This window comes from Papilio polytes, unplaced genomic scaffold (assembly GCF_000836215.1).
Source record: "Papilio polytes unplaced genomic scaffold, Ppol_1.0 DF822289.1, whole genome shotgun sequence".
Classification (NCBI taxonomy): Eukaryota; Metazoa; Arthropoda; class Insecta; order Lepidoptera; family Papilionidae; genus Papilio; species Papilio polytes.
This window is the reverse complement of record NW_013526915.1, coordinates 3,407,672-3,460,597: the sequence shown is the minus strand read 5'-3', so window position 1 is coordinate 3,460,597 and position 52,926 is coordinate 3,407,672. Positions and strand designations below refer to the sequence as shown.

At 35.3% G+C, this 52,926-nt stretch overlaps 3 protein-coding genes and 1 long non-coding RNA gene across 4 annotated transcripts in view; 3 read left to right on the top strand and 1 right to left on the bottom strand.

Moving 5' to 3' along the window:
• Positions 1–290: 290 nt before the first annotated feature.
• LOC106106218 (pyruvate dehydrogenase E1 component subunit beta, mitochondrial) lies at positions 291–6,129 on the top strand. The gene is made up of 7 exons (XM_013286767.1): positions 291–675; positions 1,774–1,927; positions 2,785–2,971; positions 3,377–3,601; positions 4,147–4,266; positions 5,151–5,331; positions 5,944–6,129. The coding sequence occupies exons 1-7, from the start codon at positions 467–469 to the stop codon at positions 5,966–5,968; spliced, it is 1,101 nt and encodes a 366-aa protein (XP_013142221.1). The 5' UTR covers positions 291–466; the 3' UTR covers positions 5,969–6,129.
• Positions 6,130–10,958: 4,829 nt separating this feature from the next.
• On the bottom strand, positions 10,959–16,036 carry LOC106106254. Its single transcript, XR_001225790.1, has 3 exons — positions 15,997–16,036; positions 11,720–11,864; positions 10,959–11,284 (listed from the first exon to the last, which is right to left on the bottom strand). It is a non-coding gene; the product is annotated as an uncharacterized LOC106106254 (long non-coding RNA).
• A 1,495-nt stretch (positions 16,037–17,531) lies between these two features.
• On the top strand, positions 17,532–25,914 carry LOC106106328. The gene is made up of 3 exons (XM_013286902.1): positions 17,532–17,663; positions 19,451–20,125; positions 25,249–25,914. The coding sequence occupies exons 1-3, from the start codon at positions 17,649–17,651 to the stop codon at positions 25,384–25,386; spliced, it is 828 nt and encodes a 275-aa protein (XP_013142356.1). The 5' UTR covers positions 17,532–17,648; the 3' UTR covers positions 25,387–25,914.
• An 11,096-nt stretch (positions 25,915–37,010) lies between these two features.
• LOC106106327 (homeobox protein Hox-A1-like) overlaps positions 37,011–52,926 on the top strand; it is a 25,164-nt gene continuing 9,248 nt past the window's right edge. The window contains exon 1 of the mRNA XM_013286901.1: positions 37,011–37,923. Within this exon, the coding sequence (XP_013142355.1) occupies positions 37,311–37,923 (613 nt within the window). The 5' untranslated portion in view covers positions 37,011–37,310. The remainder of the gene's footprint in view (positions 37,924–52,926) is intronic.

Here is a 52,926-nt window from a genome sequence, read left to right as displayed (position 1 = left end):
TTGAATATATAGTGTTGTCATGATCGTTTCATTCCTACAAAATGGGGAAATACCTATATGATGAACGTTAAAAGTGTTCAGCATTTATAATACACTCTTGCATGTTTACAAATATGTCAATCTAAATAGGGCTCCTATTTTGAAGTATTTACAATGAATGTTTTTCCGATTTCTTTAGTTAAGTCTTAATATTTTTGGTAGTAACTGAATTTACTTATACGGCCACCCAGATTTAAAAAAAACTTGGTACAAATAATCTGCGGAAGTATTTATGAACGTCATTTCAAACGTCACATATCTTTGACATTGACATTTCGGTCCATCTCGACCTCCATTCATCCTTCATACTAGTACATCGAAGATTTTAACTCCATTTTCAACGAAACTAACTGTAAAACGCTCTTTATAGAGCTTCAGAAGCAATTAAACTAGGTGTATATTAAATCTACAAAACTTCAAGGTGAAAATGGCGTTGAAATCTACACCGGTGCTGTTCGGTTTATTAACTCGCTTGTCTCGTCGTACCTTTTCAACTTCAAATGCCTTGGCTTCGAAGCCAGTGACTGTTCGTGATGCCCTGAATCAAGCCTTGGACGAGGAAATGACACGGGATGAAACAGTGTTCCTTTTAGGTGAAGAAGTCGCACAATATGACGGTGCCTACAAAGTTAGCAGGTAATTTTGTCAATATAGTTATTTACTAATAGTTTTTAATTAAATTCAGAAACTGGAAGCGACTATATTTACGTTACTAACTTAATTATTTGACTTGTGTTATTTTTTTCCAATTAGCAACTATTACATAACCAAAAAATTGTTGACAGTTCTTAGTTTTCTTAACCTCAAAATCTATGCAAATTATTTTATTAATCTACCGAGTTAATTATGAAGTTATTAAAAAGTAAATTGAAAACCAAATATGTTTGTCAACAAATGTGCTAGATTGATCAAAATATTTATATTGTTATCTGTGAGAAATAGATAAAATTTATAGATTTACTGTTATTGAACACCATAGCAATATACTGAGCACAAATATAGTAAGATCACAAATAATGAACTATTTATCAAATACTAGATGTTCCCATGCAGCTTCATCTCGTCACATGCAAAATTAATTGTATACATTGTATAAAATGTTTATTGCAATATTACAAATGCTCAAATTACAATAAAGACCCTTGTCATTGGCTGAGAATTTAAGTAACCATGGCAACTTTGATTCATTGCTGCTGTTGGCTTGCACTTTTGTCACTTTCTTGCATGATGGTTTTTCCAATTTCAAATTCATTCCCTAAATCAAATAGTGTGAAAAAGATAATAAGTCAAGAATATGCAGTGATTGCTGACACCTACATAGTAAATAAGTGTGTATATCCCTTATGGTAATACTAAACAAGTATATGTAGATAAAAATCAAGTCATCTCAAGTATACACAGTTGATGTAAATTTATGCAGATGTCATATCAACATTATTTGTTTAAGAGATAACTTTTATTACATATGATAATTCTAAAGCCTACAATATTTAATTTTGAGGTAAAAGTTCTCTAACAATCAACTAAAATCACTTGACTCAAAAATTACTGGGCAGTTTTTATATTTGAAAAAATGTTGAACCAAATTGTAGGTATTCTGAATATACCAAAAGAGAATTACATCAATTTGATTATAATTTGCAGTGTAACAATGTATACATATAATTTTCTATCATGTAATTTCTATTATGTAAAAGCTGTGATGTTTATAATTCGGAAAATATTGACTTTCAGAGGGCTATGGAAGAAATATGGAGACAAGCGTGTAATTGACACACCAATTACAGAGGCAGGCTTTGCGGGTATTGCGGTTGGTGCTGCATTCGCTGGACTCAGGCCTGTCTGTGAATTCATGACTTTCAACTTTTCCATGCAAGCAATCGATCATGTAAGTTATATTGACAAACTGAAATTTGTCCTTAAAATTCACTTTAATAAGTAGAAATTCTTGGAGCAATAAATGTGTTTTAATAGAATTACAATAGATTTGACTCCAGGCACATTCCAAGTAACAAGTTTGGATGGCTATTTAAAAAAGTTAATTCACCCAACTGCAGTGAGTGTGGGGTAATTGAAGATGTTCAGCATGTATTGGAGTGTGTTCGGAACACGCGTTTTAGACTCAATTATTTTAAGGGTCACGGATGTAATGTCGGTCACTTAAACACTCTCCTGGCTTAACCTCTACAGACGAGGACGGGATGGTGTTTAAGTTGGCCGACATCTGTTTAAGAAAACAGTTAGTTAACTAAGCTTTGTTTGTTTAAGACTTATGTGGCGTTATCCACAAAGCCCCTTGTAAATATAAATAAATAGTAAAAACCAGATTTCACTAAGTAGTTCTTACTTTTATAAAATTGGAGAAATAAACATAAAAACATTTACAAAAACTTCTACATTAGCATGTTGTTAAGTTAATTTATTTGTGGCAATAATTCACAGACTTGATTATTAGTATTTTCTAAGACTCTAACCAACAGACAATATTTCAATCTTTTCAATTATCTATAGAAATATTAAGAGGACATATTTGTATTTCATTATTTAGTAAATGAAAGTGACTTGGTTGACTTCAAAAAAATCTTTCATAATTAGAAAGTTATGTTATCACAGAGTAATAGGTTATGTATATTACTAGACTTTTTAAGTCATAGCCAAAGTTAGGTATCCATCTGAATTTTCATATTAAAATATTAATAATGTAAATTCTTAGCCCATTAGTCTCCGCTTGGTTGTGTATTGTAGGTGATAAACTCAGCGGCGAAGACATTCTACATGTCTGCGGGCGCGGTGCCGGTGCCGGTGGTGTTCCGCGGGCCCAACGGCGCGGCGGCGGGCGTGGCGGCGCAGCACTCGCAGTGCTTCGGCGCCTGGTACAGCCACTGCCCCGGCCTCAAGGTCCTCATGCCCTACTCCTCGGAGGATGCTAAAGGTACACCTCTTGTTCTATTTCTAGATATTGATGATAGATGCATGAAAACTATGGTACAGTCCTTACCGAAGAGTTCTAATGTATACATTTAATGGTCACTTACATAGAAATATATAAATCTTACTTCTTACTAATATTATAAACGGCAGAGTTTGGATGGATAAGTTGTTGGATGTTTGTTAGAGTTTGGAGCCTAAACTGCTCAATCTTAATATTTGTCATAGATGTGGAACATAGTCTTAACATACCAAGAACACATGGGCTATTTATTAAGTTTATTTTTTTAATTTCACGCGAACGGAGTCGCAGGCGGAAGCTAGTATAATTAGGATCGGTCAACACTTTTCTATTAAGTGTTATGTTTCTTATCCCGAATTCATATTCTCTTCATCTGTTCATTTGAAGGTCTGCTGAAGGCTGCGATCAGAGACCCGGACCCGGTGGTGTTCCTGGAGGACGAGATCCTGTACGGCGTGCCCTTCCCCATGAGTGACGAGGCGCTGGCGGACGACTTCGTGCTGCCCATCGGCAAGGCCAAGCTGGAGCGCGCGGGGCGGCACCTCACGCTGGTGTGCGCCGGCCGCGCCACCGACACCGCGCTGCAGGCTGCCACCCAGCTCGCCGGAGAAGGTAACATCAATCTGCCCTTGGCCAAACGGGGTCGGCACGGATTGTTCTGTTCCATACATCTCTATCATCACTCAATTTCACTACTTTTGGCACTACTTCCAAAGCTCCGTATATATTATATTATCCTTTGCAAAAAAACTGCGAGTACTTTTGTTTGAAAATCTGTAAAATTTAAATCTGTAGTAAAGAGCTGGAATAGTTCGTTAAAAGAGTGGGAACTCTGACAAGCAAATTAATTTACAATGTTCAACAATAGATGGCGCTTTTATCAAGTAACTTTATGTTAAGTTTGTTTTACATTTTAATGTTAGCTTTTTATTGGGTAAAGTAATAAATTAGCAAGAGTATACCGGGAATTCGCTAAAATAGCGAAATAATCGTTGACCATAAACATATGTATTTAAAAATGTTGTCTTTTATCAACAAAAGTAGGGATGTACAAATAGAAGATTTAACCTCTCCGCTAAATACACTTTGTTTTAGTATATCAAAAAGGGACTTTTTAGATAGGAAAGGGTGAATTATTGTATTGTATCGTGTGTGAGGTGTCGAGTGCGAGGTGCTGAACCTGCGCTCGCTGCGGCCGCTGGACTTCGACAGCATCGCGCAGTCGCTCGCCAAGACGCACCACCTCGTCACCGTGGAGCAGGGCTGGCCGCAGTCCGGTACTACACCTTGTTCATTATTCTCACACTACCTAGTAAACACTCCCAATTTCATAGCAAATTACAATATTCAAATGTTCAAATGACAACCCAGACCTTTGCCCTTGAATATTTAATTAAACAACCTCGATTATAGCTGGTAATAGCTTGTAATTCTCCATCTCACAGAGCATTTTTTTCCAATTTACCAAGTTTAATTTTATGACCTAAAATGTAATTTTATGAAATGATTCTTTTGTTCGAATCTCATAAACCAATGTGATTTCTGATTTTCATTTCTATATTTACTTGACGTTTTCACGGTAAAAGAAAACGTTATAACTGCAAATCAAACCGAATCATCACCAATATTATCAACGAATTCAAAGATATGCTAAAAGAAGGCATTGTTGACACTTGAAACATTGTTTACAATAATTTATTTAAATGAATTGCCAATAGATGTCGTTAAATGTTATTTTGTACACCGATTAGTTTATTTTACTAGCAAAAGATGGCGCTTATTATAATTTTGTAAAACGTTTTTTTTTACATGGACACGAGATGCACTAAACTTTATGTACATTTCAAAGAAAGTACCGTTCACTAAGTCGTTCTATCTATACTAACGTTATACAGTTTAAAGATTTATATTTTAAAAACAGTTTAACTCAAAAACTACTAGACCGATTCCAAATTTTTTTGCACTATTAAAAAGCTATGTTAATAGACATAGGCTATATTTTTACTATTATTTTTTATGTGACAGGCGAAGTCGCAACAGCTATGTTATATGTCTCTATGTATTCTTTATGTAATTTTAAATCAACATCTACAGACGCTTGGCTCGTTTTTTTTGCATGGTTTGTATTCTTTTTTCGATTATTTTATTGCAATGTTGTCAGGTATCGGCGCGGAGATCTGCGCGCGCGTGATGGAGTCGCCGGCGTTCTTCGAGCTGGACGCGCCGGCGTGGCGCGTGTCGGGCGCCGACGTGCCCATGCCGTACGCGCGCTCGCTGGAGGCGCTGGCGCTGCCCACCCCCGCCGACGTGGTCGCGGCGGCGCGCGCCGTGCTCGCCAACAGGTACACCTACACCTACACCTACACCACGAACTATCATACTAATATTATAAATGCGAAAGTTTAGATGGATGGATGTTTGTAAGAGGTTGTAGCCTAAACGGCTTAACGGATCTCGATGAAATTTGGCATAGATAGGTAATAGATATATATAGTCGAGACACATAGGCTACGTCCATTTGTTTTTTTTTAGTTTCGTGCGGACGGAATCGCGAGCGAAAGCTATTATAAAAAGGAATTATCCTTCGACCCCGTCTTTACTTAGGTGGAAGCCTAAGGTGGGTCGAAGTCGGGGTCGTGGTCATGTGCTGGTTTATTAAAAAAAGGAAAGATTTGTATTTTTGTATGTATTGTAACTCAATAACTATTGGCCGATTTTAAATTCTTTCACAGATAAAAACTAAGTTATCGGTATTAGGCTATGATTTTTATGATTTCTTTCACGCGAGCGAAGTCGCAACAGCAATGTAATAAAGAAAAGAATTGCCTTGTCCCAAATGTTACAAATAACTAATTAGGTAGCATAGCAGTGAATTGAGTAAAAAGAAATTGATCTTGTATCACTAAACGACATTTTTTAGGTAGTTTAATTTTAATAAATTACATTTGTTGCAGGATAACTCAGGGTGCTCAGCAGTGAACTAGTGAATTGTTAGTGAGATAGCGCGGGGTACTTCATTATTTGTAAATATTTATTTTATCCTGTATAATTTATTCCCGGTCGTCGGCCGCCATTGCAGAATCAAATCAATGTATATGTAAATGAAAGCATTTTGTTGAAATAAATCTATTAGGAGTTAACAAGACTTTAATTTTTCCCGAAATAATTAACAACACTGAAAATCACGGTTAGTCCAAAGATGTGACGAAAACAACGCCATCTATGAACTAAATATTGAAATGCTTATTATAATTTCGTAAAATGTTTTATTTCATGTCAATAAGGGCACGAGATGGCGCTAAACTTGACAACTGATTTAGATAATTTTGATCTGCAATAATTTTTAGCTACTATAATATATTAATTTTTAGATTTAGATTTATATTTTTAATTAAAAATCACTATTTACCAAAACGTAAAAAATGCTTTGGCACCCCGTTTGTACAACGTATATTTGTGTTTGACGTTAGATGGCAGCACATGAATGATTTTTAATAAATCAAGTTTTGATATATATTGTTCCTGTCTATGGATAAGTATAGTAGGGTTTTACAACCGTTAAAAAATATGTATAATAATTGCTATTTTTACGTTTTCTATTGCATGCGTGTATATAGCAATTGAAAAATCCAAAAGTAACATCTTTTTGCTATAATTGTTTTTAAATAAAAATTGATACTTAATTTTAGGTTTTTACGCCCCGCCCCTAGAACAATAATAGTTGGCAGATATTATGAAATTTGGCTTGAATCTCCCGTTTTATCTATCTAATCTATTAACCTTACCTTAGAAAAAAAACCTAACGCATCTTAAGTAGGAAATATCCTCTTTATCCCAATACTACATTTGTAGATGAAACGTAAAAGCTTCTGCAAACAATACAAGGTCGCGGTTGGGGGAGGTGATGGATCACTCGCCGCGCCACCTCGCGGACACTCGCCGCTCTATTCTCCAGAGTATTTCTGTATTGTATTGGGTGTGTGTAATGAGGCAAATGTTAGAACAACCGTGCGTATGCTTCAACAGAATATAGATGTACTGCCGGACTCGCTACACTAAGCCTTCTTTTAGTGGTCACTAAGGGCGTTAATGTATGTTTACTATGAAAAAGTGGATCAAGTAGCCGTTAAACACCTATATTATGTAACACGAGAAATTTATTTAAATTATATTAGAAATAAATCGTCGACACAAATTACCTAAAAAGATCTTCACTAAGTAGTTATGCAACAAAATATAACAAATGCCATAAAGCCTTGTCTGCAGTAAAAGTTAGCCGTTTCTACTAAAGGAGACCAACTAACTACCAGCTGAGAGTTTTTCATGCGATCTGGCTCCTGTACAGTAGATATATTTAGCGTAACGAATTCATTGTGTATTATTGCGAGCGGTGCGGGGTGAGTGCGGGCGGGGGATGCTGGCTGCGCAGACATCGCTGATGGATCACCTCGCAGGGAATTACGTGCCGGGGAGGGAAACAAGTAAAGAACGCAATACACTAGAGCGAAACGTAACATGTAATTTCAAAGCAGTTCGTTTATTTGGAGAGTTTACTTGGAGGCAGTCAAAAATTTTCTTATCCTAGTAAATAGTAATAATTATAAACAAAGTTTGCATTAAGATGATTATCAGATTATGTAAAGTTAAAGTTGCAATTTGAATTAAGCAAGAATAAAGATATTTAAGACGATGGTATGTTAATACATTTTTCACTTTATTTAAACGTTAGCAAGATTAGACTGTAAGGTTAAAATGCCATTTATAAAAATTCTGAGCACTCTAGTGTGTTGCGAACCTTTTGGTTCTATTTCATTGAAGATTGACATTTTCGGCAATCGTCGGCTTACAATTTTTTGGGGCCCTCCAAAGTGTCAACGCGACCGCGCCGCGCCGGATTGCCGGAATTAAAATGTACACAATACATACTTTCTGAAAATAGACGAGTACCCGAGAAAATATACAATGTACACAGTAAATAGAATTCTTATAATAATAATTACTCATTACTTTAGCAAAAAAAATATACTGCAATCTTATGATATAAGTAAACTAAAACAAAAATATACTTTAGACTTATTTTGATAGTTTATATTAGTTACTGTTTGTGAGAAGCAAAAGTTAAGTTATCTTGCTTGAATAAGCCTTCGTGCTTTACATTATGAAGTTACAAATTCTTGACTCATGTGTTGGAAACATACGAATAAGTTGGAATCAAACATAAAATATTATTTTTGCAAAGAAAAAAAACAAATAACTATTGAAAAAAATCGATCGATTCGCAAATCTTGTCATGAAAATATCCAATCCCAGGACAATGCCATCAGAGAATATAAAAGATTCAACAATACATTTCTAAGAAATCTATAGGTAGCATTTAAGTGGGAAAGAATAAAAAATGCAATAGAAAAAATCAGCGACGAACTAGCGTGTGATCAATCACTCGCTCAGTGAAAAGTTTCTCTCGACGAACACTTACATCCGTTCCTGACAAACTTGTCCCGAAGTTACACGAAACATCGCATTGAAGCGACACCTTTATTATTTACAAATTGCTTCTAACAAATATCTTATTTCAGTTAATTGTGGCTTATATTAACATCTAAATTGTGTTGTTTTAGAAACTTCAGAAAACTTTAAGTCGATAAAGTAAACTGTTTACGTTTTCGCTAACTCGTTACAAAATTGAGCTAGTGGAAAAGAGGTTTTAAAATCAAGCAAAATGAAAACTAATGCTGTCAAAGAAATGTACATTTAGAGTGAATAACTATTATTGTGGAATAGACATAGGTGTGAAGAAAGGAAGAAAACACCAGTTGCTAGTTTCAAAGTTGGTGATCACCCCTGTTAAAAGATTTAATTAAATTATCCAGCAGTATTGGTATTGGCGGTTGTAAAGCCGCTAGATGTCACCAGTTGCACCCCTCGTTGACTTTAAAGCAGTTTAAACCGGCTTGTGGGAAGGGTGCGGATTTCATAGAGTGCACTTAGGGATGTGACCTACGTTATAACAATTAAATTTAAATAATTCATAATCAAAATCCAATAAATGATTTTGATTGGTAGATAAGTTGCCTTTTCATATTTTTATGTTATTGCAACTAGTTAGTTCATGCCCCTCATATTCAAAGCAACACTTTGAAATATGTTGATATTTTGCGAAAAAAAAAACAAGTGCGATATTACTTTTTGAATCTATTTGTACCTTCGTGTATTCTAAAGTACAATTCACTCTATAAAAAAAAACGTATTTTTAACATTTTTTTATCATTAATAAATTTTTGACAACCCTAACCTGTAGAGGGCGCACTGAGCTCTGACAAATAGCAATTTGAATATGTTCAATCCAAGATACTTTTTATGTAATTACATTTTATACTGGACGTCACATCAGATTTACATTACCAAGGTACTTTCGATGTAAAACAAATTTTATTTTCCCATTGATTTATAAAAAATATAGGCCCTTAAAGTCTTTTGTACTAAGTTTGTTTTATGCCTATTTTACCCATCTTTTAAATGGGTAAACCTTCATACTAATTCTTTCAACATGACACATAACTATTGATTAAAGTGTGTGAGAAGACAAGCATTGGATAATCTAAACATCTGATACTCCAGGCTCGATTTCAAACAAGTTCGTTATAATTAATAAGCATACCTATTTCCGTAAGAAAGTCTTCCTAAATTATGCAACGACTAGATATCAAAAGCGAATACTTGGTCTACCATATGGAAATATGTTTTTTTATAACATAAGGTGACAAACGAGAAAGCGGCTACCTGAATCCGCCAAAACGACGAAGCGACTGTTGCCCATAGACATCCGCAATTGCAGATGCGTTGCCTACCCGTATCCGACGGAGGAGGAGACAATCATGAGGAGGATATTCACTTCTCCTTCCCATCCTCTCCTTATAATAAAAGGATGGAAACGGAAAGGGACTTACATTAGACCTCTGGCACCACACTTATCAGACAAAACACGGAATTTCTTCCATTGCACGCCTGTCTTCTGTGTGATCGTAGTATTAAACCGGGCGTGCCGGCCCTGCAGTGCTAAGATGTTAAAGCGGGCACTACCACTGCAAAAATGTAATCTAATTTTTTAATTCGATAAACATTAGTTCGTTTATACATAGCTACTAAGGTATTGTATTGTTTTTATTTTAAGTCATTTTTATTTAATGAAAACCATTCAATATTTGAAAAACAAAAGAGCATAGACACGCTCTCCGCTTTCCATTGATTAAATACTAAGATAATGACACATTATTTTATACTAGTCCCGTTCTAAGTCGTTTTTAAACTCTTCATTATTATAGACAGCATTGTTATAGACAGGGCAATTCATTGCTAAAGTCATCACTTCTATGACTTATGCTTATTTACGGTCAATTACGTCACATCATTAGTGACGCTTGTTTAATAGTGATTAACCACGCCAGTGCATAACCGATTCACTTTTACCTAGCACTGTCATTTGTTTTGCTATATCCTGTATTGCGTTTCCATTACCGAAACATTTATGGTGTAAGGCTAAATTAAAAACTTGTCACGAAACGCTATACACATTGGTCAGTGAAACATATATTTTTATTTTGTTGATGTATGAATATGAATGCATACATAGGTTGGCTAGCAACATGTAGATATATACCGTTTATGCGATTATTTGTGAGAAATATCTCGTATGTATGGCACAGTGAAAGTACTGGTAGTATATTTTTTTGATACTTTTGAATAGTTTTATTTCATTCGTTCATTCAGTAAAGTATTTTCAATTTTTAACTTTTAAGTTTATAATTTTTTATATTCCTTTTTGACGTCAACGTTTAAAAAATATACATTACTGCGGTACAACCGTGAAAGACAATACAATACCATTGTTCCATATTAACTACTTAATATTACAATAATTGTTATTACAATAATGTATTATAACTTTCTAATGAGAATCTCTACTGATATTAACAGCATTGTCGCAAAGACTAAATAAAAAAAACTGTCACAAGGTCTACAAAAACAAATAAACTTTTTATCATAATTATTTCTATGTGCAATACCAATTGACTTGTATCTTTTTATTTATGGACTAATGTTAATCTTTTTACATAAAAGTCCTTTTTATTATCTTTACACATTTCGTCTGGTTAGTACTTTCTCTGCGCCGTACTCTGTAGGCCTGGCTAATGGCATGTGACAGCGGCGGTGATGGATCGGACTTCCCCTTCTTGCTTCTACCCCGCAGCCACCCCCAGCCACCCCCAGCAGCCGACAGGAATTAGTGATATTTCCCTTAAAAATAACACAAGCTTAAATAAAAGCCTGTATTAAGATGGTCCAAGCTTAGACTATGATACACCTAAAAGGGCATTTCAGTTGGCACGTCGGACAGAGACTCTAGTTCCGTGCCAGCTATCTTTTCTAATATAATTTAGTGCGCTTAGTAGTAAAGTCAAGGCATATGGCTCAAGAAAAAGAGGATTGGAAATCTTCGTCAAGAACGAACAGAGTTTTTAAGTATGACAAGAACTAGCAACGCGTCCATCTACGTTAGTTGGCTGTCTAATATTTAAATTATATCATACTTCATACTAATATTATAAATGCGAAAGTTTAGATGGATGTATGGATATTTGTTAGAGTTTGTAGTCTAAACGACTGAACAGATTTCGATGAAATTTGGTATAGATGTAGAGGATAATATGGAAGAACACATAGGTTACTCACTTTTATTTTTTAATTCCATGCGGACGGAGTCGCGGGCGAAAGCCAGTTTATAGATAAATTTTAATGTCACAGAATCACCTAGACATCAATTAGATCCAGTAGTATTTTCGGTCTAGACTTGAAGGTGGACCAGATCAGGCAATGACTGTAACAATTAAAAATTAATGTAAGTAATTGAAAGTGCTTAGAAGTGTTTTATAGACAATAAATCATGAAGTAATTACTTCAGCGCACCTAGCGACACCTCACGGCTAAACCTGTCGTTAACCTTTCGGAAGCTATTACTAATTGTTTATTAAAAAACTTTCCCGGCTTAAAACATAAAAGTTTAACTATCTGACTCGACCATAAATATAGAAATTGACTTACATACATAAATGAAACTAAATAGATAAGGAAAATGTATACAAAATCATGCACAGAGAATTTAAAATAGTATCCATTATGATCTGAACTTGTAACGTTACCTATTGAAGTCTAATTTGAAAACATATTTAGTTTTGTAAACAGATGTGTTATAACTTAATTTAATTATATCTAGTTATTACAATACTTTTGTAATGCTTTAACTTTTTTAAAAAAATACAGTAACCCAAAGACTACATTACAAATGCGAAAGTTTGGATAGATGGATGTTTGTAGCCTAAACGATATAGCCTAACGTAGATTTTTTTGTTTGTTAAGCGCTTGACCACAATTTTACCTGAAGAAAGTTATGAAGCAATCGAAGGATGGTACGAGATAGGATATAGGGATATAGGGAGCAATGATACGACCGCTAGCTTAGTGCAGACTGATTTATTGACATTCGTGTCACACTGACAGCTGGCGCAGCAGCCGTTCTTTAACGCGCACAGATTATGCGCCTATGTACATATACAACACTTAATATAGCTATTTAGTCTTCTAATTAGAATAAAATCTAGAATGTAATCTGGGAGAACATAGGCTATTTACTACGTTTTTTAAATCCGCGCTAGGAGTCGGTGGCAAAAGCTAGTTCTATTAGAATACAAAAGACCTTGTTAAGTTAACCTATCGGATTTAAATAAATAAGAGTGTGTAACTAATTTTGAAGGTTAGTTTTGTCCGCGTTAATTGTTATTTATTAACAAGACACCGTGAAACGCAACTTCCTATTGTGTATTACACAATATCTAAGTCCTAACGGCTTAGGATCCGACTCTAAACCGGAATATAGCAGAGGTCCGATCTGTCTGAACTGACCAATATAAGGTACATTCGGGAAAATCTGCTTTGAAATGACAACGCGACACAAAAATCAGTATAACGCAGCTCTTGTTTTTTCTGTACGAAAAAAAGTTGATGAGTAATATACGGCTAATTTATTTTTATATTTATTCCATTGATTGTACCACTCACTGCTTATTTGTAAGAAGAGATAAAGTTCGTATCCTTGTAATGAATGAGGCATTTTTTCCTGAAGTGGAACATCGCAGATTTCTTCGACTGTACACATAATTAATTTAGGCATTACCTTTACTGCAGTACTATTTCTAATAAATTAATGGACATCTTAAAAGTAGCAACACAAATATTGATTTATCATTGTAGATGATAAATTTTCTAAGATGTTAAGTCAAAGAATTATTCAATCCCTTAATTTGTCAAAGTCTACGTTTAAAAATGTATATTTCCCGCAATAGCCCTGCCTTTAAATCAATTTGGCATACACGCCATACTCGTATGTGTTCAAGGATAGTAAATTGTTTGACCAGTGTTACCTTGCGTAGTTCGATGGAGCATGATATTTTAATCGATTCGATACAATTACATGTAATTGGAAATAGATAATTATACGGATTGCTTATGTTAATCGGATTTATGGATTTCTTTCAAAACATGATTACGAATTATAAGTTTAAGGGCCTGTCCCACCAAATTATATTGTCTGATAACAATCCAACGTGTAATAATGTGATATTTTCATATCGGATTTTGTTACCTCTGACAGTGACGACATTTTTAAGCTATCTGAGCCTCAAGTGTGGTGGGACGAGCTCTTATTGTTATTGATTGATTGTAATTTAACTTGAATTTCCGTATTTGAGGAAGTATTATTTTCACTGTTATCAAGGTTCTTTATTACGGTAGGTTTCCACGATTAAAAAAATATTTTACAGTTACCTAGTGATTCTTTAGTGTCAGGTTGACATATGCTTCAACGGAGTAAAACTCAAGTTACGTTTTTCGGAAACGCATTTCTTTAAGTTATCGAAACCCTAACAAATGGTTAAATGTACCTGGAAAATCGGCTATTAAATAGCTTTATGCGGTCAAACCTGTAACAGCAATAGATTATTAGCTTGATAGTATTTAAGTTATTGTTTGTTACAATGTACTTTTAAACAAAAGCTTTAAATAGAACAAGGTCTCGGCTTATTATCCTTGCAGATTAAATATATAATTATCGTCCATATTACATTTACCTTCAGGTGTAAGTTAATAAATGATAATTGTGTTAAGTACAATTACATAACAATCTCTTACAGATTGATAAACAAATTAAGTACTTATTGTAGTGGTATTAAGTTCAAAATGCTGACATAAGTAATGCTTAAAATAAGTTAATTATTTAGAATACAAAAATAGATTAAAGATATGGTCATTTGTTACTAAGTTACTATATTCAAAAGTACAACAGACTTTTACGCATGTAATTATTTTATTAAGTTAAGTTTTAGTATAAAAAAGGACATTTTAAGGTCATAAAGGCAAAAGACCTGACTGATTTTATAATAACACAAATAAAAGTATTTACCATATTAGTAAAAAAACAAGAAACTTCTCTGACTTTGAAGGTCAAAGTTGCAGTTATTTTAATCACTATTCGAACTTAGAACCCGCTGCAGTAGCTATTTTACTATCGGATACTATAGCCACTGTGCTATCGAGGTTTGTTGAAGAATTTTATAATAGTTTAAAATTTTAAGTGGCTTTACCTTGCAACTGTTAAACACCTAATTTGCCTCAATACCAGATTTCGACTTAAACTATTTAATTACAATACAAACCTCTCATAAAACGCGACGCACTGAACCCACGTAATGACACGCGCACCGATTTTGTAGTTAAACCGCTAATGACAACCGCGGAAATGTGCCACAGTATAAAAACATAAAAACAGCCCACTTCTTATTTGGTGTGGTGACATTAAAAAGAGAATTTAGTTGTCCAAAATGCGAATATAAGTTAGTTATTTTATTTACAAAACTACCATTTTTATACGATTATTTAGCTTATTTTCTATTTTTCAGTGATAAATAAAGTGAATACTCAAGAATGTACAAATAGAATTTTATGTCATCGCTCGATTCGCTGGTATTTTGCAATGCGTCATGGAAGTGTTTAAATATAGATTACAAGGACATTTGCAGAAACTGAAGGAAACATTCGCACCTTTTGTTAACAGACTCGTTAGCTCAGTAGGTGAGAGCGCCGATATAAATATGAATTTGACCATCGGAGGGCGGAGGTTCGAGTCCTTCACGAGTCAACGCTTTTTTTCATCGTTTTTTTTTTCTTCAACTTTTAGAGAAAATTCAGAGTTCATAAAATTTTAATCATGGCAACCATACGAAAAATTTTGCATATTTTAACACATATTCGGCATATTATTCGTAGTTTGAAAGAGCGTTCTTTTGACTAAACTGTCGCACAACTATTTAGTCTCGCTTTGATTCCTATGAGTTGGAGGTGCGTAGACTACTCGATTTTTAGTCGTGTAACTAAACAGTTGAATTGGCTTCAAAACAATCGACAATCGCGCAACAATTGTGGAATACTCATAGTGTAGTCAATGGTATGCGCCCGCATTACAATGTGTCTATACATATTGTTGTTCCTTTCAGATAAAACAAATTTTCTTCACCTGTCAAAGTAAACTTTAACAAAATGTACTCGTCATCGCAATGTTGTGTCCAATGTTACCTACACTGTGACACTAGTACTTTAAATATAACGGGTTATGGAAGCAGTTATATAATAACTAAGTTATGCGTATTTAGCATATTATAAAAACAACTTAGAAGTGCCGACGACTGTCTTCAGGGACAGGCTGGAAAAAGTTGATTTGAATAATTTAGGAACTTGCTGTGTTTGTTAAAAATCTAAGCTAGTTTTGACGTGCTCAATATATCTTACATTAGGATAGGTTAGTGCACACTTCTTGAAGACTACCGCAATTTATTTGAACTATAACTTTAAACTGTCGTGGTTTTTACAAATATGATGTTCGTAAGATACGGGTTTCTTACCACGATTGAATTGTTTTAGCTCCAGATATTTCGGCACAGTTGCATGCGCCATGTTCACGGGCTAACTGATAAGAAACTGGTAAGAAACCCGTATCTTACGAACATTAAAAACATTTTTACATTTTGTATAACGCCTTAATATTTACAAGTATTTACTTTTCTTAGCTAAAATAAAGTATCTCTTTGTATATGTAAATTGAGTCATAATTTTGTATAAATTGTAGTAATTTACATTCTGTCGAGTGCAAATAGCGTACTGTGTTTCATCACACGCATGTAACCGATCGCCGAGGAGCCAACGAAGTCAACCGTAGCAGAAGTATATTAAATGAGTATTTGTAAATGTAATTACGACTTATTGCTCGACCGTTACTGTCTTACTGTCGCTGTCTTGAATTACCATCTCCGTCTAATTTATAATTAATAAATAATTTGTATATGTGAATACAAAGGAGTAGGAATCAACTGTATACACTACGCAATGATACAATGAAATTACCGTACATAAAAACATATCTATTTATCTGTGGGAGATGTATTTCGTGAAATAAGCGATGCAAAAGCAATCATATTCTTTCAATCCACAATTAACAATCATTTAAACGCGTATTTTTATGCTAATATAATTTAAAGGGGCATTTAACATTCAATTACTCTACGATATTACAAATAAACAAGTTGTTTACAAAAAAAGTTATAAAAACTGTTTATGACTTTATGTAGTGTTGCATAACACCGTCCCAAGCATGACATGATATACATATAGATATCTAGATAATAAATTCCCAAAGATGTTATACAACCTGCGGAAACACGAGCTCGCTCACACATCGTATAGGAAACAAATTCGCGATTTATCGAATGAATTTTTTATTGCAATTTCCTTATTCGCATATGAAATATATTAACACCTGTAAAAAGTTATTTAACATTATACATAAATACAACGTAAGAATCAATGTAACAAACATAAGAAAAAATATAACAGCGTTTTGCCTATTTATTACGTTTCTTTAAAATGGGTTTCCAATGCACGTACATCTTTAGAACTGTCAAAAAATATTAAAACAGTTACTTCTTGAAACAAACGCCTATTCTAGTCTCTTCCTTCCGCGTTACTTTGTACAAAAACACTTTTTTTAAGACGTAAAGTGGATAAAGACTTCACAAAAAATATGACAATTAGGGTAATGACATCACAGATTAAGAACTTTGATAGACAGAACACTTTTCCGACATTAATACTTATTGTAAAATGTGATTCCTCCAGTTTACTGCACATAGAATCGTTAAATGCCAAGGGAGGCCCTAAGTCTATCTAAATCTTACTAAAGTAAAGTTTAAATGGGTCTTCACTTCTTAATATTTTCAGAACAATGTCTGGAAGTACACATGGACTAAGTTTTTTTTTAATCCGTGCGGATATCGCGGTAGCTAATAATAAGGAAGACAACTTCGGTGTTACAGAATGAAACTGATACGTCCTCCTACCTCCTACCATGGACCAGCAATGAACCACGACCGTTGTGTCCACCACTGGTGGCAGGTGTGTGGTGCGCACCAGTCGGCGACCAGCTATCAGCGAGCGTCGTCGCCTGTATTCTGTTCTTACTGTTCACGTTTTGTTCACGTACGCGTGTGTTGTTTGCAAAATGTTGCCGATCATTGTAAGTGAAGAATTATGATTTTTTTATTAAAAATGTAATACTGCAGATATTATGTACTTATAATTGAAATATTAATTGCTTTTTAAATAGTTATGTTTTCTAGTGGATTAATCTATACTTATGTTATGTGAGGATTTGTTTTTTAACCGACTATTTTATAAGAAAACCAAATTAAAAAAAAATCAGTTTTTAATCAAAATACTTTACAGAGTCTAATTACCAGTTAATTTGATTATGCCATCTTACTAATATTAGGTTTTTTTAGCCTGAACGGTATTGTAGCTTAAACGGCTGAACGGATCTCGATGAAATTTGGCGTATAGGTAGAGGACAGTACAGACACATACCCTACTCACATTTGTTTTTATTTAATTGCGAGCGGACCGAGTCGAGGGGAAAGCTTGTTATAATAATCCCAGTCATTACAATATCCCTAATTTCTCTCTTGGTTAATAGAGATTACGTGGACGTAATATAGTTAATAACAATAATAAAACGTACAAATCATCTTGTGGGATTAAGCATTTTTTTACGTAGCGATGATGCAAGATCTGACCATAAAGTGATGTACCACTTTCTATTCACACAAATTATATCTTGATCTTGTTTTAAAAAATGTTGCCAAATAAACTAGGTTGCAGCTTCTTTGTAAAAGTAGAGTCAAATATACAAAAAGATTACTGAAGGTCACCTCACGAATGTCACGGCTGTGGCTTGATATGACCGTGGCTGAATGCTTGATAGTTTCACTTGAACTTTGCTGTTACATAACTTTCGCACTGCATTTCCTAGTTTGTAACTCCATTCATCCAGCCAGTATCTTATTGGACTGTATTTTTAATCTGTGAATAGCGATTTATAGAGCGGTCACGGTCGCGAAAAGAAGGTTAAACTGACATCGAGTCAACTAGTATTTAAGAAGATTTACATAGTTTTTGTGTTAAAAGTAAAGAAACGTGATTTACTAATGTCTCGTGAAAATAATAAACATTGTGGAACCCGAAATACATATATGTATATACCTATCTTATTTATAGTTTAAATGCGAACGTTTAGGTAAATGGACGGATGTTTGTTAGAGTTTGTATACTCAAGTACTGAATGGATTTTGATAAAATTTGGTATAGATGCATAGTATGGAAGGATACAGAGTCTACTCCCTTTTGTTTTTTTGTTTTTGATACCACGTATACGGAGTTTCGGGCGAAAGCTTTTTAAATATAAAACCTAGTAGCTATATTAACTAGAAGCCGCTTCGCACCATTCACAAATGAAATTTAATACTTTGTATAAATATTTTAAACAGCTATAAGTAGCCGCTCCGTTACGCGCTAATAACGTAGCCGTTACAATTAACGAAGCTACAATTAACGCATTTTACGAAATGTAGTGCTAATCAATGTTGCGTTGCGTTACGCAACGCGTTTCTTGTATGTTTACGCACTGCTTCTTTTACTAAGTTTTTCGGTACGTGAGAAATCGGTATTTCGGATGTTTGGACTCTTACATAAATCTCCAAGCGATATCAATAATGTTTCATTTCCCGTCTAATTCTAGATTATTGGACCAAGGATCGAGGACAATAACCTCAATAAAATTATTAAGAAGTTTAAAGAATCTGTTTCGTCATTTATTTAAAATTTAATATGACTTCATCTCTTAAATCCCGAGTTTAATATTACTCAACTGATTAAAGTAAAGATCTTTTAATTTTTCAATTGTTTAGCTCGTAAGGAGCTTTTCTATTATAAACATTACAATAGTTAAACATTTCAATTTGTTCACAGATCCCTCTAGTCCTTTGTCTTGCAACAAGTGCGAACTCACTGCGAGATAGAATGACAATACCGAGTTACTCGGCTGCCTCCGAGTCTCAGATCAGATTCGCTATTGAGAACAACTACGACGACACAGGTCCCGGGGCGAAGGGCCCAGAGTCCGCCTACAACACATACAGCACTCTAGAAGAAGCACTCGTCAGCTACATCGATGACCCCGACACTAAACTACCTGAAAGCGAAAGAATGAAAGCAATCCTCAGACTCATCAACACACCGAAAGATTACGAAAGATACAATCCAAACCAAGCTATACGCGAACTCCCTAAAAGCGTGGCGGAGTACACTGGGTACAGGAATATCCCGACGATAGCGCCGATAGTATTGAAGAAGCAGCCCTGGCAAAACCAGGTGCTTTACCACAACCCTAGAACTAACATGGGTATATACGACTTGAGAGGAATCTCAGTGAGTAACATAAACTCCGTAAAACCAAGAGATAGGCCGCAAAACTTATACAAATTAGAAGATATCCATATCCCCGGTCAGGTGGGGCATGTGGCGCAAGTGAGCCAGGTGAAGCCTCTTCCCGTACCCAATTACTACCCCTATCTCACTAAGTTCATCCCCGCGCAGAGCCAGTACGAAAACAATCCCCAGCATTCATATAGCTATGGACATAGGGTGAGTTTCCATTATAATAAATTATTTTAACCAAACAACTAATATTGTAAAAAAAACTGCTAACTATGTTGTTAAGGTATTTGGAACATAATGACCAGCTACCATGTAGAATGATAAGATAATCTTTTTAATCATAATATCATATTTAATTAAATTTAATACTAACCATGTTCCATTATCGTTAACATTTAGATTTTGATATTAACTTTGACTCATCAATTTACAATTACTATCGACATTAACTTGAACTTTATTGATAATCTTAATCCATAAGTGTTGCGTCAATCTGTTTTTAAGTTAGCATTACTCATGTAGATTTGTCTCACCGTGACACAAAACTCTCTCTTTGCTCTGATTTACTTTCGCTTTTATGTCATCTTTCAATGACTTACCAACAGCTTTTATACTGCTTCGTTTTATATATTTTTGTACAGTTACTTTAACAACAATTACTTTAAAATAAACAAGTTTTTAAATTTTGAAAATAAAACGCCAACACCTTTTTGTTTGTAAGCAAAATGCCTCGTTGTTACCACAAACAAACAGGAGATTTTTTATTTTTTTTAGTAGTAACTGTAAAATAATTTAAACTCATTGAACTCAAACTTTCCATTGACCTATATTAATAAACCAAGACAAAACACTATCATGTTTTAATAACAATTTAAATGTATTACGTAGAGACGTATTTCTTTGAACTCTATTACAAGTTCCCGCGTAACAATAGATCGTTGTTGAAGAGAGAACACAAGAACAATGGAAAGCAGTGCGGTCGACAATGACTGCAGCCTCCGCTAATAGAGAAATTATAGCCGTTAACAATAACATAACTACTAAACATATTCAATATACAATAAGCAATGGTGCATCAGTGACTAGAACATAAGCCAATTGTAGTGCAAATTTTACAACATATATGGATCATATGAACTGCGATCAAAATCAGCCTAAAACTGAGACAGTCTTCGTACTTCAGAACATTTTTTGCGTTTATAGTTATGTTCTACTTTAGCTCGGTAATAAAAGACTGATTTTATAACTTAAATAACAATGATTGATGACGAATTGATCACATACGACTTAATTTTGTTTCAAATCGTGTGATGTTCGAGGTCAGAGCAACCATCATTCAAAGTTTGTGCTCGAGGCGTGCCTTAGCTGGGGCTGAGGTGCTGGAATTTATAAAGGTCACTTGAATCTCATACATTGTTTTATTAAAACAAAAGATGTAATCTATATTAGTAACTCTCAATAGGTGATACGTAGGTGATATGTAAAGTACGAAATTCATCTTTACGTTGTTAACAAAGTTGGTTTTTGAATTTTTAAAAAATTGTATTTCTGTTATGTGTCTTTATGTGACCTTGAATATGAACAAGGTGGTAAATATCAAATAGGCAATATCACTGCCTTGCGCATGTACTCGTAGTATTAACGACTCTCTTTTTTGTGAAAAATTCTAGCCGCTAGTACAGTCCGGCAATAAAGCGTTACTAAAATTTATAAAAGAGTTACCTATTTGAACTTTTTAATTTTTTTTTATATTCCGATGAAACACTGAATTTTATATAATTTTGTAGTAAAATTCATATTACTAAGTGGCATAGTTTTTTATTCTTTTTATTATTTCTGCAGAGGTCATCTTTGAATTAATATATTTAAATAAAGTGCGTATTGTTGCCACATTTTGACTCACGCTTACGGGTAACTTTTTGTTTTTGCAAAAATACCGTGACGTAATTCAAATTTTTCGTTTATTGGTGTCAAGGCAACGTAACTTCCTTCCATTGAATTTAAAAACGTAGTCACAAAAATTGTTTTTTTATGAACATGCAAATAAAGTCATATTTTGAAATTGAAAATTATGTGACCTCTTTTATGGCACTTTTTTATAATTTAGATATGATTTTTGTGCACATCTGTACCCGCATACTAAGTACACATTTTGCAGAGTACGGGCACATTTTATTGTCATACCAGAGATTAGAGCGGTACTAAATACGCGACCCTGGCGGACGTGAATTTTGTGCTCGCGCGTGAAAGGTTCCGGGTTCAATACTGTAACGTGTTAACATATTTTTTTGCGTATAAGGATATGTAATTGAACTATAATTAAATAGTTACTTTTGCATATCGTTTTAATACACAGAACTTAACATTTAAGATAAACGTAACTTTTTATATTTAAAAATAAATGTCGAATCCAAAAGACAATTTAAAAACACTAAAATAACTTTTGCATACTTTTTTCAATTTCTAAGAGATAATTATGAATAGGAATACAAAACACTTTAATTTTACCGTCTAATACAAAATTACAGATTAAATTAACCTGCCATAAACATCATGACAATGTTTTTTGAAAAGTTCTAAGTTATATGTATTAAATATACAAAAAATGTCAGTTGCATTTCATGCTCTATGACAGGGAAAATAAGACATATAATCGAACTTTAAGCAGTCTGTTACTTAAACATTTAACTAAAGTCCACTGTTTAACTTGTCATATTAAAAAGAAGAATTGAACAAGATAGAAAGAGATTATCATATTAAATTCTCACGATCTTGACATACAAACACACTTCCTCTATATCCATACATTTGCGTATTATGTCGTAACTCCAGCCTATTTTCATGGCCCTTCTTACCGTGGGCTTCTACAGGACACTATCGTATATTTGTCGCAGCTTTCTCAATACGAATGAAAGAGATATCAATAAGATACAATGTCAAGCAATGACATCACACACAGAGGTGTTCAAGACTGACCAAACGATATCAGTTAAACGAGCAGTGGCCAAGTTTATCAGACCGTGTCCGCAGCCGAAACTGTTTTCTAACAATTATACAAGCTGTTGCAACTCATGGTGTGGTATTGTTGATAGTATTTTTTTAATTAATTAACACCATGTATAATTATGTAAGCTTAATTGTGCTCTAATTATGTTCTGCTTTTGGCAATTTGATTTGTCAAAGAAAAGTAATAAGGACGCGCACACCTTTGACTAAACTATCGGACAACTGTTTAGTCTCGCTTTGATTCCTATGAGCTTCTATGCGGACACTTCTCGATTTTTAGTTGTGCAACTAAACAGTTGAATGGGCTGCGAAACAATCGACAATCGCACAACTGTCGTGCGATAATGTAAAGATGTGCGCGCGCTCTTACAGTGATATTTTGCAAGGCGTTGGCACGTGGAGAAAGTTATTATAATATTTTAATACCCTGAGGACAGGCTGAGGACCGCAGTGAAAGTTTGCTCACGTCAAGTAGCCCTGTAGATGTTGCGTAGTGTTATGTTATTTGCAAATATTGATAACAAGAGATTATCCCCACAAATAACATACGTTACATGTCTTTACTGTCACATCCATACTCTTCCCGTTAATAAAATATAGTCTCTGTTACTCAGTGATAACGTAGCTTTTATGGCGATAGAATTTTGAAATCAGTTCAGTAGTTTATGTGCTTATTCAATGCAAAAAGTCAAATATTTCCTCTTTGTAATATAAGAAAGGACGCATATTTGTGACTTAACATTGTTGTGCGATTTTCGATTGTTTCGATGCCAACTGATTAGTTGCACAACTAAAAACGGAGTAATGTGCGCACCTCCATATAAGATCTTGGGAATCAAAACCAGACTAAATAGTTGTGCGAGAGTTTAGTCAAAGCGCTCCAAGTATAGGAAGCGTAGGCCAAGATGATAAAGTTTGTCCAAATGGCAATTACGTATGGAAAAAAAAAATTTAAACTAAAACCGTATTAACGTATTTCGTGTTATGATTGCCCAATATAATCGTTTTAATGTCCATTAATTAATTATATATGTACACTTTAATTGTAGAAGGCCTAATTTATGGTAAACATCTTAATTAGAGCGCGAAGAACATTCTCACAAAACGCTCATGAGAGCCTTCACTTGCACCATCGAAACAAATTCACGGCCGGGAGTACGCAACGCAAGGTGTGGTTCATTGCTCAATTACAATTACAAACGCACATTGAACCTCTAAATAATTATATATGCTAGTAGTTGAACATTTTTTAATAAACTTATAATTTATACGCTAAGAATTTTTATTGTAGTTAGAAATATTTTACGTATATTGCTTTAAAGAAGGGACATTTTCGTTTGCTGTATTCATGGATTGTTGAAACTTTTTACATTTATTTATAAGAAATTCAAATAGACTCTGTTTTTCTCATCTGCATTTTAAATCGAAATTGTTAAATAATGTTCATAAATAGAAAAGAGTTCGTCGGTTCCTAATTACATTTCCTAACTTGATATTCTTATCTCCATTCTTTTAAATTTATTGTTACACTAATTAGTCCAAAAAACATAAACAATTCAAAACATTTCGGTCAATTTATTCATTCATTGTCGATGTAACGCCAGTTACGTGAGTCGCCCAATTTCACCTACAACGTGCGCGTGCGCAGAGTATTAAAAGATTCAAAATTAATACCGGCTTGTGGTTGCAAGTTCATGTCTTTTCAAGTTGGTAACCACTTCAAGTGGAAAACAAATGAGCTTCATCAGTATCCTTCGTGGTATATAAAATTTTGTCTTGCGTAGTATTTTCTGAAGTACCGAGCCGCCATAAAATTTGAATGGTGTTATACACGCCGGCCTTGTTTGTGAACTTGTCACGTATTTACACTGTTACCCAATATGCGTAGGCTTTGTTATGCCGCATATGATTGTATGATAAAATACACAGATATCTTCTTATTTATTCTGTATTCATACACTAGCTGTTGCTTGCGACTTCGCTCGCCTGGAATTAGAAAAGATAGAAAAATATATCCTATGTTACTCACATATAAATTACCATTCTAATGGTGAAAGAATTTTTAAAATCGGCTCAGTAGTTTTTGAGTTATTACAATACATACAAAATTACAAATTTGTCGTCTTCACAATATTAGTCTAGATAGATTTATGTGTGGATGTGTGATATATTTTGCTCAAATTACTCCAATAAAAAAGTATATAACTGTCGATCCCGCAATTACTGTCTAGGCCCGTGCTAAATTCGTCTGCATTAGCTTTGTTAAAAAATTAAAAGAAATTTATTTAATAAGATTACTGTACAACTTAATGTTTTGTTTTCAGAATGCATGGCCACCTCGCGACGAGCATGATCATCACGATTCCCATTTAGAAGCGTCCATGCGAGGATACTATACATTCACGGGCGCCGACGGCAAGCAGCGCACTGTGCACTACACTGATCGTAATCGCGCACACTGATCTGTAAAAATGGATAGGCGAATGTTTGGAAATAACAGCTCTTGCATAGTTCCAAATTAAACGCGCCTTTTGATGTTAATCTAATACTATTAATTGTTCGAAAACTCTTTACAGCGACGAACCGCAACCATAACATAGAGAAATTTTTAGAGATCAGTCAACCTTGTCAAATCTAGCAACGCCATCTAGTGACAACAATTGCAATAACCAAAAAAGCAACCAAAATAATTATTACCAATTTCTTCTGAAATATATTAAAAATTCAAAGTAATAAAATGCAATCAACATTGTCGTTAATCGTATCAGAATAGCTTAATGATTTAGTACGGTAGTAAATGTTTTTTAAAAATGTAATGAGAGTACATAAGAGACAATTTGTAAATAAATTGAAAATTTTGTTTTTAATAATTTTTGATATCAATTCGGTCACCGTTTTCATTTAATATAATCTTGCCATACTTGTTAATTTATTTAAAAACATATTGTAGGTGTTTTCTTTTGTTTGAATAAAGCCTATTATTGATTATGTGTTTTAAATGTAGTTAATTCTAATGTAATTCATTGTAAGAGATTTTTTTAAACTGCTATTGCTATTGTATTTTTCGCGCCTTTCAAAAATTTGCCGCAAAAAGTGTTTCAGACATTTTTTTACTATATTGAGATTAAATTAAATTAATAACTTTATTGTGAATATGGTATATATTTTGGAAATTTCTTAACGCACATTTCCCGGAATCGGCCGCAATCTTCGCAAATATTTTTGACATATAATTTATAAGAGCAACGATTTGTTTTTGTATTTTTGTACTTTGTATAATTTTTTAATATTCTTGTATTTACGTCATTTTGTATGGAAAATAAAAAGATGGAAATACATAATACTATTGTTTTCTTATTTGCTAAAATGGTTAGGAAAAGGAATTAATTTTAACTGTATCTGGCGACAAATTAGCGAATGTTTTAATAACTTTAGGAATTCTCAAATTTGTTTTTATAATTGAGGTTATGATAATAAAACAGTTTTGTATAGAAGCGAAGAGAGTAATTAGGGGAAATCTAGATCCTGTCATAAGATTTACAGTAAAATAAGTAACCCTTTACATACCCTATTTAACAATATAACCTGTTACAGACTTAATGTGGGGCTTACGGTGCAAGTCGAGGATCCAGCAGTTAAAAAAATAGTAACGCCTATCTAAAAGTGATTTGCAATTTCGGAATATCAAAAAATTAAATTATTTGGTTTACATTCTATTGATGGGAATCTCTTAACAAATTAGTTTATTCAACCATACTGGATTATACGTTTTTTCAACGCACACGCATTTCATGCAGAGCTTATACTCTTCGTCAACGCCATCTATTGAGCATGTTTGTTATGCTCAATAGATGGCGTTGTCCACCAAGAATGATTTAAAAATTGAAAACGTAGTATCTTTTATTCCTGGAATCCACTGCTTTTATTTTGATACGAACATTTTTTTAATAGATGTCGAAGGTTATTTATATAAATGTAAATACTATATGATACAATTATAAAAATCATAGCCAACAAATCGGTATGTATCAGTTATAAGCGTTAAGCCGGTTATTGTTATCACCAATATCTGCTGTCAAACTTATCATAATTTATTATTAATTAATCAATTTATCAAAATATATTATCTGTATGACGCTATTTTTGGGGATGTTACATACTTAGTATAAATAACTAGGTATATAGACATTTGAAGAGAATTAAATATGAATTTTTAGTCGTAAAAAATGTAAACTATCATAAAATTTATTTCTTTATATAATACCTATAGTACACCTCAATGTTAGTTTAGAGCATTAACCAAAAAAATCTATCCCAAATATGCAAAATATCAATGAGTTAAACGTAAACAAACAAACATCAGTACAATGCAATTTGACAATACAAACAAACCTCTTGTAGTGTCAAGTTCTGCGAAGCCAAACGGACGTTACGATTGTATTATATTGTTAAAATAAAGGCGGTGTCCTGTCGCGCTGTCACAACACGACACGACAGCAAGCCAACCTGTCGCGCGCTCCGCTGGACCACGCAGCGCTGTTCAAACTGTTAACAAATTAAAAGCATACCCGATAATCATTATTTTAACATACAGTCATAGAAGTAAATCCGATTTGCACGTATAGAAAGTGGTCAACGCAATCTGTAACCAAAAACTATATAAGGAGTTATAGTCAAATGAAAGTTTACTGAAATGGGTAGGAAATAAGCGTCCATAAATAAACTAATTTCAACTCTATTACCATGAATTAAGATTCATTATCGTTTCCCGCGCAATTGACTTATTTTTTTCTGTGCCATTCTTAGTGGACAGTGGAAAATAACTTTTATGCGCGGTATACACATTTGAATAGTTGCGACTGTCAGATATAGATGGTATGGGACCAGTTAGCATTCATACTGTACCAGTTTTTTGCTATTCCATTCCAGTCTACTGACTAAATTTACTGGTCGAGTGTGTACCGGGTATTAGGGTACCAAAGAAGTATACGTCAAACTTAATAAAAAATAAATCCAAATATTTTAACAACCATGGTCATTGGTTGAAGATATAAAAGCAAAATTATAATCAGAAAAGTTTGGGGATCTATGGAAATTGAACTCATTGGTTCGGAACGGCTCGCGGTGTTTTTGTGCGGCGATGCGGCGCGCAGGCGCACATTTCTAATCTAAACGACATATTACCTGAAATATATGCTAAGTTTTTAGTCCAATTTCAGGTTGAAGGTCGTTCATAACATCCTCTATTGTACTCATTTGTCTCTGACTTTGAAGTCAGGACATATTGCCGTATGAGGCTGTGGTATAAAAATGAAAAAAAAAAACAAATAGACGCTAGCATCGTCGATCTATTTACTGCGGAAACAGTCAACTGTTTCTGGTCTTTTTTTTAATTTGTTACCACAACCTCATACGGCAATATGTCCCGCTGACATAAACAGTGGGATGACTGGCTGTAGGGGCGCGCAAAATCCCGGGAACCATTCGCTAAGCCGAGACCTCCGACAGTGAGCGCGTGGCCAATACAATGACAAGCCTACATACTTGTACCAATTTTACAAGACATACTATAACTAGCAATGATGTACAATCAACTCTATTACAACTGTTTAAGGTTGAATATCCAGAGTTGTTGTAAATAATATGCATTATTAAGTTTGTATGTTACCAGGTTATGTCTGATAGGTGTATTCCCTTAGGAGTAGAAGCTTCCCCGAGGGAGCGCCGCATTCCGATGTCTCCGACTCTTATCTAGCGTTGAGATATTTGCACTCAGACATAAATCGAAGATACTTTTTATAGAGTACCATAACTTGTTTTGTTGGTTTAAATAGGTTAAAAAAAAATTTTTTTTTTCAAACCCTGGCTACACTAAAGTAACAGTGAATCATTAAATAAAGTATCTTATAAACACAAGTCCTTCTATAATTAACGGATTTATCGAACGTTTCGATAGTTTAAAAATAAAACTAGTTGACCAAAATCGGTCGTGGTACACTTCATGACAAATAATTGAGAAGGGTGATGACAGAATGATTGCAAAAGAAACCTTCAAATATTAAATAAGATAACCTGACATTAGAAATTAAACCGACAAAAAACAAAGCGAAGTGATATACGGTTCACCTTGGTTACAAACCGCGGACAGTTATTAACCACATCGCATTTGGAATTGAACCTGGACTGGGACCTCACCAGCCACAGTGTCAGCACGACCACCTCACAGACAAGTCTGTCAAAAACCTCACAACAATAAGATCAAGTTACACTTACAAGTTAAATGGACGTTAAAATTAAAAAGATACTCATATTTTTAATCAGGTTCCGTACAATTTATAACCTCATATTTAAGTCTTTGGTAATTACTTTCTTTTATTTCGCACTAAATTAATTAATGATTTAACCTTGCTATTCTAAGTTTACAGGTAGCCCTAACGACAGCTGTTCTAAACGCTCTGCACACTCTTCTTTGTGCCTTTTCAATGCTTAAGGACTGAAGACAACAATTTGATTACCATAATCTCTACACACTAGTGGTCCGTCATTACCTTTAATTTACAAGAATCTTGCGGAACCCCAATGAAATCATCTAAGGTGAGAGTTGCGCGCTGCGCCGGCGCCTACGTCACCCGTCTCTGTTCTAATCTATTCCGACATCCAGAGACGTCCCGACAACCGCCACGTCTTGTACAAAACTGTGGATGACCGCAACAAAACATCAACACTATATTCTAATAATTCAATGTGAATTGAAAACGAATCGACACGAATACAACCCCACTCCTTCATGTCCCTTCTCGCTTGATTAAAATTATTGCACAAGTATAATTGACGGATATAATATTACTTTGTGTTATAACAGCTTAGTCCTTTTACTTCTCTTGTAATGTTTCTTCAGTGCTGAAAGTTGACCGCAACTTGGACATGTGTCCCGGTAAATTATAAGAAATAGCCCTTCTTCGGACTTATCCAGGTCCAAGCTAAGTAATTTTTACGTTTTTCTATGTGTAAATTACTTATGTATGTATATACCTATCAGATTTGTTCGCAATACCCTGTGAATAATTCCACGGTCATGTTCCAAATCAACGGGCAAAGTATCAGTATCAACTAAAAACCAAAAGCTCACTCCGATCTTGATAAAAACACTGACATTGCGTGATTTTTTTGTCCCCCGGTCGCGTCCCCCGCTCCCTGAATGTCCCCCGCGTCTCCCCCGCTGCCCGCACCTCCCCCGCGCCTCCGCTCGTCTTATTTGTTTATCTCGGCACCTTGTCAACTGACTCCATCACTACATAATTAGAGAGACAAGGGAATTTTTTTCGTATTAATTGACCAGTCTGAAGAGATCACTTCAGTTCAAATTCAAACTCTATAGCTTAGGTATACGTTTTAGATTCGCATGCTTTGGAAAGTGCAGTGGCTTTTGACAGGCATCATTTGAGGGCCTTTTTGTGTTTTGAAATATTATTTTTCGGTGACACTGCCATTTTATAATGTTGCTTCGGATATGGTATTTTTTTATTTTTGTCTGGACGAAAACTGTCCGTTAATGCAGGAACATTGTGATTACGGTGACATCTCAGATTATGTTTTTTAATATTTTACGCATATGACATTATCTAACATTATTTAACAACATATAAAATGTAAAAGTCATACTATTTGCTAATTGGAATTTCCATTTATTAAATAACCGGAAACGATTTAGATTATCTACTTAACTAAGATGTTACAATCATTGCTGTTATCAGATACCTACTTTTGTATCATTTCAGATATAACACATAATATATAGGCAGTTTAATTGGAAATTTACTATCAAAGTCTTCGTATTGCATAATAAAAATGAAGTGTTTATTTGGCTAAATGGAACTGCAATTATAAAACTAATCGAAACATTTGTCAAACAGTTATAATGAATATTATATACTAGCAGTAGCCTGCGACTCAACTCAATCAAATAAAAACCAAAGCAAGTAGCCTATCTGTTCTAGACTATTCTCTACATCTATTCCAAATTTCATCAAAATCCATTCAGCCGTTAAAGTGACAGACTCTAACAAACATCCATCTAAACTTTCACATTTATAATATTAGTACATGTACAATAACTCCTTTGAAAAGCAAATAGCAATAGTCTAATTGTATTACATTTAAGCTGGGTTTCTGAAGTTTTTTATCATTACCTAGTGTCTCATTAGTGTTAGGTTGACCTAAAAAATCAATGGAGTAAAATTCAAGTTACGTATTTCGGAAACGCATTTCATGAATTCATCGAACCAAGAATACTAACGAATGGTTAAACGACGCTGGGAAACCAGTCATTAGAGGACTTTAAAAATGATTTTCTAGTTTTTTTTTTCAAATTAATGACAATTCAAATTTGCACCAATAACGTGTTCGAACTTTATTCTAATTGTGAGAACGTGAATGCATAGCTGCCGTAGCTGGTTTCCAACATACAGACAACCGGACCGACAGATAACAATGATTAATTACTTGCGACTTTATAATGCATTATAATAGAATATAGTTAGAGCGTGCGCACACCTGAAACTAAACTATCGGACAACTGTTTAGTCTCGCTTTGATTGCTATGACCTTGGAGGTGCGCAAACTACTCGATTTTTAGTTGTGCAACTAAACAGTTGAATGGGCTGCGAAACAAACGACAATCGCACAACAATTGTGCGATACTTTAGTCAAAGGTGTGCTCTTAATACTAGTAGCTTTTTCATTATGAAAACCTGCCAGAATCTTTCGTGTTATTTAAATAATATTTATATTATTACAGATTTCTTAGCCTCATATTCACAAACAGATCACAAGAAACTACAAACATTAAATTAGTTTTTTACGTCATTTGCCATACTAGTAAGTGGGGACTTAAATTCGCTGAAATGGCGAAGTGACCGCTGCTAACATCCGCAATTGCGTTGCGCCTACCTTTAATCTACGTAGGAAATTAGACAGCAATAGGGTATTTTCTCTTCACGTTATACGAGTTAGTAGCGAAAGGTGTTTTATTTTATTTTAGGTAGATTTTGCAACGTATCCCCCGTGAGAGACGTTGTTAAGGTAAATTTAGCTGAGCAAAGTTGGTCCGTCGGAGCAAGACGGATGGGCCCAGCGCGCGTCGCTCCCGGGGGAGCGCCCGGCGACCGGCGACACACACACTGGTAACAAGGACGAATGTTTACTCATTTATACGTAAATTATAATACTGAAATAAAGATAATCATCACGTTTTTTTTTTTTATTTTTATGATATAAAAATGACTGGCAGTTCATAAAAATGTCATTAATTAAAAAAAAACTTTCGATTCTTTTACTCTTTGAAGTTCATGTTTTTGTTTTCAGCAATTCTATTTTAAAACTAGGTGTGCCTATTTTCTATCTTTTATTAACCGACTTCAAACAGAAGAAGGTTGTCTTGGCCTGAATTTGTTTTTTTTTATGAAATGTTTTTTATATATAGACTGTATAAATTAATTGCTTGAATCAAAAAATAAGTAAGCAGTATTAATAAGGACATTATCTTCGGCCAACTCGATAGTGAACGCAATGATATCGACTTAGGAAATACCCAAATTTATCTTATCTGTGACGTCAATAGTCCATATTTATTTGCGTTTGATTTATTTACACTTTTCATTGAAACGGTAGTAAGTTTCTAGAAATGTTATCGACATGTGCGCATGCAATTAAATGTAGACATTTAAAACTTGTATGGCACAAGTTTTGAAGTGAAAAAAAAACCATGTAGGCACAGATAATACAATACAAATAAAGTAAAGGCAATTTGAAAACGTCGTAGTCCCTATCCATAATCAAATAAAAACAGTCATCTTTTAAATTTTAATGTGAAATTTCAGGTCAAAAACTTAAATATAAAAATTCGACCATTTGCAGCAGTTTACTTGGGTACTTATTTTCCCGAATAAAAGTTTTTAGTGCTACACAGACCTATGTTAGTCTACAACATGGCGCTATAAAGTAATTAAAACTAAAAATCCATAAACAATGTTTAATATTCATAATGATCTCACGGGTGTGTTCCCACGGCCATAGACTACGCTACAGTTTTACTGCGCACTACTGGAGACAAAGGGGCCGCGAGATAAGACGCGATAACCAGAGACAATATTTGTCTATTGATTAGTTGACAACAATCAGTTCCTTGTTACGTCAGCCCACCGGGGATCAGACGCACATCGAATTTATGCTTTTAACACAAAATGACTGTTCATACACTTCATGCCTGGTATCACACTTGGCCAATACAATTGAGCTGTAGCGAATGTTAGGTAGTGTTCACATTATGTCAGTTGATTACCCGTTTTTATATTATACCAGGTTTTTATTGTATACCAGGCATTAAATTAAATTGGAACGCTTTGATCACGATAAAAGGAATACGGGATACTGGAACAGTTATAATTTCAAAGCTTATTTCCACTTAGTAGGTTCTTTAATATTTTTTTTATCTGCAGTATTAAATTCAAGGTTTCATTTTACTACAAGATTAAAACTACATATTTCTTATTACTTATTTTTCAGATCGCTTTTAATATGACGTCTAAATTATGAGAATTTCGTTCATTTCTACATAAAAATTATAATGAGTTATCACATAGTAGTTACAGGCCATTAACTTAAGCATATGGTATCCCATTCACGTTACAAAACCGCAAATATTTAACGTCTGTAGTTACTAGTTGTGACGCGTGTTCAGACAAAACAAGCAGTCAAATCAATTACAAACTCGCTAATTAATCACCGGGCGCTCAATCACGCCGCTGTCACGCTGACAACTGCCAAATTTGACACCTGTCAAGTTTGACAGCTCAAGGTTCCGCGCGGTATAGGGTTAACATTTAATGGAGTGATGTTTTAAAATACAAATTGGTTAAAGCAGTTAGTTACGGACCGTCGAGTTTAATGGTATAGTTAATTAATTAAGTTTGTTTATGTGATTACGTAACGACATGTGGTTGATGACACAACAAATGTTACGATTATTTCACTGTAAATAGAAAGTTATTTATCTAGAAAGTTATTCACATTTATAAATGTATTGACAAAAGGTAATACCTATTACAAGCGGGAACATCAAATATATATTTTATTACTTAAGTATTAAGTTATACGACTTTAGTATAAGTTGTGAAAAGGAACGTAATGCAAACTTTAAGAAAGGTCAAATGATAAGATTAAACATCTCCGTAATGCAGGTCGTATCGCCCACTTAGACCTCGGACTTGTCGCCTGTCGCCTGTCACCAGGCTACAGAACAAAACGAGCGCAGCATTAAGAGGCAGGCGTTATCGGCTCGCCCTCTGACGGCCGATGTCTTCATACCTTGACGATGACGACCGATACAGAAACAATGGACTATCACTTTACAACCTATTAAACTTACACAATCCAAATTGATCCCTATACCGTTGGTATAGAATATATATTTCATTGTGTATAGTGTGGAAGGCATTGGTTGCACTGATTTAAGAAGTGTTAAACAATAATCGTATTTATTCGAATGATCATACAGTTTATTTTTCTGTTTTCATCGAAAGTATTATAATTTCAAAACGTTTTATGTTTAAGTTAAAGATGCAAACAATATTATACTTTAACATTAGGGGTTACGGTACAATTTTGAATGGAGTAGGTGTTAAAAGGGTTATTAGGTAGTGGTGAGTGAACACATCACAGTGTTTTGACGCAAGATTTGATTAATAATGGTGGAAGCGTGTTCGCTGAGCTTTTTTAGAAATGTTGATATAATAACGTGTTAGGGTTTTAGGCGAGTTTGTTGTTATCTGAGACTGTGGGCGAACCTTCATTTATTAAAATGACCGGGAGATAAGTACAAAATGAAAAAGCGCTAATTTTATAAACATAAAAATAAGCTAGGCTTTTGCGCAAAGACGCGAATTATATCTAGACTAGACACTTGTCTAACTGTACAGTAACAGTATAAATAAGTTTTTAACTAACGATCGAAACTTTTTTTAAACCTTTAACCCCATTGAGATAAAAACTTTGAAGGTTACGTTAGTAAACTATCAATTTCACGCTATCTCCGCATGGCTACTTTAATTGCCTTTTCATTGCCATTAAATAAAAAAAGTTAAGAGTTAACCCTTCAGCAGCGGCCCTTACAGCCCCTATCGCCATTAATCATTACCACATAACGCAAGCTTCCGTTGCTGTGCGGGACAGGGACAGCTAGACACGAGTATAACAAGAGTGAGCGAGAACGAGAACGGCACTCGACAACTTAATTGAATGCCCACTGCAGTAGGGAAGGGTTACGATAAGATCTCTATCGACAAAAAACAAAGACTAATTGTACATTTTCGTACAATTATAATTGTGTAAAATATTTTATTTATCATTCGAGTGACAGGACCTTTCGAAATTATTTGATTATTCCATACAAATGGTATACACTTACATGTTATGTTAATTTATATTTCATATTGAATATTTTAATTTAATTCGTAGGTACTCATTACTTGTATTTTAAATAGATTCTACATTCAAAGAAAATATAAATAACACCAATAGTTTAATCAGTGCGTCTTTGCTTGCGTTTATTGCGCTTTCTTCTTTTGTTTCATCTCTATTTTTGAATGTCGAATTTCCACGAGAATTAGAAAAGAACATGTTTTTAAATAACTGTTTAAACAGAAGAAACCATCTACGCGCAGAAATTATCGATACCTTGCTCAACAGCCCTAGCCGTGTATGTTACAGCCGTCGTTATCTGTCGCGTCTCGGACATTAACACGTCTCTCCTCATTAAAATATTTATAGCAATGCACCAACAGGTAACTGACAAACGAAAATAGTCATTAGTGGTATAGTTATAAAGGTTATTTTGATTTCAAAATAAAATTTGTTGTGAGACAGAAGGGAACCGTCGCGTCTCGCCTTTGGCTTATCGTGACTGCTCCTCGTGTGGTAATGTCTATTGCTATAGCAGTCTCCAAAAGGTTACAATATGTTTTGTTTTTGTTATAAAAGAAACCCTTATGTATTTGTGTTGCAACTTATATTAACATCTACTTATTTGCGATGACATCATCGATACCTACAATTATCACCTTAATTAAAACATCTAGTCCTGTCTAACCACGTTGTTACCCTGGTTTACATTTAGAACAAATCACAATGACTTATAAAACATATTAGAGAAATTTAAGACAAGAATCTGAACCGTCTATACCTTGGGCTGGACAGAAAACGATATGGTACAAGCCAACACTACTTTCACAATAATTTTTACCTTCGCTCCTGAGCGCCAAATAAGGTTAAAATGGTCTAGATAAAGAAGTAGCTTAATAGTATCTTTAATATTATGTATACACTCCTAGATTATGTATTTAAGTTGTGTTGTAAGTTTATATTTCTCGGATTGCCATAATGCGCGCAAAGATTACTACAGCCACAGTGCACTGTACAGTAACTGCAGATAAATTGCAAATATCTATGTTGCAAAACTGAGACAGTATCAATTACAGAACTTCCTAATTGAAGTTATTTGTGTCATACTAATTTCACGACGAGTATATTGATGTATGATGAATAAATTTGTATTCCAGATTTTTCATCATATCAAAGATCCTGTGGATTCCTTGATCAGTACCTATGAAACATGTAGTGGCAGATTCAGCCACTAGTTGTCATTATTTTGTATCTATTTGGAGTATGGCAGGAATATAAGAAGTTACATACAATGTGCAAAGAATAGTTTTTTTTTTGGGAACACAAAAGCAACAAATTCGCACGCCTCGATTGCTGTCGATAAAACGAGTCTGCACGTCCGAATAAAGTCCATACAGAGAAAGAAAAAGTGACACATTGTATAGTATGCAGTGTAGTGCAGGCAGGGCTGTACGGCGTTCGGAGGATGCGGTAAATAACACGAGCCCGGCCCGGCCCGCCGGCGGCCAACCGGCGCCCGCCCGCACGGCGCCGCGCGCTCATTGGCCGCGCACCCCGCGGCGCCGCCCCGCCTGCTGGCCCGCCCGGACCGCCCGACCCGGCGCACCCGACGCCGCTAACCGTCCACGGCTGTCCACAATCACGGTCGCCTCGCCGCCGCGCTCCATTTTAAAACACTTAAATCCATTAACAAAACTCGGTCGTGGAAAGCCGTAACCGGCGCGTCATCCGGTTATCGCGGCGTATCTATACCTCTATATCGTCTCCGTCGGTCCGCGGGCTGAGACCGCGTAACAGTGGAATGGAAGATTCGAAGTTTTGGCGTGATTAGGATAAATAGTGTTGCGCGTGGCGAGGCGAAACGGCGCGCTCAGTGCGGCGGGAGTCGCGCCGGCGACGTGCGCGGTGACGGCGCATCGGCACATCCGACATGATGACCATGGATGTGGGCCTATACGGCGAGCAGCAGGGCTGCGGCGAGTACTACCCGCCGCCCTGCCAGTACGACTGCCACGAGGGCTACTACGACCAGCAGCAGTACTACGAGCCCGCACCGCCGGCGCCACTAGACACTCCGCCCGTCATCAGCACAGACGCCGGACTCTGTTACACCAACCTGGACTATGGCGAGCTGCAGCACGCGTATCCCGCGCCGCCTCTCGCCCCGCACGCGCCCCTCACGCCCCACACGCCGCACACGCCCCACACGCCCCACATGCCCCTCGTGCACAGGGATGAGCACAAACTGGACGGGCACTACCTGGAGACGAAGTACAACATGCACTTCGTGGAGGAAGGCGTACAGTACGGTGCGCACTCGGCACACGGCTCACCGCTGCCCTGCGGGGACTTCGACCCCTACCAGCCCAAGGACGAATTCCTAGGGCTGCGTGAGGGCTTCCCACGCGATGCCGAGCTGCACGCGCTGGGCCCGCACGCGCACGCGCCGCACGCGCAGCACGCTCAGCACGCGCCGCACGCCGCGCACGCTGTGCCCACCTACAAGTGGATGCAGGTCAAGAGGAACGTACCCAAACCAACTGGTGAGTACGATTTTTTTATTTGTTAAAAGTTTAGTAAGATATAATACGTTACAATAGAAGTGAGCATTCAAACAAAAATTCCAACGTAATAAAAACGCACCTTGAGCCATTTTAATAGGATGTAGCGTTTAAGTAGGACTTCTCACACTTTAGGACACACACATTATAGGATTATTTGGTTTTTGTTCTTAGACCTAGCCTAAATGTAGTTAATTCTTGTAGGTATAGGAAAGTCTTATAAGTTTTAGTAAAATTGCTATTAAAAAATACTCACTTTCTTAATTTGATAATAAACAATGTTATCTTGCGCATTTTTGACTTTAACAATCTCAGATGAAAAGAGGTAAAACAACACTATATGTGCTGCAGTCCTTCTGTAATTCTAAACTTTAATGTAGCCTAAATCTAGCCGCAACAATTAAAATAAATTAAATTAATATTCTCGCTGCGAACAGAAGTTGTGTCAGATTTAACATTAATGACCTGACAGTCGCTAGTTAGTATGTCAATTAAAATGACCCGTGGCGCGATGGCGCGGTGGCGCGGTGGCGCACTGCCGGCTGCCGGCATGTTATTGTGACGGACGGGGTCACGAGTTGTGATCCCGGACCCGCAGACTACATACACCTACTGCGAGACCTTTGACACCTGTGCTTGTGTTTTAAAAATATAGGCACTCATAATTTTTTTCTTAATCCATGATGTAATGGTCAAATAACAGTATTATAATGACGAAATTAATTAACTGACATCATAAATGCGATAGTTTATATGCTTTGTCGATGGTAAATTTGTTAGAAAGTATCTCCTAAACGGTTGAACGTTGCCCATAGTCTGAAAGAACACATGGCTTTTTAATCCCTCGCGAACGGAGTCACTGGTAAAAACTAGTACATAAATAAAATTGTTACATTCATTATGTTGCGAAGTTGCGTAGCCTACCCGTCTTTCACAATATTTATCACTAGCTGTTCCTGTGCGGCTTCATCCGCATAAAATTATGAAAATTTAATTTTATTGTTTACATTTATCAAATTATCAATAACAAATGTCAAAATGACATGACATGACAAACCATAGCAATCTTTCTTTCTTGATGTTGACAGCAACTTATGGTCTCTTTCCCACATTAGGGTTTTTATCCAAAATTTTTACCCCCTAAGTTTAATGGCGTAAAAATATTTAGCTTAAAGCATGATGTAAGTGTAGGGCTTTTTATTAAAAGAAGAATTATTCAAAAATATGCTATAATTGCTGACATCTTAGGCAACAAAAAAGTGTGTGTTTACAATTTATTATAATAGCATAGATAGTATAGATTAATTATAAACCCTCTTTAGATCTCAAAATAATAATCAACCGAACTTTTACTGGTCAGTTTGCATCCTTAGAATTCCAACACTAATGTTCATTAAATCCGTGATTACTTTACAAATGTACAAGGTAAATTAGTAATAGCGTAAGACAGCTTTATGTTACATTCTCTGGTCTGGCCGGGACAGGTGACAGGCGTCAGCATTGACCTAGGTTTGACACGTCTATTGACTAACTGATAAATAGATAAATTCCTATTCATGCTATAGGATTACATTTAGAACTTAACAGCGACAGCCCTGGGCGCTAGATAGTGAAGGCCAAAGTGTAAGGCGTCAGCGACTATTCCAGAGTTTCTCTGATTTCTATGTGTTTTTTGTCATTCAAAATTTTTATGTAAGAACTATAGTATTTTACAAATAATAAATATCTGTTTCTTTTAACAAAAAACTTTAGTATTTTAAGTAAATATAATTTTAAATAGAATGTGTTTGCGTGTAGTTTCTTGAGTCTTTCTTTGTTAACACTAATCTAGCAAGTAGTTTAACCCAAAAAGCTAATTAGAAGGAAATACGCAAAGGACACGGCTCGTCCGGCCGCGCCGCCTCACGCGACCCGACAACGAGCTTATCCCCCGTGCCCCTAAGCCCCCGTGCGTCTAAGCCCCGTGTTTGTTGTGGCCGGCACGCGACTTGCAAGAGGGTGGTATGGAAAAAAGCTAAAACAATCGATTGAAACTTCGGTCTTTGAGGATTACGTACATTACTAACTGTCCTTATTACCTTATCTACTAAGCCTAGATGATTTAACCTTTGCTTTTCGCCACATTTTAACATTAAAGTTATTAGGAAATAGATATAAAATTATCCAAGTAACTCATTGTTTTATTACAACACGTGGAATAGCTTTCCCATTACAACAAACTTCCTCTTAAAAAATTTTACATTTAAAACCGTACCACAAATGGCTGGAGGTACCTGTACGTCAAAACACAAACAGGTAACAAACTGGTTTCAATACCAACATATGAGACTGGTACCGACTTAGATGCTGTATTTACACTAAAATATTGTTTAGTTAACGTTCTGTCATGGTGACGAGCAATTTGTTCATTGCCAAGATGACATGCCCCAGCATGACAAATTGCCAATTAATTAAGTTCACTCCTTGATCGCGGAAAATGACTGGCAATTTGTAGCAATGTAAGCTTACTCTAAACCAGATTAAAGACATGAAGAAGTGAAGTAAATTGTCGTGGTTATATTGTTTTAATAACGTCAAAAAGTCAAGTTATCTTTTGTCAGTTAATCTCGCTTTATAAAATGTTATTCAACCGATTTGTCAAATAGCGACAACTGACTGAGTTTTAACGTCGAACTGTTCTGTTGAAATTATCAGTTAAAGCGAAGAATTGTATAAAATTATTAACGTCAATGTTTCCGTCGGATTTTGACGCGGGTAGTTGGACACTTCTAAATTAGGGTCAATATGCTAATGAAAGTAGTGCGTTACATTTCGATCCCTTTGTCAACTAACACGGGTAAAGTTGAGGCTAACAATTGCTTAACTATAAATTTTGTCCTTGGTCAAAAAGCCAATGTATAATAAAATGTACGATTAATTAAACTTAGGATCAGGACAACATATTGTACGTTGAGCTTTGTGTTAAGTTAAAAAACAAATGAACACTAATTCTCCAACGTCAATGCGCCAAAAACTCAATACAAGTACTCGCGGACCCCAGGTTCTACTTGGATTTCTCCGAAACGATCGACCTTTAGGGGTCAAGCGAGCCGTGTCGTCTACGCTCCGGTGATAAGGAACTATATTAGACGTCTTGATAAAGCACAAATACGTTCGTGAATCATTTTGCGAGCGGCGGCGGAGCACGCGGGGCAAGGCGGCCCACACACGACCCGTCAAACTCCATCGATGCTATCTATTGTGGTGTGCCTCTACAATGCCAACTCGCGGACCCGAGACGCTCGCAAACGCTTATCTGTCGCTCTCAAGCCGATCTCCAGTCAAATATTGACGTTAGACTGAACGTAAATATGACAGCTATAGATCCTGTCGCACCGCAAATGTAAATTGGCACTACCGATATCTCACGATGTCATTCCACACGAGATCCAACCGTCCCGTATTCTGTAAACTTTGTATACATTGTCGTTTTCTAAATACGATCTAAATGTTATAGAAATAAAGTTGAAATTTGACAGTATATGTTTTCTATATTTGCAGTATTCCTTTTCTGTGCAGTCAACAAAATTAGATTGTATCAATATAATTCAACAGTCGATGTATCAAGATCGGAGTATCGCGGATTATTAAAAATGTCGAGGGGATTTTCATATTGTTCACATGTCTTCTTTCCAAAAAGGATATTTCTGCTACCATATACCAAAACATAATACAATAAACCTTCCAAAGACCTCTTTGAACTTAAAACACTTGGATTTCCCATAGAATTGTACGATTTTAGCGCCTTTTAGATGTATTATTTTATCGGTAAAGTGTTGTAATGGTCGAAATTTTAATATGTAATCATGTATTAGCATAATGGAAGGGTTTTAGTTCTTAGCGGCGCGGCGGCGAAGTGGCTAGTGTAGCTAATTCGCGAGCTCGGTTATTACAGCGGCGCGGTGTGGCCGCTGGTCGCCTCTAATGGCCAGCGCTTGCAAGTCACCTGCATTAGCCAGCGTGTACCCTGTGGTACAAATTACACGCTTTAACTTTTGATCCATGTTTTTAACTTTACTCTACTTTCTACCGTTTTGTTTGGATCTTAACATTTTTAATTAAACTATATATTATCGATCGATCTATTTTTCATATCAGTAATATCAAATAGGTACTTATTTTTATACGAATCTCATAAAATGTTTAGAGATTCATTACAATATATATCACTTGCTTTTAGGTTACTCGATGAAGAAACAAATAAACTCAGTATAACTTGTTAATATATCTTATTCGTTTATAATCGTTCAGCTTGTGCCTTGTACCACGCTACAAGCTAGGCCGAGCGCTCCGCTAGCGAGTGGCGCCCCCTATCGCGACATCTAGCACGCAACGCGCAGGGCTGTCATCTGTCACATGGCACTTAACTACGCTATAGTTTTCACTTTTGGTTTGAAATGTGGAAATCATACAAACTTGTAGATTTCGAAAGAAATGTAACAAAAATCAGATTTTTCAAAGTCTTTGTTTCCAATTGATTTTAAACCATTATCAAGTTTTGAAGTTGTACTTTACTTTTCATAAGCTTTTTACCTGGTTTTATTTCTCCTTTTAAATAATTCAGACTAATGGATGTTTTAGTAATGAGTTAAATTAAATTTTGCATTATCAAAATAACAACAGTACGACGAAATGGCACAACCCTGCGCAACCCTCGCGCCCTCGCGCCGGTAATGACCCACCACTTGCCTCATATCAATAATATGATTAGCGATTGTTGTGCCCTGACTTACAATGCCCAACTTGTAGATACACACTTAAACTTATAACTTACAGTTATAACAAAAAAGTCGCCTTAAGACTAGTCATTATTATAGTGAATACCATCTGTAACTCTGATTAAAGTAAAATGGACAGGGTTGCCCGAAAACAGACGTTAAATGGAAGGAAATTTATTTTAGAAAAGTACTTACCTTTCCAGCGTTTTCGTATAAGTAATAGATGTGAAAAGGAGGTGGTTATAACGGTATACAAATATCCTTTGCAAATGTCTGTTAATACGGATCTCTATAGACAAAAGTCATTACGTTATTTCGGGGAATTTTAGTAGCCACTTGCTATAGAAAATTCGAAATATCTCATCTGACAACGGCGTAATAAGAGTATCAAAAATAATTTTACTTCATATCTAACGTGATGATGATAATGAGTTTATCATTTTGCCAGATTTCGAATCTTGAACGATAATTCAAACGTATAGATACACGGGATTACAGTTCTTTGTATCATTAAAGTAGTAGCGGACGTTAAGAGCGGGCGCACACTTTTAACTAAACAATCGCATAACTGCGATCGTCGATTGTTTCGCAGCTCAACTGTTTAGTTGCACAACTATAAATCGAATAGTGTGCGCACGTCTGTAGCTCATAGGAATCAATGCAAGACTAAACAGTTGTGCCATAGTTTATGTGTGCGCTCTTAAAGTTGACCCACACGGTATTGATATGAACGCATTCCTGTAGCCCCATTGTCTAGCCGCAGATTATGATATCCCAGTCGTGGGAGGCGTACCATCATGGTATATTAATATTGTTGAATAAGTCATTAATAATCTATGTTTAGGGTTCTCTATGTCATTGAGAAAAAGACGAAAAAATTACTTGATTTTTTTTTGCAATAGACTGAAGAGTGAACTCTTCTGTCATTGAGATGTGATTGACGAATAATTTTGAAGTTAAAGTCGTTTTAATAGTTAGGTTTTATATGTCAGTAGCTGCTCGTAACTTTGTCCACGTGAAATTTAAAAACATAGCCTATGTTACTCAGCGATAACGTATCTTTCAAATGGTAAAAGGCTTTTTTAAATCGGTCTAGTAGTTTTTGAGTTATTTCAATACTTACAAAAATACAAATCTTTCCTCTTTATAAGTTAGCATAGATTTAGATTTTTTATTACTCTCTTAATTTTTACTAATATTATAAATGCGAAAGTTTAGATGAATGGATGTTTGTTAGAGTTTGTAGACTAAACGGCTGAACAGATCTCGATGAAATTTGGCGCAGACATAGAGGATAGCCTGGAAGAACACATAGGCTACTCAATTTTGGTTTTTTTAATTCCACGCAGACGGAGTCGCCGGCGAAAGCTAGTAGACTATAAACATTATAATGGCGTCCGTACCATTTTTGTTTTTATTAAAAACTCATACGGAACCGTAAATTCTGTCCTTCGACTTTCGATGAATTAGCCTATCACAGGATTACGATTTACATGTTATTATTCCTTTAGAGTTGAACGTTTTGGAGGCATCGTTTCTATCGGTCGTTGACTCTTTGAGATGAATAAAAAGCAATACTTTGATTTATGAACATTTAGGGAATCTAATTAATAAATGTATAAGGAGATGGACGGATTGCGTGAAAGGTGACATGACCAAGAAGGGTGTGATGCTGATGACTGAGATGACGTATGACAGAGTTATGTGGGGGATCTGCTGCGCCACTACGGGAGTAGGATAAGGAGGATTAAGAATTTAAGTTTTAAATGTATCAAAAATGTCCGTTTAAGAAATTAATGAAAAAGAATTTCAAATTAAAAAAACGTTTATTGGGTATACTACTTGTTGGAAAATAGGGAATCAGGATTTAGTGAAGTAATGTAACGTCCTACCTAAAAATAATTTGCGTCACTCGGATTAAAAGTTTCATGGTTTCGACATGGAACGCTTATCGGACGATTATCGCAAATTGGACAGGTCGGTCCGCGGCGATTAGGTGTGATATCGGTATATCGCCGTATCGGCATATCGGTATCGGTATATCGCCGCTTGTTGCCACTTCACAAATCACTCCTGCTATCTTATCTCGAGCGTGTATTTGGGAGGGACATCGGATTTTTATTACAGGAAATTGACAACAACAATGTTAATTGTGTTCGGCCTCATTGAATTCACTGTTAATTAGAATTCAATTACATGTATCCTCACTTGATATTACATAGAATATAGAAAGAACAGCGCGAAAAATTAAAACATAAAATAATATAATAACAACAAAAACAGATATTTTTATGTTTTTGATTGTTAAATAACTATTTACATGCCTATTTAATACACTTTTGATTTGGTATCTTAAAATAACATAAAGATCTCACAATTTAAGTGGCCCATACTAATCTTAAAATGCATAATCTTTTGCGAGTAAATACGTATAACAATCGCAATACTTGAGCGATTGCTGACGCGGCAGCAAACCTCAGCTTATCGACAGGGAGATTTATGACAAGGCAGAAGATATCTGCTGGAAGATTTATGATGGGGCAGGAGATATCGGTCAAGGCTCGAAGGCCCCTTGTTTGTGATTGGAAATTTTACAAATGTACACGGCCGCCAAATACAAGATTAAGGTAGATTATATCTTACAAGTATACATTTATTGTTCTGTTTGATAACAATACCAACATTAGCTAACCAAACACTCATTGTACATTTATTAAAAAATATTGTAAACTAGCATTCGTCCGCGATTCTGACCGCGTGGAATTTAAAAAATACTTTTTTTAAATTCTATGTGTGCTTACAGACAAGCCTCCACATCTATGCGAACTTTTATCGAGATCCGTTCAGTCGCTAAGGCTTCAAACTCTAACAAACATCTATCCATCTAAAATTCGCATTTATAATATTAGTAAGAAGTAAGATTTCAATTTAATAAAAAAACATTTCAACTTGCATTTTATTATACTTATTTTTTACGAGTTATATTATTGTGTAACAGTTTGTTACGTTTAAATTGTAAACTTCGTTTGCGTTTCTAACGAAATGTATTTTTACTTTGCTAAGCTCATGTCAATGTTATCTGCAATGGGTTTACAGTGGTCAGGAAAAATCGTTTTAGACAGACACGTATCAAAATTTGGCGACTATAATCCTTATCAATGAAATATTTGTTTGTACTTCGATAAATAAATCTGTAAGGTTTCTTATTATATAAATAAATCGATTATTTTTCTTCCTAGTTGTATTTCGTTAAAGGAAATCAGGTTTAAAGTCTTATATTGAAGTCTCATTGCAGTCTGTGTCTTTAAACGACTAATTGTTTAAAAACGAAATAATATTCTCTAAATAATTTACTTGTTTGAAAAAAAAAACATAATAGGTACTGATATCACAGAAGCGTATTCAGAAGTAACAAATGATTTAAACGGACAATCGGATAAACAACAATGCATATGTAAATAACGGTAAATAATACGGACAATGCGTTCGTAATATAGATGTCAGTTTGACATTTGGTGGGCGGCCATGTTGGATACGGTACAGCTGCAGGGCCGGGCTCATCGATTAGGCGTCGCGCGATCGATCACCGCGACCACTATCGCACGCTTTAATAATTTATTATATTTGTAGTGGGGCTTCCGGAGCACAGAGTCCTACACTCAATGTCAACACTCAATAAATCAATTAGGCCAACGTAACGTCTCTGTCGCGAGATAAGTGCGTCGCCGTGAGTAGTGGGCTGCCTCGTTATGGCCGCGTTGTTGCTCACTTCACATACTTTTTTCACCAATAGAAATATTTTTAATGTAAAACTATATTTTAAAACGAAAGCGAATCTGTTTTAAAATTACTAGTTACTAATGATTATTCTGCATTTCAAATTTTATACTCAATAAAGATACGCACGTGCAAAATGTTTAGATAACTTTATTGACTGGAATTTTCATTTAAAGATTACACCAACTGCTATATTCCATTCACATTGTTTCAAAATCAGATCTGAAGTACTAACTTAGCGATATCTCGCAGATTTACACAGAAACATGGCAGATAATGCATCGATAACATAAGGAATGTAAGTTTGTGTCCAGTAGTTAGTCGCATAACTCGGGATTACCGGAATCAATGTTTACTTCATCAATCATCTCTATCGACATATTACAACACAAGATTCTCCGCGTCACTTGAGTTATACATAAACAAAATTTAAATAACTTCAAGCATGATCTAGAAGCGTGGATCTGTTTTCATTTTGTCGTTTATTATTTTTTAAATAATGGTAAACATACACAGAATAGATACGCTGTTTGGCTTTTGTTTTCATCTGCATTAATAGAGTCACACCTGTTTCTCTAGTATTTTCTTTCTTAAACATTCATTGGACTAAGATGACAGTCTTGTTTAAAGTGCTCGCACTCCTTCGATTAAACTATCGCACAACTGTTTAGTCGCGCTTTAATTCCTATGAGCTAATATAGAGGTGCACACTACACGTTTTTAGTTGTGTAACTTAACAGTTGAATTGACTTCGAAACAATCGACAATCGCACAACAGGTCTGCGATAGTTAAATCAAAGGAACGGTGAAAAATAATTAGAGATTCGAATACCTTTATGAGTCACCGGCTAAAGCTTTCTTCGCAAACTATATCTTTATAATTTTTCATATCAATTTCAAACTATTACGTCACGGAACGTAACAGTAATTTCGTGTGTAATGAATCAAATTTGACAGCAAAATAAATGGAATGATTTGAACAGAAATAAAATTATTTCGGTAAATCCTAAGTATAGTTTATCAATGTTGTCAATATGTTATCTTAACTACGCAATCTGAACATTATATAAATTCGTCTCAGGAGCAGCTGGATATTATCTGACCTTGTGGAGTACTGCTAACCATGTTGTTGTATACACATTTGACATGTAACGACACACAAGATTTATCTATCTATCTATATACTATTATAATAAAGCGTAAACACATACTTCTTTGTTTCCTAAGATGTCAGCAATTACAGCAGATTTTTGAATAATTATTTTTTTTAAATAAAAAGTCGTACACTTGCGTCACGCTTTAGGCTATATATTTTAACGCCATTAAACTTAGATGGTAAATATTTTAGATATAAAATTTAATGTGAGAAGACCTTAAGTTGCTGCCAACATTAAGCAAGCAAGGTTGTCATCATGTCATGTCATTTTGACATTTGTAATTGATAATTTTACAAATGTAAACAATAAGATAAAATTTTCATAATTTCATGCGGTTGAAGTCGCTCGGGAACAGCTACTTATTAAATAAAAGAAAATGTTACCTAACTTGAAACTATTTGAGTTAGTTACTGCCGCCTCTGAAAGAACTTACATAACTTTCTTACGTATCTTAAAATAGATAAAACATACAATACATTTGTAACAATAAAATAATGCAGTGATCGATGAGATGTAAATTGTTGTTTATAAAGTAAATATAAAATCAATACGTGATTGGAAATTGACATTTCACAAATATGATAGCGCAAAATGTGAGGATAAAAGATGTTTAAAATATTATCATCCACTTCATATACGTCTCAGAATGTTTGAATATAAGTTTTAATCAACGTTTATGTGTGATGGTGTTGAGGCAATGTTGACGAATTCAAAGTAACAAAATCACATAAATCTACTAAATAAAACGAACTCTTTTGAAATTACATAAACATCTGTAAATTAAACTTGTTTTAGGCTCATTATTTCTACAAGTATTATGAAATCATCAAAGAGAACAATGATAAAAACTGTATGGAAAATATTTTCAAATCCACGACTCATCTAACGTAAGATTTGATACGCAACGCAAATATGACAGCGCACAAATAAATAGGTATATCGAAGTTCATAGATTTTTAATGATAATCAAATTCATCTTTCTTTTGTACCTAAAACAAGGAGACACCTGATTTACACCGATCATTTTTATTCTCAGTAGTCCGTATGCAACGACTCTCCGCTTGCTGTAAAACAAATGAGTTATCGACTGTTATAGCTGTACTAATATCGACACATACAATTCTCGGTAAACAAGCAATTTTTGTCAACAAACGTTAAAAAGTTTCCCTTCATCACATCAAAGAAAACAATAACTGATTGAGTGTGACGCTATGCGACCGTCGGCGTCGTGGCGCTATCGTCGTGTCGCAACACTATCGTGAAATCACAGGCAGATAACGTACAGATTGTTGATAGCGTATCGTCGCGTCATATCCGTCGCCTTACACGTGCGCCTGCGCCACACCAACTTACTATATACAGCGTAAACTAGAAAATCATACTAATATTATAAATGCGAAAGTTTAGACGGATGGATCAATGTTTGCTAGTGTTTGTAGTCGGCTATGTTTGCTAGTGTTTGTGGTCGGCTAGTCGTTTGTAAACGGCTAAACGGATCTGGATGAAATTTGGAACATATGTAGAGCATAGTCTGGAAGAACACATAGGCTACCTTCTTTTGTTTTTTTAATACCACGCGGATGGAGTCGCGGGCGAAAGCTAGTTAATATTATAAATGCTAAAGTAAGGATCGATGGATGTTTGTAGCCTAAACCAATGAATAGATTTGGATGAAATTTGGTATAGATATAAAGGACAGTCTGGAAGAACACATAGGCTTCTTGCTTTTGTTTTTTTTAATCTCACGCGGACAGAATCGCGGGCGAAAGTTAGTAACAAAATAATAAAATCTTAAATGTACTACAACTGAGTCCCGGATAATGCATTCATTTATGTAACACTTTGACAATATTCTTATAGTGTTTTTATACTTGTAGTACCTACAGTAATTTAAAACGAAACCAAGACTATTTCCGAAATGTCTGCATGTTAGTAGGTTTTCGCTTATTTCTAAGGTTTTTTTATTTATAAGGTGTCAAACAAGCAAGCCATACATCCGATCCCCGGTTAAACGACGATGTCTACGAAATGTAACAGCACAGAAAATGTCTTTGTTGTACGATTTCAAAGAAGACCAATTCTGAAAGTACATCGATTCAATCAGTAAAACGAGATCGGACCCTAATCTGGAAATGGCTTTACCATGTGAAAAGAAAAACCTAGTGGTGTTCGGGATAAAGTTGCTACTGTGAGGGGCGGTCACCCCCCCGACCCCCTGCCTCGGAGGCGTCGCCGGCGATTGATCGCCTCCCTCGGGACGTGTTCCCGTCCATCCCAGTTTTATTCTTCACCCTATTATTTCTATTACTGTTTATTTTCGCATTGTGATTTCCTTCAGCCATTGTTGGGGTTGTTAGGGCTTCATGTAATATTATGTGTGTTCAGGCAGTGGCCTAAGTCTCGCTAAATAACTATTACTATATGACCCAAAGTTGAAAATAATATGCGGCACTACTCTATTATTCTGTAACACATTTTAATATTAGACAATTAATACGAGTATATCTCTCAAGCTCTGCGAATAGGAGTCTTGTCAGTGCCGGCATAGGGCGCTGTTGGGCGGCACCAGGGCTACTGATAGAAAGAGGCGCCACAGATTAGCAACACTTTCATACACACGCTTTTATTTCTATAAGCTTGTATGCGCACACTGCTCGATTTTTATTTGTGCAACTAAACAGTTGAATGGGCTGCAAAACAATCGACAATCGTCCAACAGTCATGTGATTGTCGATTGTTTCGTCAAAGCTATGCGCCCGCTCTAAATTATGGTTAATACCAGGGCCTCGTAAAAATTTCGCCCAGGAGTCTAATAAACTTAAAATCTGTACTGTATTTTGCTGTAACTATTACTTACCATTTTTAAAACAAACTGTAAACTTTAATCTTTTTAATTATGAAATTCAGAACGTTAAAATTCTCTTTAGCTCATTAAATACCTGCTTTCAAACTTTTACTTTTAAAATTATCGAAGCATCAAAATCTCACATGTATTTTCTTCGGTCCATTTTATTTCTACTGTATTTTCATTAAAAAATATTTGTACCGTAACTCGTTTAACGATTTACAATGCATTTTATGAGATTTAAAAAAAAAATAATTTACACATTAGCGTGTTAGTGGGGCTGGTTAAGTTGTCAGTGTGTCCGCGTTGTAACTTTCATAAATAATAGTATAACACCATTCACACTTCATAGCGGCTCGGAAGTTCGTACGAAATACTGCAACGAATATTACAATTTTAAGTAATATTACGGTATACGCGGGAGTACTATAAAAGTGAATGCTTTCTTCTATTTGCAGTGGGTCCACTCGGGAATATATTCGTTCTTAGTTTACGAGCCTCTATAAAGTTTGAATTTTGTAATACCTCTGTATTCGCTGCGCGCGCGCAATTACAGAACGATTAGCGGATCAACATAGCAATTGATACGTGAAGCATTTGCAACAGGTAACATTGTGCGGTAATTATCACGAACAAATGTCAATTCGGATCCCGGACCGCAATCTGTAAACAATTTGTAACTATATAATTATACTAGCTCCTGCCGTGCGGCTTCATTCGCAAGACATTGTAAAATCTGTACTTTATTGTTTACATTGAAACTTTCCATTGCAAATGTCGAAATTCAAATGCTTCAATGACAATGAAGGCCCTTGACGGTGGCTGAGAACTGTTTGTGAGTAACCATGGCAACCTAGCTTCTTTGCTGTTATTGGCAGCATTGTACTTTATCCATTTCCCGCCAGACGATTTTTGACAACCAATTTAGCCCTAAGTTTAATAGCGTGAAAATATATAGCCTAAAGAGTGTAGTAAGTAAAGGGCTTTTTTAAAAAAAACAATTATTCATAAATATATCCTACATTAGCTATTCGTACGATAATCCTAAAAATTACTAAAAGTCCATACATAGTACTTGCAACACTACCCATACATACATGTATGAGTTCTCAGAGAATTATTAATAACATCATCCGCGCGCATTACGCCGCGACAGCTAGTGACGGATCACTGCCGCCCCGCGCCCCCCGCGCACCCCGCACCCCGCCGCAACCCTCAGGGCTGCCAAAAAATATCAACATTTATTTATTTAGGGGCTGCGTGGGAGAGATGAACACGTCATGGACTTCGCTTACACTCGAGTCGAATAAGTAATTAAAAGATCATATATATTTCAGGAGAAGTACCCTGTTCCATGTTTAAGAATAAAGATCTCGACCCTTATGTATGAGAAGAGAGATAGTGCAAAGGGAAAGAGAGGATAAAAACAAATTACACATTTCGAAACATTTAATAATTAATGTCAACATAAACGAATAAAAAATCCGCATGCTTATCATTGACAGAAATATTGTACTAGTTTTTTTAATACAATAATTTGAAAAACATAAACAACCACTTTTCGCCCGCGACTCCGTCTCGTTCTCGACTCTACATCTATGTCAAATGTCATCGAAATCAGTTCAGCCATTTAGGCTAGAAACTACATCAAACATGCATCCATCTGAACTTTCGTATTTACAATATCAGTATAAACTATGCTTAGTATAATTTAAAAGTATGTTGTACAGAATAACACATGGGCACAGTTATACCAAAGACCTACGTTATTAATATGTTGTTAATATCAGGGCATGTTTGATATGAAGGTAATTTGGTAATTTGAACACGGGAGCTGGTATCGGCGGGTATCGCCGCCAGAAGCCGGGGATTAAAGGATTTGGGAGATATTGCTGACGTGTTTGTCCTGCTTTCCAATTACTGCCTTATCTACAACTATATTGTAACGCAGTTTTTATTAAAAAACTGGAACATTCTCGACCGATAGACAGCAGACAGATAGACAGCTAACGGTTAAAGATTTTCATGTTTCTTTTGTTTTGTGAAGCTTCTTGGAGTTCTTTGTTTGCATATCCTATGAGATAGAAAAAAACATACGTACAATTAAATTATTTCATAAACAGTCAAGGTGAGGTATAGTAATTCTTTGGAATCATTAAAACGAAAAGGATGTTATAAAACTTTTTAATAAAAAAACAAAACCGACTTCCAAACAAAATACACTAAAAACAAAACAAAATGCACTAAAAACAAAACAAAATACACCAAAAACAAAATATTCTCAAAAAAACAGTATACTAAAAAGTAACGAAATAATTCCTTGAAACTAGTAAACCTACCTTATTGTAACTGTTATGTTTATATTGTACAATTATTTTTACTTTGATGTCGGTGTCAGCCAAGGTATGCAGTGATATTTCTACGTAAGGGTTTCCACATTTTTACCATA

What these genes read in the sequence shown, in the direction of transcription:
- LOC106106218 (XM_013286767.1), top strand. Translation starts at nt 467, where the DNA reads ATGGCGTTGAAATCTACACCGGTGCTGTTCGGTTTATTAACTCGCTTG. An exon ending in GGTGCCTACAAAGTTAGCAG is followed by an intron (nt 676 to 1,773) that starts GTAATTTTGTCA and finishes ATTGACTTTCAG; the next exon opens with AGGGCTATGGAAGAAATATG. An exon ending in CTCCTCGGAGGATGCTAAAG is followed by an intron (nt 2,972 to 3,376) that starts GTACACCTCTTG and finishes GTTCATTTGAAG; the next exon opens with GTCTGCTGAAGGCTGCGATC.
- LOC106106328 (XM_013286902.1), top strand. An exon ending in CATATAGCTATGGACATAGG is followed by an intron (nt 20,126 to 25,248) that starts GTGAGTTTCCAT and finishes TTTTGTTTTCAG; the next exon opens with AATGCATGGCCACCTCGCGA.